The sequence below is a fragment of the Macaca fascicularis genome, chromosome 4 (assembly GCF_037993035.2).
Source record: "Macaca fascicularis isolate 582-1 chromosome 4, T2T-MFA8v1.1".
Taxonomy (NCBI): Eukaryota; Metazoa; Chordata; class Mammalia; order Primates; family Cercopithecidae; genus Macaca; species Macaca fascicularis.
Window position 1 is genome coordinate 25,315,636 of NC_088378.1, and position 72,089 is coordinate 25,387,724.

Below are 72,089 nucleotides of genomic sequence, written 5' to 3' on the forward strand. Positions count from 1 at the left end.
AAGTCTTTACTCTCTGTGCAGCAAACAGATAGAGGCTTCTCTGAGAACCTGACTGGTCCAAAAAGAAAAATTAAGCATCCCAAATAGATCACCCTACAATTACATTCACAGTCCATATGCTATATTGTTCTACTGCTGACTTGGGTAGGTTAGGAGTTAACATTTTTCTTTCTCTTTTTGGTTCTGAATGAGAACTAGTCATTAGAAAAAAAAAAAAAAACTTACATGAAATTTGGGAGTGGAGATTAAGTAATGGTCATTACTCTCTTAAGAATTCCACAGTTAAATGTAATGCTGGAAAAGTGCAGAGTTGCCTCACAGATTCCAGCTTATCTTTCCATATCATCAACTCTATATCATGTTCTTCTTCCCATTTATAAGCCTTAGTAACAAACAGCATTCCCAGGCTCATCACCAGATACCTGGTGGCAAACCTACAGTGCTAGTACAGAGGTAACAGTTTCCCACAGTCTTCTCCTTGACTTTTGTTTGTAGTCCCGCTGTGGTGGGGGTGCTAGGCTTCTTAGATTTCCCTAGAGACCCTGATTTTTCCACCCACTTCAGTGCCTGAAGAGGACTTGCTAGTGACATTTTATCTGATCTGCTAGTCCTTCCCTAGTTCCCTCCACAAATATTTAGGGCTAATTCCTATGACAAATCCCTTAATATTTATAGAGGTTCTGCTTCCCTATTGGATACTGACTAATAGTATCCACAAGCCATATTCAGGTGCTTAGTTTTCAGTCACCTTTTAAAATGCCCCCATGCTTTTTAATTGCCTTGACAAAGCTACTACCATAAATCTCCTTTGAGAGAAAAGAGATAATATCACAGACACACACAAAAATACTGGATTTTATTATAAACAAATATTCAGCCAAGAGATAAAGCTCTTAGGAATTAAAAATCTAATAGTAAAAATGAAATACTCATCAGAAGAACTGGAATATAATATTGAATCTATCTCCAGAAAATAGAAAAACAAATAAATAAAGAGATGAAGAAGACGAAAAATATTTTACAAAATAGAAGACTAGTCCAGAGAACTCAATATCTGAAAACACAGTTTGACAAAGAGAAGAGGAAAGAGAAAGGAAGATATCAACAATGAAATAACTCAATCCAAGTCCTCAGAACTGAAGAGTTTCTAGATTAAGATGACTCATATACTGTCAAAAAAAAATGATGAAAACAGACCCACATCAAGATACACCATTTGAAATTTGACAACACAGGAGAAAGACGATCCTAGCAGCTTCTGGAGAATAAACACTGGTTACATGCAAGGAATTAGAAGTAAAAATGGGTTTAGGCTTCTACATTTCAATACCAGAGCAATGTCTTTAAATTTTGAAGGAAAAATCTTTCCTGTATACAAATTCTATACCTTTTTACAAAGGAAAATAGACTTTCACACCTGGTCAAGTAAGAATTTTACTCCCATTCATCTTTTTAGGGAGCTACTAGAGAAAATGGTCAACCTAAGAAAGAAATTAAACCAAGAGGGAGAATTCATGGCACAGAACAAAAAGGAGAGGTGATAAGAATCTAGGTGATGCTAAAGGGAGAACATGTACTAGGCAAGGAGAGTACCCAGCAGATTGAAAAGTATAAAAACGGCCGGGCGCGGTGGCTCAAGCCTGTAATCCCAGCACTTTGGGAGGCCGAGACGGGCGGATCACGAGGTCAGGAAATCGAGACCATCCTGGCGAACCCGGTGAAACCCCATCTCTACTAAAAAATACAAAAAACTAGCCGGGCGAGGTGGCGGGCGCCTGTAGTCCCAGTTACTCGGGAGGCTGAGGCAGGAGAATGGCATGATCCCGGGAGGCGGAGCTTGCAGTGAGCTGAGATCCGGCCACTGCACTGCAGCCTGGGTGACAGAGCGAGACCCCGGCTCAAAAAAAAAAAAAAAAGAAAAGTATAAAAACAACACACACACACACGTACATATATAATACACACACACACACATTCATATATATAGACACATATACATACATATACACACACATATATGTATGTACACATACATATATATGTACATATAACACATACATATGTGTGTGTCTATATATACATATGTATATGTGTGTGTGTCTATATATATGAAGGACATAGATACTCTTCTTTCCACAATGCACAGATATTTTGAAAATAATAAAACCATTGCTTTTGTTGAAGAGATCCACAATATTGATGATGCATAGCAGAGATTGAATGATGTGTCAATGAACACATCATTGACATGAGTTGTTATATCTAGCCTAGTGCCTCTCTTTTAACCAGTATCTTAGCCAAAGTCTTCTGATTCCTGCAGAGTATAATGAATAAAATACACACACACACACACACACCCCACACACAACAATTTGTGCAAATGACAGGATTTAGGTTGATATGATAATTGATACACAGGTATGGATACACATAGAATATCTTCAAAAGTTAGATATTACAAAAAGCTGGTAATAGTTCTTGCAATCCTGAGAATAGGAAACGAGCTAACCGGGGGGAAGGAATGTGAGGAAGACTGACTTTTCTCTTCTCAGTTACCATTTTTTTGCTTCTAAATTTTGTGCTGTGTGTATATTACCTATATATAATTAATAAAACATTCTCCTCCCACCACAAAAAAAGAATTATTTATTTATTTATTTTTGAGGCAGAATTTCGCTCTTGTTGCCCAGGCTGGAGTGCAATGACAAGGTCTCGGCTCACTGTAATCTCCGCCTCCCGGGTTCAAGTGATTCTCCTGCCTCAGCCTCCCAAGTAGCTGGGATTACAGGTACCTGCTACCACATCCAGCTAACTTTTTGTATTTTTAGTAGAGACAGGGTTTTGCCATGTTGGTCACGCTGGTCTCGAACTCCTGACCTCAGGTGATCCGCCCGCCTCGGCCTCCCAAAGTGCCAGGATTACATGCATGAGCCACTGCGCCCAGCAGAATAACTTTAGACTTCTCAGTGGCCAGTGGAAGATAGAAGGCCATGGAATAATGACTTTAAAATTCTAAAGACAAATTATTACAATCTAGAATTCCATATATAGTTATACAATTAGGCATTAGATAGAATAAAGATAATTAGATATTTTTAGGCAAAATAGCCTCAAAATATACTTCCTTGTACAATTTCTCAGAAAACTACTAGAAAGTATGTTTTAACAATTGAGCAAATAAACCTAGAAAAACAAAGATATAGTATATGGGAAATGGAAATATAATCCACGAGAAAGACAAAGGGAATCCTCGGGTGAGGGGTGATCCCCAGATAAACACTGTAAGTCAAGTCTAGCAGATATTCAACCTAGATTACAATAGGTCAGAAATCTCAGAGAGATTGCTTCCAAAAGTTGAAGTTAGTAGGGCACCTGATGGACCTGAAATCCAGAGACATCTTACGATGTGTAATTCCTGGTCCTGTTTGCTCTCAGATCCATTTCCTGCCAATCCTCTGCTCCGCTCTGTGTTTCAGGGAGGGATGGTCCCTGCAGGTTGGCTTTCTTAGGCTTCTACATTAGTGCATTTCTGATTGAGACCATTGGTAACAGTTTGGAGAAGAGGAAAGGAAGGGGTCATTTTCTACATCTCTTTCTTGGGCAACTCCCTTAGTATTATAAGTTTCTTGTTTTTTTGTTTTGTTTGTCTGTTTGTTTGTTTTTCTTGAGGCAAACTCTCACTCTGCTGCCCAGGCTGAAGTGCAGTGGCTTGATCATGGCTCACTGCAGCTTCAACCTCCCAGGCTCAGGTAATCCTTCCACCTCAGCCTCCCAAGTAGCTGGGACTACAGGTGTGCACCACCACACCAGGCTAACTTTTTAATTATTTATAGAAATGAGGTTTCCCTATGTTGCCCAGGCTAGTCTCAAACTTCTGGGCTCAAGCAATCCTCCTCTCTCATCCAGAGTGCTGGGATTATAGGCATGAACCACCAGACCCAGCCTAGGTTACCATTTTGATTCCATCTATCCCTGGATATCAATGCTAAGGCTTCAGACACCATTTTTCTCCTTTTTCTCTAAAACCTAGGAAGAAAAGCTACTGATAGCATTCTGCTGATACCAAAGTGTTCAGTTACTTCACTGACCCCTTTAACTTCTCGCCTCCTCCCTGCGTTCCAGTTCCTTAAATTCAGTACCTTTGTTGTAAATTCTTTGTTTTTTTTTCCAGTTTGAGAAATTAATGTGTATCAGTGATATCAGTTTCAAACACATTTCCAACATTTCATGTGACTTTTTCTTAGATGTCCTTGATTTACAATGTGCAGGGATGTATTTATTTCTGCAGTTGCATTTATCAATCTCTTTTATGGATTCTGACTTGCCCCACTGAGTTTATTAAAACAAATCCCCCTGCTTTTCCTTCTGGGTCCCTTCTCTGGACTTATCCTCCATGCTGAATACCCCCTCTCCTTCCAGCCCTGCAGGTCTATTCTCCCTTTTCCCTGGATGTGCACAGGCCTTGGTCATCTTTGCACTCTCCCTTACTCCTTCCTGGAAAACCCTCCTTGTCATCTAGCCTCCCAGGACCATCCTTCACATCTCACTTCAGATGTGAAGTAGCTGTGCCTCCAGGAAGCCCTCCTGGACCACAACATGTACTGCCTCATTTACGTTTACTGATTTACATCACCATCCTCAGGGCTTGTGCATCCTGAGTCACCTCCATCATGTGTCATGTGGCCTTGTGAACACCTGTTCCTAAGTCCCCACTCCTCATCAGACTCTGAATTTCCTGGAGTGAGTCTCTGTCAGATGCATGGTGATAAGTCAGTAAACTAGTGTCAGGTGAGGATATGGATAGAGAACAAGAACATTCAGGGTCAACCTGGATGCTAAAGTGTCAGTAACAGCATTGAAGAGGGTGTGGGATATGGGTCTAATCTGACATCTTATCTGGGTGTCCTGTGAAGCCCGAGACCTCTGTGCTTTCTGGGGCCTCGAGCAAGCTGAACAGGGCCCATCAGTGCAGAGACCTTCACAGAGAAACTGGGGCCTGAGCCAGGCTCTGGGCTGCTGCTCACTCCTCTCTTCAGATCCATTTCATAGTCTCTGTTTCTCTCAGTCTATGTCTGTGTGTCTGTGTGTCTGAATCTGTCCCTCTATTTGCTCTTCTTCGGAGTTCTCCTTCCTTCTCAATGTCTGTCACTCAGACCCTCTGTCTCTTTCTCTCCAGAATCCATAACCCTGAAAAATGGTTTATCACTTCACTTCAGGTCCTGGAAGGACAGTGTCTGCACCTGGTCTGTGTTTTCAACAGCAAACCTCCAGCCAGGCTGAGCTGGGCCTAGGAGAGCCTGACCCTGAGCCCCTCCCAGTCCAACACTGGAGTGCTAGAGCTGCAAGTGCACCTCAGAGATGAAGGAGAATTTACCTGCCAAGCTCAGAACCCTCTGGGAACAGCAGAGCTCCTTGACGCTCTCCCTGCAGAGTGAGTGTCAAGGGGCTGCACACCAGACCGCAGCCTCTCACAACCTGCAGCTCCCAGGTAGCTAAGCAAGTGGCCCCCTGGGGTCACCCAAGGGAATAGGAGTGCGCTCAGCCCAGATGCAAAGTCAGCTTTGAGGCCTGGACTGACACTGAGGCCAGAGCCCTCTGTTTACTGCTGGTCAGTCTTGGGAGGGGTTGAGGTGAGGCCTGGACTGACACGTTCTTCCATCCAGGAATTCAGGAAGGATCTGAAGAACAAATGTCCAAGTCTGACAGGAACAGGAAAAACAAGGAATTGTGGTTTAGCAGGTGAATCTTCCTTGTCCCATTTTTCCCAGTAAAACCAGGGCTCATGGTGGAGGTGTTTATTTTGGCCGTCAGGGAGGCAGCTGTGAAGATCTTGTTTCTCTGTCTCTGCCTCATCTTCCTCAGGTGAGTGCTGCCCCAGGACCAAAGCAGGAGGTGTGGGGCAGGCAGGGACATGATGCTGAATTCGATTCCTAGTGCTGGAGGGACCTGAACCAGTTACAAGGGCCTGAGGCCAGCAGTTGAGTTGTGATGAGAATTCTGCATGGGCCAGTTGTTGTCCGTCCCCAACTCTGGGCGAGAGTCCAGCTCTCATCATGGAGGTCTTGGAGGTTAGGCCTGCTCTCTCCACCTCAGTCCCCTCCAGCCCCTTAGCAGGGCACAGGAAGGTGAGTTTGCTGCTCTCTATACCCTGATCTGGCCACAGTGACAGGCCGTGGGCCCTTCGCTTATTATGAGGTCCTGCAGTAGGAATGCAGCAAGGGCAGCAGCAGGTGTGGAAGCTGTAAACACTGTCATGGGCCATCTTCCAGATGAGTGTCATGGAAGTCTCACCCTCCAACATCCCACTAGACACCTCTCCCTAGATGGCTCCTAGGATTGCTCCACTCAACATGGCCAAAGTTGAACCAACCATCTACCCACCCCCAAACAACTTTCTCTCTGGGATCCCCATCCCACTGATGACACAGTGACCCCGTCTTTAAAGTCATAACAAGGGTGTGGTTCTCCATCGTGAGCTTCCTCCTCCCTTCTCCAGATCCCATAGGTCACTAATTCTTGTCCCTCCTTCTCCTAAGCAGAGCTCACCTTGGAGCCCTTTTCTCCATCCTAACCCTGTTCATTCCTGGAGCCTCACCTTTTCTCTGGTCACTGAACCCTCCTGACCTCCTGCCTCTCTCTCTCCCCACCACAGGCCCCCACACAGTGCTTCTAGATGCCTCTATGTCCAGTTCCTCCACAGTCTGAATGGCCATGTTTCCCTTCCATTGCTGTAGAATGAGGTGCAAACACCACAGCATGGTCTGTCACCTGCTAGACTTTGCTCCCAGATGGTACACAAATGGCCAAAGAGAGGTGGCGGGCGCCTGTAGTCCCAGCTACTCGGAAAGCTGAGGCAGGAGAATGGCGTAAACCCGGGAGGCAGAGCTTGCAGTGAGCTGAGATCTGGCCACTGCACTCCAGCCCGGGCGACAAAGCGAGACTCTGTCTCAAAAAAAAAACACAAAAAACAAAAAACAAATGGCCGAAGAGCACATGAGAAGATGCTCAACATCATTAGTCATTTGACAAATGCAGATCAAAACTGTAAAGGAGATGCTACTTCACACTAATTCCCAGGGCTGTACTATTTTTCCCATTGCTTCTGTAACATATTACCCCAACATTAGTTAGTGGCTTGAAACACCACCACATGCTTCCTTACAGTTCCGCAGGTCAGAAGGATGAAACAGGACTCACCGGACTATAAAATGAAGGATGGTTCCTTCTGGATGCTTTTTGGAGCAAGGGTTTTATTGTTGGGTCTGCCGGCTGTACAAGAAGCGTAGTGGCTTCTGCTTTTGCTTGGCTTCTGGGGAGGCCTCAGTAAACTTAAAATCATGGCAGAAGGTGAAGGGGGAGCCAGCACTTCACACAGCTAGAGGAGGAGGAAGAGCTTTGTTGTAAATTCTTAAAATGGTTTCATTTTTCCTGGTGAGATATTTGGTTGAATTACAAAGAAATACCTAGAAATCTAAGAAAAACAATAAAGCAAAATGATTAATAGCAAGGAACAAAATTTGTGTAAGAAAAAGAAGGTTCTCAGCCAGGCACGGTGGCTCACGCCTGTAATCCCAGGACTTTGGGAGGCTGAGGTGGGTGGATCACAAGGTCAGGAGTTCGCAACCAGCCTGGCCAACATGGTGAAACCCTGTCTCTAATAAAAATAAAATAAGAAAGAGAAGGTTCTCGGTTGGGCGTGGTGGTGCATGCCTGTAATCCCAGCTACTTGGGAGGCTGAGGCAGGAGAATCACTTGAACCCAGGAGGTGGAGGTTGCAGTGAGCTGAGATCGAGCCATTGCACTCCAGCCTGAGTGACAGAGCAAGACTCCATCTTGAAAAAAATAAAAAGAAAAGAAAGAGTCGCCCCTCGGAGCTGGAAATGGCCGCCCCTTGGAGCTGGAAATGCAACTGTTGGGATATTCGGATGCTGGGGAGCTGGAGGCGGAGGCGGCTGGGGAGGTCCAAGCGATGTGACCAGGCCGCCATGGCTCGTCTCTTCCTCTCCTGCCGCCTCTTGTCTTGAAAATAACTTTTTTAGTCTAAAGAAAAAAAAAAAAGTAGCCGTCCGCCCCTCACGCCCTCTCTTCCTCTCAGCCTTCTGCCCGGAGAGGAAGCCCGGGGTGTCCGCTCCGCCTTCGGGGCCGCGCTGCCGAGCCCCGGCCGCCCCCGGCCGCCCCCGCACGCCGTCCCCATGCATCCCTTCTACCCCGGGCCGCCGCCATGATAGGCGAGATCGCCGCCGCTGTGTCCTTCATCTCCAAGTTCCTCCGCACCAAGGGGCTCACGAGCGAGCGACAGCTGCAGACCTTCAGCCAGAGCCTGCAGGAGCTGCTGGCAGAACATTATAAACATCACTGGTTCCCAGAAAAGCCATACAAGGAATCAGGTTACCCTTGTATTCGCATCAACCATAAAATGGATCCTCTGATTGGACAGGCAGCACAGCGGATTGGACCGAGCAGTCAGGAGCTGTTCAGGCTTCTCCCAAGTGAGCTCGCACTCCGGGTTGACCCCTGCGAAGTGTCCTACAGAATTGGAGAGGATGGCTCCATCTGTGTGCTGTATGAAGCCTCACCAGCAGGAGGTAGCACTCAAAACAGCACCAACGTGCAAATGGTAGACAGCCGAATCAGCTGTGAGGAGGAACTTCTCTTGGGCAGAACGAGGGCTTCCAAAAACTACAATATGATGACTGTATCAGGTTAAGATATAGTCTGTGGATGGATCATCTTACAATAATGGATAAATTTGATTTTTGCTTTGGGTGGGCTCCTCTTGGGGATGGATTATGGAATTTAAACCATGTCACAGCTATGAAGATCTGGCACAAGATAGAGTGGTAAAAAAAAATTTTTTTAAGCGACAGTGCCATAGTTTGGACAGTACCTTTCAACGATTAATTTTAATAGCCTGTGAGTCCAAGTAAATGATCACTTTATTTGCTAGGGAGAGAAGTCCTAGGTTGGTTTCAGTTTCTCCCAGACATACCTGATTTTTTACATCAGTCCCTTTAAAGAAAATCTGTATTTCAAAGAACCTTTCTCTGCAGTAAATCTCGCAGAGGAATTTGCACTATTACACTTAAATTGCTACTGTTAACCTTTTTGGCAGCTCAATAGGAAAGCTGAACGTTTTAAACATGGTAGTACCGGAAATTTTACGACAAGACTTTTACCTAGCACTTAAATATGTATAAATGTACATAAAAACAAACTAGTAAGCATGACCTGGGGAAATGGTCAGACCTTGTATTGTGTTTTTGTCCTTGAAAGTAGCAAGTGACCAGAATCTGCCATGGCAACAGGCTTTTAAAAGACCCTTAAAAAGACACTGTCTCAACTGTGGTGTTAGCACCAGCCAGCTCTCTGTACATTTGCTAGCTTGTAGTTTTCTAAGACTGAGTAAACCTCTTTATTTTTAGAAAGTGGAGGTCTGGTTTGTAACTTTCCTTGTACTTAATTGGGTAAAAGTCTTTTCCACAAACCACCATCTTTTTTATGAACTTTGTTAGTCATCTTTTATTTGGTAAATTATGAACTGGTATAAATTTATACAGTTCATGTATATTGATTGTGGCAAAGTTGTACAGATTTCTATATTTCGGATGAGAAATTTTTCTTCTCTCTATAATAAATTGTTATCTTGGCATTTTAAAAAAAAAGAGAGAAGGTTCTCATATTTTACTATATGGTTTAGCCCTTATTTTAATTTAAATGATCAAAGTAAAATAAATAATTATTTGCTCTAACAAAGATTAGACTCACTTTTCATAACCCAAACCATACAACATGATAGATCAGATCATAGAATTTCTCCTATAGAGCAAAAAGATACTCCTATTTGTAAGAGGTAGAAAAGTCTTATAGCTCTATGGAGAAAAGAAGAATACGATGTATAGGAAATAAAAGCTCTTCCTTTTGAGTGAGAGGGGTAGAGGAAGGAAGGTAGAGAGAAGAAAGAAAAGGGAGAAAGGAAGTATGGGAAGTGTGACACATGGATCCGATAGACCTTCTCCAGTCTTCTTTCCAAAGAACACAGGTATATTGGGTAAACTCCAAATGAGGAGATCTGGCCCCTTCTCTATCTTTGGGACTTTGGAAAGAGACTACCTGTCAGAACTGGAGAGAGAAGCATGTCAAGTAAATTTAATAGCAACTCTGAGTTCTACCTGAGAGCTTGTCAGAAGTAGCTGCTGTAATTAGGATGAGAGTTCTTAGAACTGGGGTTTGAAGGGCAGAACACTCTAATTGGAGTTAAGGAGTTCAGACACTCCTAAGGGGTAACAAGGTGGAGCCAAATCAATGGAAAGAGAGTACAAAGACCTCAGTGAGCTGAGGACAAAGAGAACACAAGCTCATTGCCATAATTGTCAGTAATAAATACCATCAACGGAAACAGTTCATGAATGAAATAAACCAGCCAGTGCACCCCCCAACCACAAGGACCAGGCTAGGGCCAAGGAGACACATTTCCCTTAATTCTCTCAATAACCCCAACTAATAACTTTAGCACACTGCAAAAGATGCTTCTAGCGGTCCAGGAACTCCACTATTCTTCCAGAAGATGCTACTTGGGGAGGAACCCGGAAGGGAAGCAGAATCCCAAAAGAACCTGAGAAATACAAGATAAACGAAGTTACCTAAAGAGAAAAATTAAATGTTTGGATCCTACTGCTTCATGCTGACTTGGGCTATAACTGGTTTATATATTTTTTTCTGACTACCTAGAGACATAAAGAAGCACATTTGAGTTGTTGTAGTCCATTGGCAACCTCACAATGCAGAAGTTTAGCTACAGAAGCGACAATTTTATTCATGAGAAGACTGAAGCACAGAGGGCTTAAATGTCTTTGCCAAGGTTAAAGCTGAAAATAGAATGATGATTTCAACTACAGTTGACCTTAGTAAAAAGCAGGTCCTCTTTGCCAAATACGAGTATCTTGATCCCTCAGCAAAGGCTCTTTTTCCTGCACCTTCACTCTCCAGCCACTGCCTTTCTTTTCCTACTCCAACTTCTACATAATGATACAGCTCTTCATTCTGCTTAAGACCATGTGTCTGATGATACAATTAGCTTAAAGTTTGTTTAAAGTTACAGATAAAAAAACTTACAAGTTACTTTATATCAGGCCATCTATAAAAACAAATCAAAGAGGAACTCACAGTCACTTGTAGATTCTGAACAGATGTCTTTGGCAAGAATAGAACGTAGAAAGAAGAAAATTCCAAACCATGATGCCACTTGGACAGTTCTGAGAACACTGATACAGCTTCCCCATTTTTAAATTTATAATTACAGTAAAACTCTGGTGAAAATACAAGTTGAGAATGTATCAGCTGATAATAGAATATTTTCTTTTCTTTTTTTTTCTTTTTTTTTTTTTTTTTTTTGAGACGGAGTCTCGCTCTGTCGCCGGGGCTGCAGTGCAGTGGCCAGATCTCAGCTCACTGCAAGCACTGCCTCCTGGGTTTACGCCATTCTCCTGCCTCAGCCTCCGAAGTAGCTGGGACTACAGGCGCCCGCCACCTCGCCTGGCTAGCTTTTTGTATTTTTTAGTAGAGACGGGGTTTCACCGTGTTAGCCAGGATGGTCTCGATCTCCTGACCTCGTGATCCGCCCGTCTCTGCCTCCCAAAGTGCTAGGATTACAGGCTTGAGCCACCGCGCCCGGCCGAGAATATTTTCAACAAGAATGACCACTCAGACTTTTGACGTTAGAATCTATGATGGTTAAAAGAGAAGGGTAACTATTAGAGATGTGCAAGGATGCTGAACAGGAGGCATTCTACTCCACCCATCACTTGACCTTTCACAATTTGTGGTGCTCCTGGGTATCAAAGACCTAATTATTTTAAGCACTATTCTTTCTGTGGGTTTTTAAATAATTAATTTGTTTCCTATTCAGTCTAAGCTCTCAAGAAAACTGTGGAGTCTTGTCATAATACTTTGTAATTTATAACTTTCCTTTAGTTATATTCCTTCCTGGTATTCTCACAGTACTTCATGTGATAGATGATACAGATGAGAAACCGTGGTTCCAAGAATTCAAGCAATTTCTGCAAGGCCCCATTACTGGAATATGAGGAGCTGGGATTCCAAACCCAGTCTTCCAACGGCAAATCCCTTTCCACTCTAATTCCTTCCTGAATTTATCTGATTTACAGCAGGGTAATGACTCCCAAACTTTAACTCTGCCCTAGGAAATTACTCATACTTTCTCTTTATCATCAAAAAGGAGCCTGTCAAGAATCAGTGTCAAAAATTCTTAATCCGGTGAACTGTATTGCTCTTCTAAATTTAACTCTACACCAAATTATGCATAGAAAGAGATTCGTTGGCCTGCAGACCTGAGATTCTGAAATTTTCTGTAGTGCCTAACAGACCTTTTTGATCCATCACATTTAGTCACATCAATCATATTAACGCAAAGAACACATTGTAGAGAAAATAATGTAACTTGATTGATGTGAACAGATGTGACATGGGACAATTAAGTTTCAGTTTAAGGACCCAAGGAGAAAAAACACCTGATGCTCTATAAGGTTCACTAAACAAAGACCCCATTGCTAACAGTATAAATAGGATTTATAGGCTTTGTTTTCCCAAGTGGAAGAAAGAAGAAATACAATATATCTTAATAGTATAATATGTGTTTATCTACCGTGCATGGGCAGAAAATTCCCCGATTGTCTGAAATCTAATATTTCCTTTTGCATTCTAGAGCCAAGTCTAACCTAGCAGTACTAATCCACAGGGAAAATAACACTGTGTTTTACGAAATAAATTATAATTATTATACATATGGAGGAAAACATTTCAAAATAATTCCATATATTTAAGAAAAATAAGTAATTTTAATAGACTTGAAATGTGAATCATACTTTATTGGGAATATTTTTAAAGCATTTTACATGGTGAATATTTAAAGGCATTTACACTGGTACAAAAGATTATAACCATTCCTTTCAAAGTCTTCTTTTTCTTGAGTTCCACTTCATAATTTAAACCTAAGTAAAACAAAGATCAAAATATACTGGGAGTTGAGTCCATTCTCTATCTCCCACTGCAAGACTGAGTTGTAGTGGGCCCATACCTAGCACCATGGCCTCGTTGAATAAAGTCTGCCTTACCAGCTTAAGAAAATACTCACGTACACACATTTTTTAATGGAAGAAACAGGGAAACATTTGGTAGTTTTGAGTGTGTGTTTGTGTGTATATATATGTATGTATATACATATATACACACACACCCCTATATTAGGTATATATACCTATATATGAAAATAACAAAAAGAAGACATATAGTATATATATGCACATGTGTGTATATATACATTTGTGTGTATATGTCTACTTGAATGTGTGTATACGTATATACATGCATATATATATACTTAAAACTACCAAAGTTTTCCTGTTTTTTTCCCATTAGATATTGAGAAAATTAACACTTGTATCTTATATATCTTATTAGTGGAAATAATAATTTATAATCAATCTAATTTTTTTTTGTTTTTTTGTTTTTAGTTTTTTGGTTTTTTTTTTTTTTTTTTAAGATGGAGTCTTGCTGTGTCACCCAGGCTGGAGTGCAGTGGCATGATCTTGCTCACTGCAAGCCTCGCGTCCTGGGTTCACAGCATTCTACTGTCTCAGCCTCCAAGTAGCTGGGACTACAGGCACGCACAACCACGCCTAGCTAATTTTTTTTTTTTTTTTTTTTAATAGAGACTGGCTTTCACCTTGTTAGCCAGGATGGTCTCGATCTCCTGACCTTGTGATCTGCCTGCCTCGGCCTCCCAAAGTGCTGGAATTACAGGCGTGAGCCACCGTGCCCGGCCAATCTAATGTTTTTAAAGCATATCTTTATTTTTTCTTTTTAACATTTCTCTCTTTCCTATCTCTAATACCCTTTCCCTTTTTTTCAGTCATCTCTCTCAGGTTAAATAATCCTCTTTCTATTTTGCTTTCCTCCCTCTTTTATTTCCTCAATGATTTACAAAAGGAACACCCAGGATTTCAGTACCCAATTCTTAGATGCTGTGTTTCTGGCCCCTGGCGTGCACAGTTAGTGCTTCCTAGAAAGCTGCCGCACAGAGGCAAAGTCCGGAGAGAGAGAGTGTGCCACCTCACAGCAGCTGTGTGGCCTTGGCCATGGACTGGATTCCTGTGCTTAAGGTTTCTTATCTTCATACTTGAGATAATCACAGTTACACACCCCATGGAGTAATTAGTGAGAATTAAACAAATTGATTCTAAAGTGTGTTATATATTTAGTAGTAGTAGAAGATGCTCAGTATGTTAGTTTATTTTCTCCTTTGTTGAGGGACTGAGTTTCATCTTTTTATAGAAGTTACAGTTTTTCTACCAATTTTGTTTCTTCTTCTCTCCATTAATGCCCAAGAAAGAAGATGAAGATGAAAATTGCAGGTTTCTTCTCCTCTTTCCCCTGTCTAATTTTGTTCATATTACAAAGCATTTCAGCATGGTAGGGTACAGCATCATGCTGAATGCTTTATAACATGAACTGAAATTAGTTTATGAGAATGAAAGATGAATAAAGCAATTTATACGGAAGTGAAAATCAGGGGGAGGGACAGAGAGGCATTATAATTACAAGACAAAAAATTGTGTATGGGCCAGGAATGATGGTTCACACATGTAATCCTAGCACTTTGGGAAGCTGAGGAAGGAGTTCGCTTGAGCCCAGGAGTTCAAGACTAGCCTGGGCAACATAGTGAGGTCTCACTCTATATAAAAATCCAAAAAAATTGACAGGCTTGGTGGCACATGTCTGTAGTCCCAGCTACTCGGGAGGCTGAGATTAGAGGATTTCTTGAGCCTGGGAGGTCGAGGCTGCAATGAGCTGTGATCATGCCACTGTACTCCAGCCTGGGCAACAGAGTGAGACCGCATCTCCAAAAAAACAAAACAAAACAAAAACAAAGTTGTGTATGGCATCCCAGGCCCTTCACAGTAATCCTATCCAAATGCTCATGCTTCTGGCCTCTATTCCTGAGAAGCAACTACTTTAGCCACATGAGAAGGCTTTCTGTGCCCCAAACTTTCCTTTCCCCGTTTTCTACCTGTCGGAATTCTAGTCGCCCTTTAAGAACCATCTGAAATGTTACCATCCCTGAGAATCTTCCCCCATTCCGGCAGATGAGATTAATAACTGCTTCTCTCCGGCTCCACAGCTCGGTTACCACACTAGCACAGCCCCATTGTTTACTTGCCCGAATCCCTTCCTAACCTCTTTGAAGAAGGGGTCTTTTTTCTTTTTCTTTTTTTTTTTTTTTTTGAGGCAGAGTCTCACTGTGTCACCCAGCCTAGAGTGCAGTGGCAGGATCATGGCTCAGTGCAACCTCTGCCTTCCAGGTTCAAGTGATTCTCCTGCCTCAGCCTCGCTAGTAGCTGGGATTACAGGCATGTGACACCATGCCCAGGTAATTTTTGTATTTTCAGTAAAGATAAGGTTTCACCATGTTGACCAGGCTGGTCTTGAACTTCTGACCTGAGATGATCTACTCGCCTCGGCCTCCCAAAGTGCTGGGATTATAAGCGTGAGTCACCGTGCCCAGACAAGAAGGGAGCTTGTCTTACTAACTCACTTAACCCCAGCGAGAAAACTCAGTACATTTTTTTCAACTTTTATTTTAGACTTAGAGGATACACGTGCAGATTTGTGTACCCTCTAAGATTATACCTGGGTATATTGTGTGATGCTGAGGTTTGGAGTATGAATGATCCTGTCACCAAGGTACTGAGCATAGTACTCAGTAGTTAGTTTAGTACATTTATATAGAGTTGAATGGCCAGGCGCGGTGGCTCAAGCCTGTAATCCCAGCACTTTGGGAGGCCGAGACGGGGGTGGATCACGAGGTCAGGAGATCGAGACCATCCTGGCTAACACGGTGAAACCCCGTCTCTACTAAAAAATACAAAAAACTAGCCGGGCGAGGTGGCGGGTGCCTGTAGTCCCAGCTACTCGGGAGGCTGAGGCAGGAGAATGGCGTAAACCCGGGAGGCGGAGCTTGCAGTGAGCTGAGATCCAACCACTGCACTCCAGCCTGGACCACAAAGCTAGACTCCGTCTCAAAAAAAAAAAAAAAAAAAAAAAAAAACCTATATAGAGTTGATTTTGTAAAATACAGAGATCTCAGTAATAATTATCTTTAACAATCACATTGTTCTTAAAATGTATGTAAAATGATATTTCATGGATGTTGAGAGCTTAAGGCATTTTTTTTAACTTGCCTGCATAGCACTCAACTTAGAAGATTCCCTCATGTATCCACAGCCTTGTTCAAATGTTTCATTGGAGGGTCTTTTCAGAAGAAGAGGAGTGAAGGAAGAGGAATAAAGCAGGAGAAAATAAAGCTTAGAAAGAGTGTGGTGTCAGCTGAACAGAAGCTTTAGTTTGTTTCACTGGAGAAGATCTGGGACGTGAATTACAACACAGATTTGAGTTGCCTTGAGGCAAGGAGGAGGGCTTTTGGATTCCCACACCAGTCAGCCATTGGCCAAGGTTAAGGCAGTGTAGCTTTCAAGGTAGAGGAAGTAGCTCCTGGCTGCTATGTGACCTAGGGAAATTCTCCGTAAAGAGAGAGGGAAAACTTTGAGTTGTTACTAGCTAACACTCAAGAGTCTTTGCAGAATGGGTGCTTCAGTTGATAAAAAGAATCTCAGCAGAAGACCATGCCATCCTCTAATTAAAATGTCCTTGGATTCTAGAGCTAATGCTCAGAAAAAGTAGAAGTGTTTCCACGTTTGAGGACAAATGTTAATATTAGACTATTCTAAGCTCTGAGTGTAGCCATGCATTTACTCATTTAATTATCCATGCACTCAGTTAATTAACATTTATTGAGTCCTGCTTATTATGGCCCACTCCAGTAAACAATGCAACAATGTTTAAGCCAGATGCCCTTGAATGTGATAATCTAATGGTTTTTAGTGATTTAGTATTAGAAGCCATACTTTAACAAAAGAGCTGATCACTGGGTGGTATATCAGGATTCTCTAGAGGGGAGGAACTAATAGAATAGATGTATATATAAAGGGGAGTTTATTAAGGAGTATTGACTCACACAATAACAAGGTGAGGTCCCACAATAGGCTATCTGCAAGCCAAGGAGCAAGGAAGGCAGTCCAAGTCCCAAAGCTGAAGAACTTGGAGTCTAATATTGGAGGGTAGGAAGCATCCAACATGGGAGAAAGATGTAAGCCGGAAGACTAAACCAATCTAATCTTTCCACGTTCTTCTGCCTGCTTTTATTCTGGCTGTGCTGGCAGCTGATTAGATTGTACCCACCCAAATTGAAGGTGGGTCTGCCTTTCTCAGCCTACAGAGAAACACCCTCACAGACACGCCTAGGAACAATACTTTGCATCCTTTAATCCAAACAAGTTGAAATTCACTATTAACCATCACAGGTGAGATGGATCCATATACTATCCTTTCTGCAAACGGCCTCTGAAGATGTGAATGGATAACTTAGACTGAGTCCCAGCTGCATTAAAGGGTGGATCTGAGCCTATCAGGAGCACTAACCAGTGACCTACCTGTTGGTGTTAAGACCCTGGACCCATGACTATTGCCTTTACCAAATACAGAGTTCCTGGCAGTATCAGAGACTCTGCATAGCATTACAAAATATATGGGTCTGTGAATCCATGTGCTTTACAAGTTGTATATTATTAGTTTGTTTGTTTGTTTGTTTTCCTCTTATCTAGGATTAGTTTGAGTCTTCTCTCTTGATTAAACATATTTTAGGTTGTGGTAGCTAGCATGCTTGCAAGGAAGGAAGTTGTTGCCAGTCTGCTGGAACATGCAACGAAAAATGTTCCTTACAACCCTCAAAGTAACCTAGGTTCCATTATGGGCATGGAAGTTCCTATTAGACAAGAAAATTCATATTTAAATCCCTTCCTTTAGGCTGGGCGTGGTGGCTCATGCCTGTAATCCTAGCACTTTGGGAGGGCAAGGCGAGCGGATGACCTGAGGTTGGGAGTTTGAGACCAGCCCGGCCAACATGGTGAAACCCAGTCTCTACTAAAAATACAAAAATGACCGGGCACGGGGGCTCCCACCTGTAATCCCAGCACTTTGTGGGGCCAAGGCAGGCAGATCACCTGAGGTCGGGAGTCCGAGTCCAGCCTGACCAACATGGAGAAACCCTGTCTTTACTAAAAATACAAAATTGGCCAGGCATGGTGGCACATGCCTATAATCCCAGCTACTAGGGAGGCTGAGGCAGGAGAATCGCTTGAACCTGGGAGGCGGAGATTGCGGTGAGCCCAGATCATGCCATTGCACTCCAGCCTAGGCAACAAGAGTGAAACTGTGTCTTAAAAAAAAATAAAAAAATAAAATAAAAATAAAAATAAATAAAAACACAAAAATTAGTCAGGCATGGTGGCGCATGCCTGTAATCTCAGCTACTCGGGAGGCTGAGGCAGGAGAATCGCTTGAACCTGAGAGCTGGAGGTTGCGGTGAGCTGAGATCATGCCATTGCACTCCAGAGCTTAGGCCACAGGAGCGAAATTCCGTCTTAAAAAAATAAAAAATAAAAATAAATTAAAAATCCCTTCCTTTCTGAAGAGAGTCACTACAAAAAAAATGACTCCAAGGTTTCTAAAATGAGTGGCTAAGGAGCAACAAAACTAGTAAGTGAGACAGCAAATACTGGAAGATGAAAGTTGAGAGAGAAGTGTTTGAATCGGCTAAAGTAATTTCACAGCTTCTTCCCATCCATACAGATATAAGAGTTCTTCCCTTGTGGGGGGCTTTGCTTCTTGAGCCTGATCACCCCATCTTGTCAGAGATCATCTCTGCTTCCTCCCTTTTGATCCAGTTTCCATTCTTCTCTCCCCACTCGTAAAGTTTCAAGCTGCTGCTGCTTTTATCACTCTGCCTGGTGTTAAGATACTGGTTGCCCTTTGTTCATACTTTTATGACCTTTGTTCATACGTTTATGGACTGTGCCTAACTCCATTCATTGCATGCATACCTTTGAATGGTAGAATCCCAGAACAATAAGAGCCCTAGATTCCCCAGTCACCAGGAAGAGAATATCTTTGCTTATCTTCTAGGTCTTCAGGAGATCTCAGATCTCTAGGATAGTGGTTTTCAATCAGTGGCAATTTTGCTCCCATGAGGACATTTAGCAATGCCCGGAAATGTTTTTGATGGTCACAGCTGGGGCAGGAAGGAGGGTGCTACTAATGTTTAGTTGGGAAAGGCCAGGGATGTTGCTAAACACATTAAAATGCACAAGACGGCCCCTAAGAACAAGGGATTATTTGGTCTAAAAAGCCAATAGTGCTGAAGTTGAGAACCTGGCTCAGCCAGGCACTGCAGTTCATACCTACAATCTCACAACTTTGGGAGGCCAAGGTGGAAGTATTGCTTAAGCCTAGGAGTTCAAGACCAGCATGGACAACATAGGGAAACCCTGTCTATGAAACATTTTTAAAGTAGCTGGGTGAGGTGGCACAGGCCTGTGGTCCTAGCTACTTAGGAGGCTAAGGTAGGAGGATCATTTGATCCCAGGATGTTGAGGCTGCAGTAAGCTGTCATCATGCCACTACATTTCAGCTTGGGCAACAGAGTGAGACCCTGTCTCAAAAAACAAAAACAGAAAAAGAGAAACTTGGCTATAGAACACTAAGCAAGTTAGGTTTTTTCACTTCAAGTCCCTACAAACTGACACTTCCCCTCACTGGGGTTGCAAACTCCTCTCTTCCAGATAACAAGAAGATGTCTGCTTTCATTAACAAAGAGTTCACGGGGTTCATGCTCAATCTACTTCCAGTTGCCAAAGATCATGAAGTAACCAAAGAGTTCCTTAGCCTGGTTTTTACTGCTCTTCTCCACGGTCTGATCCCTCCCTCTATTGGTAAGCATTGCAAATGCAGCTTAAAGGACAGAATTCCCCAATCCCTACTATAAATATGTGGAGGGTGGCGTGGGGATTGGAGTACTGTATTCGATAGGCTATCTTCTATCTACTCAGCTTCCAAGAACAAAAATCTGTTGGAGACACAATAGAACTTTTTTTTTTTTTTTTTGAGACGAAATCTCAGTATTGTTGCCCAGGCTGGAGTACAGTGGCACGATCTCAGCTCACTGCAACCTCTGCCTCCCAGGTTCAAGCAATTCTCCTGCCTCAGCCTTACGAGTAGCTGGGATTACAGATGTGTGCCACCACGCCCAGCTAATTTTTGTATTTTTAGTGGAAACAGGGTTTTGCTTTGTTGGCCAGGCTTGTCTTGAACTCCTGCCCTCAGGCGGTCCCCCCCTCGTTGGCCTCCCAAAGTCCTAGAATTACAGGTGTGAGCCACTGCGCCCCGCCTACACAATAAAACTTTTAAGAAAATACATGAGGTCAGCTTTTAAAGAAATTTTTTCAGGTACAGTATAAAATCATGCATTTTTTGTAAAGACAGAAATGAAAACCTGCTACTACCAAGTATAACTTGTCTGCGTACCTTCAGAATTGTAGAAGCCACATTGGAGTTCAAAGCATAAATTCAAGTACATTTATTAGCTGTGGAATCCTGGGCAAGTAATTATGAAGGCATTAGTTCCTTCATTTGTTAAAAATATATATATATTTTCATCTGTATAACAGTAACTACCCTGTATGGTTTAGTGAGGTGCTAAGTAAACTATTGTGCATGAATCATTAAGAACAGTATTTGGAATTCAATGAATGGCAGATATAATGAGTATTAAGTTATCTGGACACAATAAGCTCTGGTCCTAGAGACAGGTAGCATCTATCACCTTCTTGCTTTGCATTATGTAGGGAAAAGAAGAAGCCAGCGTTGCCTCTCCTCTGACCTGCTCAAAAACTACCCTAAGCCACTGCAGCACAAAACTGGCTGTATCTCTGTACCGGAAAAAAAAAAAAAAAAAAAAAAAAGTCTTCAGTGGTTACTATTGACAACCCCATCAGAGGTCACATTGGTGGCCTACATGACTTTATAGCTCTGACTGCTAACCAGGAGATTGAATGGATAGACTAGCTCCTGGTTTCAAGTTTGGGAAGAACCCATTACATACATCAATGACCTAGTAGGAGTCGTTGATGGTAGGAGTCATTCCTGGTAGGAATCCCCCACCAACTCTGGATGGGCTTGACTTTATGACTGCATTCAACATTATCTACCTGTCATGGGATGAAGCACAGGTACTTTTCTAATTCAGAGCCCACTGTGACATAGAAAGGGAAAGGTAGGGAACAGAGACAAATCTTTGTTTTTAGATGCAAATATACTTGATAAAACTATAGAAAAAAAGCAAAGAAATAATTATAAAAACAGACTGTAGTTATTATAAAGGGAAAAGATAGGGCATTACGGGGCCAGGAGTGGTGGCTCATGCCTGTAGTCCCAGCACTTTGGGAGGCCAAAGCGGGTGGATCACTTGAGGTCAGGAGTTCGAGACCAGCCTGGACAACATAGTGAAATCCCGTGTCTACGAAAAATTAAAAAATGAGCCAGGCATGGTGGTGCATGCCTGTAATCCCGGCTACTCAGGAGGCTGAGGCAGGAGAATTGCTTGAACCTGGGAGGCAGAGGTTGCAGTGAGCCAAGATCGTGCCACTGTACTCCAGCCTGGGTGACAGAGTGAGACTTCATCTCGAAGGAAGGAAGGAAAGGAAAGAAGGAAAGAAGGGAAGGAAGGAAGGAAGGAAGGAAGGAAGGAAGGAAGGAAGGAAGGAAGGAAGGAAGGAAGGAAGGAAGGAAGGAAGGAAGGAAGGAAGGAAGGAAGGAAGGAAGGAAATCATGGGCTCTGAGGCGCTCATAATATTCTCTTGATATACGGGTTTATATTTAACTATTTGTTCAACTGTACTGATATGTTACATACTCTTTTTTTATGTATATATTTCACAATTGAGCTGAAAATATACCACATCACTAATACTCTTCATTATACAAAGGATTATATTATTATAAGGAAAAGCTGGGGTATCAATAACTCAGAGTCTCTCAAAAGAATTAGACTTCAAATGTGAGAAAGTTTTAAGTAATATTTTAACCTATGTATTCTGCTTATGTTTTTCTTTTTGTACATGCCCAGGACTGATAAATAATAAAAATTAGTATTTAAATCCATACAAATTATTTCATTTATTTACTTATTTTTTTCTTTTTAGTGACAGAGACTTGCTCCATTGACCAGGTTGGAGTGCACTGGCATGATCATAAGTCACTGCAGCCTCAAATTCTTGGGCTCAAGTGATCCTCCAGCCTCAGCATCCTGAGTAGCTGAGATTACAGGAGTGTGCCACCGTGTCTAGCTAATTTTTGTTTTTTTGTTTTTTGATCCTGCTATTTTGCCTAGGCTGGTCTTGAACTCCTGGCCTCAAGTGATCCTCCCACCTCGGCCTCCCAAGTGGTGGGGTTACAGAGGGGCATGAGCTACTATGTTTGGCCAAATTTCAGCAAATGTATAATAAAAATTCTAGGTCATAATAAAAAGGAAAGAAAATGTCTTATGTATGTTGGTGTTGGCTCCCTTGACCATCACCCTAATACTGATCCAGTTAGCCTTATATAGCCAAGATCACTGCCTCCAGCTTGCCTTGAGGGTCATTCTACATTCTCTCCTAATAGACTCTTGACCAGAAAATCTCTGCTATCCCTCTTTTTTTGTGGGAGTTGGCCACAGTTGTCTCTGAGGCTTGGAGGCACTACTTCCTCTCATGAAGCTGAAGTTTCAGGGAGCAGCAGTCACAAATACCCTTTGACCAGAAATTCCACCTCAACCAGCAGATGGAATACAAATTATTCATAAGTGAATGTGTAGAAAATTAATTAACTCCGAATATATTTAGTATGTATTATATTTGACATTCATATTTAAAAATTAATTGTAGGATACATTTCTAAAATCTTGCAGAAAAAACACTCCTAAATGATTTTTATGATTGCAATAGAATGCTATCACAAGCATAACCTCTTCACACACAGTGACATTGACAGAATTGCTGACATTCATTTAGCTCTTCATTTACTTAAAACAAAGAATAATTAACATATTCTAATCACTGCAAAAACCTGTTCACTGACCCAAGATAATTTAAAAGCTTTCTTACCTTCCTAATTTTAGCAAATTCCTTTAGGGGTTTTTAATCCCTCCAACAATTCCTAGGTAGTTGGATGAATGAACAAATGAATCACTGTGTCAATCAACAGCTTTTATTTATGGCTCGTATAAAAGAACAATACCCTCATGGAGCAAATCGAACTGACCACTGACTATGGGAGACATTAAATGAGACAGCGTACCCGAAAGCACCTTAAAATGATGTTTGGAATATCATAATAATTTAAGTGAAGTTATTAGAATTTCTATTTAAATGCAGCGCACCTCTCGGTTTCTTATTGTAACATATGTAAAAATATGGAAATTATAAAGAAATAATATTCAGAATAAAAATTCTTGCCAAATAACACTCCAAAAAAACCCTGTTTTATGAATAAGTCCAACAGTTCTTAGAACTAATTATTATTTTAATAGATTTTCCTAGGTTTGTTTTCTGCACTTTTTTTTACATAGGTGAGCTCTTACTGTATATATGACATTCTGCCTTTATGACTTTATATCATAAAGTATACTTTTCTCATAAGCACTAAAGGGTATTTGAAATATAATTTTATGGCTCCCTAATACATTGTGTACTTCTTAATTTACAATTTGCCTATTGTCAAACAACAGTATTAGTCAAGGTTTTGGGGTTCTGTGTGTGTGTGTTTTTAAAGTATTATAACCAAAGCTATATTAAACATTTGGATGTTAATCTTCGCATTTATTATTTCTTAATATTGATTTACAGGAGTGTTATTTAAGGATGAAACTGTGCAGTGAGCATCTGTTGATTTTTCCTGACTCGCTTCCATTTCCCCTTCTTTTGGTGGTAACATCTTACTTCGGAGAATCACACTGTATCCCAAGGAGCTTGGATAAAGCTGACTCCCTGCCTTCAAGGCTGGTGCAGGACCCCAGCGTGGGCAGTCAGGGCATTCTACCCTCCTGGCTGCAGTGACTGATTTGGGACTGAATATGAGACCTAACTCAGGTAACCAGGCTCACTCTTGGGCTTTTCTAGGAACTACTGTGGAAAAGCCATTCCCTTTCATTAGGGTTGGCTATCTGATATCAGCCTGTGAAAGGAAAATAAATCTTGGGACCCTGAAATCACTAAGCTAAGGGAAAAGTCAAGCTGGGAACCACAATCAGGCAAATCTGCTTCCCATTTTAATTCCTAAATAAGATAACTACAAAGATAAAAGAGCTACATACCTCCCTCACAATTTGTCCGCAAGGAAATTTCTCATGACCTCAAAATATTTACCCTGAATCAGTTGTGTTGAATTTCACTCCATCCCAACCCCTGCATCCCCCACCACATATCTTCACAGGTGCAGGACAGAAAATCCTCCCTCTGCTCACCTGAGACAAATGCATATCTGATTGCCTCCTCTGCCCTATTGTTTATGTAAAAATACAGACTCACTGAGCCAGAATAAATTGTGTATTCAGTAAAAGGCTCATCAAAGACTCAAAAGAATGCAATCTTTTGTCTCTTATCTACCTATGACCTGGCAGTCTCCCCCACCACCACCTTGGGAACATGACCCTCAGGACCTCCTTAACCTCGGCAAAATAAACTTTCTACATTGGTTGAGAGCTGTCTCCGATATTTTGGGTTCACCAGTTCAACTTTCTAGCAATCACTGAGAGAGCTTGCCTTGGTATGAAGCTAACACAGAGGAGAGGTGAAAACTAGAGATGAAAAGGGGCAGATTCGATGGGGCGCGTTGGCTCACGCCTGTAATCCCAGCACTTTAGGAGGCCGAGGTGGGCGGATCACGAGGTCAGGAGATCAAAACCATCCTGGCTAACAAGGTGAAACTCCGTCTCTACTAAAAATACACAAAATTAGCCAGGCGCGGTGGCGGGTGCCTGTAGTCCCATCTACTCGGGAGGCTGAGGCAGGAGAATGGCGTGAACCCAGAACGCGCAGCTTGCGGTGAGCCAAGATTGCGCCATAGCACTCCAGTGTGGGCTACAGAGAAAGACTCTGTCTCAAAAAAAAAAAAAAAAAAAAGAAAGAAAGAAAAGAAAAGAAAAGGGGTAGATTCCTAACAATATAATTTCAGTAACAAAATCTACCCTGATATAATGCACAAGAAATAATTCCCTGTTTTGCCTAAGCTGGTTTGGAGTGGAGGTTTCTATCATGTGCATCCCTCAGAGACTAGATTGATAAAGAGTGTATGTGGGTTTAAGACTGATGCTTGGGCCGGGCGCGGTGGCTCAAGCCTGTAATCCCAGCACTTTGGGAGGCCGAGACGGGCGGATCACAAGGTCAGGAGATCGAGACCATCCTGGCTAACACGGTGAAACCTCGTCTCTACTAAAAACACAAAAAATTAGCCGGGCGAGGTGGCGGCGCCTGTGGTCCCAGCTACTCGGGAGGCTGAGGCAGGAGAATGGCGGGAACCCGGGAGGCGGAGCTTGCAGTGAGCTGAGATCCGGCCACTGCACTCCAGCCTGGGCGACAGAGCGAGACTCCGTCTCAAAAAAAAAAAAAAAAAAAAAAAAAAGACTGATGCTTGGCTGGGCACAGTGGCTCACGCCTGTAATCCCAGCACTTTGGGAGACCGAAGCAGGAAGATCATTGGACCCCAGGAGTTCAAGAGCAGCCTGGGCAACACAGCAAGATCCTGTCTCAAAAACATAAATAAATAAATAAATAAATAAATAAATAAATAAATAAATAGATAAGTAAATAAGACTGATGCTTTATTGCTAAAACTTTCAAAAAATTATCATTTATAAACACGGCTGCATTGAATAAGGGTATCATCACACCCTTATCAATGTTACATATTGCTATTTTTAAATCTCTACTTACCTCTGTGAACCTATGGATTATAAAAAAAATTATACTAATTTTATAGAAAAATTGATTTCACTTTAACCTGTATTTCTTAAATAACTAGTGGTAATGTTTTTAATGTGCTAGCCATTTTGATTTTGTTAATATATTTTGTTCATTATCTGTTATTGTTATTAATGTTGTTTCATGAAATCTGAATTAGTTTTCAACTAGGTATTTTTTAGATTTTATTTTTCATATGTTTTACAAATATTTTTTAAACTTATTATTTGACTTCTATGTAGGTAAGATCTATTTTTTTCCTCCCCTAGGGAAATTTCTTCAATTCACACTTGAGGAGGAGAGAGCTGATAAGAAAAGGAAGTATGTTCAATCTATATTCTTATTCAACTTAGTAGAAAACGTTAAGTTTTAGTTTATAGAACAATAAGCATGACATCTTTGAATATTCTTAGTGCTATTTTTAACAAAAGAAACATTCATATTATACATGTTCATGATAATCTAACCATTTCCCATTCCTCATATGCTTTCTAGAAGGAATTTATCAAAAGCAATAACGGAATTCTCAAAGGAAGACTGTTTAAATGATGAAAAGGCTATTAACACTATTTTTATTAAGTCTTTAAAATTACAGCAACAAGGATTATAAACCTTTATAAAAGTCAAAGATAGTGAGTGCCATTGGAATGAGAACTTAATTGAACCCTCTTAGCTCATTTTATCTAAGCTACTCATACAGCAATGAGTTATCCAAAAATACAATATTGTCTAATATATATATGCCACACTACTCAAGAAGAGAGATGAACTATTTAATAGAAGCTATTATCATCTTTGTGGAAGTGGGTGAAATGGCTTTTCAGCAAACACTTGTGGCTTTCTTTAGAAAAAGTAGCAGCTTCAATATTTAGCTATATATGTCTTTTGACAAGGAGGATATAATCTTTTTTCTTTCTTTCTTTTTTTTTGCGACAGAGTCTTACTCTGTCACCCAGGCTGGAGTGCGGTAGTGCGATTTCGGCTCACTGCAACCTCCGCCTCCCTGGTTCAAGCAATGCTCTGGCCTCAGCCTCCCAAGTAGCTGGAATTACAGGCACCCGCCACCATGCCCAGCTAATTTTTGTATTTTTGGTAGAGACTGGGTTTCACCATGTTAGCCAGGCTGGTCTCAAACTCCCAACCTCAGGTATCTGCCCGCCTCAGCCTCCCAATGTGCTGGGATTACAGGCTTGAGCCACCGCACCAGCCGCTGGGATATCAGTCTTGTAAAGTCAGAGACCCCATAGTATCCAATCCTGTGTCCTGAGTTTAGTGCAGTACCTGGACCCTAGCGGGTAGCAACAATTACTTATCTAAATGAATGAATGAGGCCAGTTGTTTCTTGGTTGTGTGGGGGAAAATAGTATGTCTATTACACTGAATTATAGTTCTGTATCATTGTGGCATCAATATTAATAATGATAATAATAATAATACAATCTAACAAGTTAACTTTTGAGTTGTTATTATGTGACAAGCAATTTCCTTACAGCAAACCCAAGGTAAATAATGTTATGTCCTCCTTTTTACAGTTGAGAAAACTAAAGAAATTGAACAACTATGAAAAAAAAAAACCAAAAAACAACAAACAAAAAAACCAGGGACCTTCCATAGGAGACCCCTTCCTCCTTTTTGGCTGCTTATCCAAGCGACTTGTTCAAGGCCACATTGCAATTTAACAAGACAGCCAGGATTAGAACCCAGTTTTACAGATTGTCATGTGAAAAGTTTCACTTTATAAACTCCCCGGAGCCCGAGCAGTGTGAAGAAGAAGAGACGAGAACGACCCGCTGACCCACCGAAGCCCGCGAGCCCCTGCATCCCGCACCCGACGCCTACTACGTCCCGCCGCCCTCGCCGCCGCCGCCGCCTCCATGTGGAAGAGAAAGTCTGAAGGGGATGCTAAAGGAGATAAAGCCAAGGTGAAGGACGAACCACAGAGAAGATCCGCAAGGTTGTCTGCTAAACCTGCTCCTCCAAAACCAAAGTCCAAGCTTGAAAAGGCCCCTGCAAAGAAGGGAGAGAAGGTACCGAGAGGGAAAAAGGGAAAAGCTGATTCTGGCAAGAAGGGGAATAACCTTGCAGAAACTGGAGATGCCAAAACAGACCAGGCACAGAAAGCTGAAGGTGCTGGAGAGGCCAAGTGAAGTGCGTGCATTTTTGATAACTGTGTACTTCTGGTGACTGTACGGTTTGAAATACTATTTTTTATCAAGCTTTATAAAAAAGCAGAATTTTGTTTTCCTTTTTTTTTTTTTTTTTTTTTTTTGAGACGGAGTCTCGCTCTGTCGCCCAGGCTGGAGTGCAGTGGCCGGATCTCAGCTCACTGCAAGCTCCGCCTCCCGGGTTCACGCCATTCTCCTGCCTCAGCCTCCGGAGTAGCTGGGACTACAGGCGCCCGCCGCCTCGCCCGGCTAGTTTTTTGTATTTTTTTTTTAGTAGAGACGGGGTTTCACTGGGTTAGCCAGGATGGTCTCGATCTCCTGACCTCGTGATCCGCGGGTCTCGGCCTCCCAAAGTGCTGGGATTACAGGCTTGAGCCACCGCGCCCGGTCTTTTTTTTTTTTTTTTTTTTTAAGCTATGTCGTTAGCACACAGAACACTTCATCGTTGTTCTTGGGGGAAGGGACCTATGTCACTAATAGAATGTCTCCGGAGCTGGACTGATGTGGGGAAAACACCTTTCCCTTCCAGTTTTGAGAGACTTCCTCTTCGCTCCCAGGAGGAGGGATTCCCTGACTTTGACACACTTGGCCATCTTGGCACAAAAGCCTTGTGATATGGCAAAACAAACTCATTTTTAGGTCCTCTTCTCCTTTTCCATCTCTCAGCATCGACTTAACTCCCTTAAGCCCAGATATCCGTTGGGACCCGACCCCTAGTCATTGGTTACCAGCGTGTCAGGCAATCTAGACTTTCCAGTAATGCCACTGAGATGGCACCTGTCAAAAGAACAGTGGTTCTGTTTCTAGGTCGTGGATCTTGAGAAAAATTCTATTGTCATTTCACTTCCTGAAAGTCAGAGTCGGCTTGTGAAAAGTTGTTAAAGAACTAAATGTGAAATGTCAACCCTCACCCTGTTCAGAGCATCAGATGAAGACTTCATTGGGTTTTATAGTGGCTTTCTGATTTTTGGTAGTCCATTGAAGAAGGGAATTTGAAAGTTGTTGTATACCGTTAACGATTGTCTGTCCATGTCCTGCCTGAAATACCACGATTGCTTATGGAAAGTATCTTTAATAAAGCTGGATACGGTTTGGCTTGGAAAAAAATAAAATAAAAGAAATAAATAAAAGTAAAATTTTCCTCAATACCAAAGAAACTTTGGTGTGCTTCAAAATCACCTGCAGAGCTTTTAAAAAATACAGATCCCTGACTGCTCCCATCCCACAATTCACATTCAGTGTATCTCTAGTGGATTCCAGTCATCTGCATTTAAAATAAATTCACCAATTAAATATCATATTCTGCCAATTTTTGGACCACTATTCCAGAGTAAATGGCCTATTAAAAAGTGAGAGGGTATAACTCCCAATGCAATCCCTTCCCCCCTCCCCCCTCCCCATGATAGGCCCCAGTGTGTGATGTTCCCCTTCCTGAGTCCGAGTGATCTCATTGTTCAGTTCCCACCTATGAGTGAGAACATGCGGTGTTTGGTTTTCTGTTCTTGTGATAGTTTGCTAAGAATGATGGATTCCAGCTGCATCCAAGTCCCTACAAAGGACTCAAACTCATCCTTTTTTATGGCTGCATAGTATTCCATGGTGTATATGTGCCACATTTTCTTAATCCAATCTGTCACTGATGGACATTTGGGTTGATTCCAAGTCTTTGCTATTGTGAATAGTGCTGCAATAAACATACGTGTGCATGTGTCTTTATAGCAGCATAATTTATAATCCTTTGGGTGCAGCACAGCAACATGGCACAAGTATACATATGTAACAAACCTGCACGTTATGCACATGTACCCTACAACTTAAAGTATAATAAAAATAAATAAATTAAAATAAAAAAAACAACAACAACAACAACAACAACAACAACAAAAAAAAAAAAAAAGTGAGAGGGGCCGGGCGCGGTGGCTCACACCTGTAATCTTAGCACTTTGGGAGGCCACAGCGGGCAGATCACGAGGTCAGGAGATCCAGACCATCCTGGCTAACAGTGAAACCCCATCTCTACTAAAAATACACAAAATTAGCCGGGCGTGGTGGCGGGCGCCAGTAGGCCCAGCAACTCGGGAGGCTGAGGCAGGAGAATGGCGTAAACCCAGGAGGCGGAGCTTGCAGTGAGCTGAGATCCGGCCACTGCACTCCAGCCTGGGCCACAGAGCAAGACTCCGTCTCAAAAAAAAAAAAAAAAAAAAAATTGAGAGGGATTCCAATGACCCAATGCAAGTAAAAGGCTTTGTAAAAAAATGTTTAGACCAAGATTTTAATGGTAACAATGTTTTTCATTGTGCAGCAAGGGGCTGCTGTCCCATCATCACGGTCTGTGCCAACCCATGGAAGGCTTGGCATTTATACACAAGTAAAACTGTAGGCCTGAAGTCTTTAGTTTTTATCCCATTTGGTTTTTAGAGGAAATCAAGGTTGAGAATAAGACCTCACACCTTGGAAACATAAAGAGTAAATTTATGGCCGGGCACAGTGGCTCACACCTGTAATCCCAACACTTCGGGAGGCTGAGGTGGGACGGATCACAAGGTCAGGAGTTCGAGATCAGCCTGGCCAATATGGTGAAACCCATCTCTACCAAAAATACGAAAATTAGCCAGGCGTGGTGGTGGGCACCTGTAGTCCCAGCTACTCAGGAGGCTGAGGCAGAAGTGAGGCAGAAGAATCACTTGAACCCAGGAGGCAGAAGTTGCAGTGAGCCAAGACTGTGCTACTGTACTCCAGCCTGGGCAACAGAGCAAGACTTCATCTCAAAAAAAAAAAAAAAAAAAAAGAGTAAATTTATGTACATGTTACATTAGAATCACACTTAACAGTGGACATATTTTTCTTCTTAAATATATGACTGCTAACTTTCTGAAATGTTTATTATCAATCTTAAAGCTTTGGAAATTAGCTCAGTAAAGTCAGCAACCACCTTTAAAAAGGTCAATTACACTTGAAAATTTCAGTAGATAGAAGGTTAGGTAACTTGAGAAAAGCAGGCATAGAGTGAAAAAACTATTTTCTCTCTATTGGCATGGGTTTTCAAAATGATAGCCTATCATATTGTGTGTTATCTGGGTAAAAATGTAGCCTTTTAAAACAGGTTGCATTGTGATATGATTTTGTGTTTGTGAACCTGAAAGAAAACCTTTTCTAGATCATGAACCTAATTTACCATGTGGGAAATCATTTTAACATAGGAAAAGAAATCCACTAAGAGGCCCTCTCTTTCTGTCAACATGCGCCTTCGAAAAAAAAAAAAAAAAAAGACAACAATGACTTAATTCAAAGTACTAAGGTGAGAAATAAGAGACCTGGGTTCTAGTCCTGGATATATAATTAATTTACGTGATTAAGCCTCTCTGAATCTAAAGTATCCTATTAATATAACAGGAAAATGGAAGGTGGGCAAGAGAAAAAATTTAGAGAACCTTCAGTTTCCTATAAGGGTAGGGGTCAGCAAACCTTCTCCGAACGGGTCAGAGAATGAATGCTGTAGGCTTGGAGACCATACAGTATTGGCTGCAACAACTCAACTCTGCCGCTGTCACACAAAAGTAGCCATAGAAAATACATAAAAAATGGCCATGACTGCATTCCAATCATAGAATAGAATAGAATAGAATAGAATAGAATAGAATAGAATAGAATAGAATAGAATAGAACAGAACAGAACAGAATTTACAGCAATAAGTATCGGGCAGAATTTGGCCTGCAAATTGTATTTTGCCAACTGTTGCTTTTCAGGCCTAAAACTATAACTATGACACTGTGAAATACACTATTAGGGCTACCAGAGTACTAACTATAGGACATAATTATTTTACATATTACAAAGAAAATTAAATAACTTTGGTATAAAATAAATGTTTATATTTGTCATACAAAACATATTCATTTATTGATACATTTAATACCAATGTACACAAAGAACTTTCACAGAGTTAACATCAGGCAGTACCTTTTTCTTTAATAATGCTTTTTTTCCTGTGTTGGGAGTATCACTTACTAAAAATATCCTAAAAGCATACTTACACACACATACACAGACCCATATCCACATATATACTTACAAATGTCAACTAACTCATAGTAATTGATCATGTAGTACATGTAATTAAGAGCCCGGCTGATGAATCAAACAGGCCAGGTGTTATCTTTTAGTATATGTCTTCCCTCCCTATAATGTCTATTTGCTCATCTACTAAATGGATAGGTAATACGTATCTCATTGGATTATTATGAGAATTAAAGAAGACAGTACATTAACATTGTGAAAAAGAAACAAAGATTAAATATTCATATAGCATGTATAGCAATCTTTCTTTCTAGTTGTTATTGGCAACTGCTTGTCATCATCTAATGTCAGGACCATAGTGTGTCAAGTACTTCATTATACCACTTAGGTACAATGAGCAGACAACTGATCAATGCTTTTTTTGGTAAAAATAATTTTTCTGAACAATTCTTGTCTTGAAAAAAATATATGATCATTTTTCAGATGAAACAGCGTTCTCCTTTAAATGCTGTGTTTCTAAGACACTCTGTTAGCTCATGGTTGGCAATAGATTTTCTCTGCTGAAAACTAAACTAAAATTTAGCTTTTTTCCATTTAAAACAACTTTCGTGGAAAAGGGCAATATTTTAAAAATCTCATCAGAAGTCCACTTCCATTAGTGATGAAGTAAGATCAAACCAGACTGAATTCTCCATAGAAAATAACCATAAACTCTGAACCTAAAACAAACAACAGCTAGCCAAATCACTGGAGAGTAAGCAGAAAAGAGACTCTGTGGGAGCGTACTTGTTTGGAAGAGGGGAGTTCTACAAAGTGAGTTCTCATTTTTTGAAACTTTCAGCCTGACACCGAGTACAGATGATGCCAGAAGCAGCGGGGCTCAGAAAAGTGTGGTAGAAAATGGCCTGGGGAACCAGAAAACTGAAGTTCAGGAGATGGTTACCAATGAAGAGTGTAGATAAATGTTGGAAGGAAAGAGTCAGAAAGGGAGTGTCTAAATTCTGCCTGCCTGTATCTTTCACTGGCCCCTCAATCACACATGTGTGGAGCAGATACAAAGCATCTCTGTTAGTAGTAATAGATCTGAAAGTGAGGCTGGGCATGGTGGCTCACACCTGTAATCCCAGCACTTTGGGAGGCCAAGGTGGGTGGATCACTTAGCCCAGGAGTTCAAGACAAGCCTGGAAACTTAGTGAAACCCCATCTTTACCAAAAGCACAAAAATTAGTTGGGCAAGATGACTTGTGCCTGTGGTCCCCCCCACTTGGGAGGTGGGAGGATTGCTTGAACCCCGGAGACTGAGGCTGCAGTGAGCTGAGATCATGCCAGTGCACCTTAGCCTGGGTGACAGAGCGAGACCTTGTCTAAAAAAAAAAAAAAAAAAATTGATTTGAAAGGGGACTGAAGCTGCCACACAACAACCCGATTTCACAGTTCAATTTTGCAAGGATTACAACTGATGAGATCACTGAAAGAACTTAAAAATCTCCAAAGAGCACATTCATGTAAAAGTTTTATTAAAGGTAAAGAATTTGGTATAGCAGGAGAAAGTACCAGCAATCATTGAGAGTCTGGGAGGCTTCCAGGCACAGCTTCTTGGGTCTGACATACTCTCAATGAATATGTGCTTTATCTCAGGATTGAGTTACAGAAGCTGTATAATAAATCTTGGTTTCAGGAAAGCTGCCTAAAAGTTTCCAGCCAGCTTTTCCTAGTGCCCTCTTGAATTAAAAGCCAAGACAGAAAGTTTAACTGGTCACGTCAGGTGTCATTCATTCATAAACAAACCAGTTTTAGGTGCCTTCAGGGGAGTTTTGAACTAAAAACAGTACATTTGTAAATCATTAGTTAGTCCACTGTTCTTTTTTCCGCCGAGATATAGTGCCAGACTTTCAGACGTCTTAGAGGTAAACATTAAATTGTCTCAGTCCAGCTGCAAAATAATTTTGTCCTACACAAACTCTAATAAAACAATTGTCTGCTAATAAAATAACAGGGAAAGATAACAAAACCTACAATCTTAACAACTTAACTTAACCTAGAACACTATTAAAAAGTGCCTGACATGAAAAGTCAGATAAATGGAGCATACAACCACTAGAAAAGAAAATCAACTAAGAGAAATGTTGAGATGAGCCGAATGTTAAAACAAGGGTTTTGAAGTGCTTATTTTAACTAATCTTAATAAATTAAAACAAAATATATCCACAACTGAAGTAGAGAAATAAGAAATCTCAGCAGAGAAATAAAAATAACTTAAAAAAGGAAACAAATAGAAGTTCTGGAGCTGAAAAATAAAATATGTGAAAAAAACAATAGATGGATTTAATAGCAGAATGAAGATAACAGAAGAATAAAGGAAATGAATTTGAAGATAGATTAAAATAAAATATCCAATATGACAAAAAGGAAAAAAAAAAAAACAGAACCTTAGTGTTCTGCTAGATCAAAGTGATTCTATATACAAAATGGTTCCAGATAGACATGAAAAAGAGAATGTAGCAGAAAACAAAATTTTTTTTAATTGAAGATACAATGGTGAAAATGTTGCAAACTTTATGAAAGATAGAAATTTACGGTTCAATAGTTACACTGTTGCAAACCAAAGATAAAGGGCAAGTCTTGAGAGCAGCAAGAGAAAAATAACACAGAAAAATGACATAGAAGGTAATAATAATTTGATTAACAGCTCACCACTCAGAAATTTTGAGGCCAGAAAAGAGTGAAATATTATGTGTGAAATTAAGAAAAATCTGTCAACCCAAAATTACATATCCAGTGAAAGCATTCTTCAAGAATGAAGGCAAAATAAAGATATTTCTCAGATAAAAGAAAACGAGAGATTGCATCCTGATATATAGTTCGTTTATTGGTCCCTGCCCAAATCTCTTGTTAAATTGTAATCCCCAGTGTTGAAGGTGGGGCCTGGCGGGAGGTGTTGGATCCTGGGGGTGGATCCTTCACGAACGGCTTGAGCCATCCCTTGGTGATAAGTGAGCTCTCACGAGATCTGGTGGTTTAAAAGTATGTGGTACCACCTCCTCTCTTGTTCCTGCTCCCGCAGGTGACCTGCAAGCTCCCCACTTCACCTTCTGCCATAATTGTGAGCTCCCTGAGGCCTCCCAGAAGCTGAGCAGATGCCAGCACTATGCTTCCTGAAAGTCAGCACAACCATGTGCCAAGACAATGTCTTTTCTTGATACATTACCCAGTCTCAAGTTTTGTTTGTTTTTGTTTCTTGATACAGGGTCTTGCTCTGTTGCCCAGGGTTGTATACAGTAGCATGATTATAGCTTACTGCAGAGATCACATCTTACTGCAGCTTCAACCTCCCAGGCTCAAGCAATCCTCCCACCTCAACCTCCCAAGTAGCTGGGACTACAGGCATGCGTCAGCACACTCAGCTAATTTTTGTATTTTTTGTATAGATGGGGTTTCACCATGTTGCCCAGGCTGGTCTCAAACTCTTGGGCCCAAGTGATCCTGTCAACTTAGTCTCCCAGAGTGCTGGGATTACAGGTGTGAGCCACCGTGCCCAGTCTACAGGTATTTCCTTAAAGCAATGCAAGAATGGCCTAATATACATCCCCAGTAAAACTACACTACAAGCAATGCTGAAGGAAGATCTTCAGGCCCAAGAAAAATGTCGTCAGATGAAAACTGAGATCCTCAGAATTAGGAACATTAAAAATAGTAAATATCTGTGTAAATGCAGAAAAGTATTTCATTGATTTCTTTCACTTTTTCCCTTGTAATTATACTATAATTTAAATAATGGTTTTAAACCACAATTAAGATACTGTCTTATGACATATATAATGCATTTTGGGTCTTGCTTTTTTATAGCAAAAAAGACAGAGAGGAATACGAAACTATATGCTTGGAAAGATTTTTTATTCTACATGAAGTGGTATAATATTAAGCGTAAGTGGACCATGAAACATTTGAGACATAATTCCTACAGCAATCACTAAAAATGTATAATAAGGAAGTATATCTAAAATGTCAATGGGAAAATTAAAATGTAATTTTTAAAAATATTCAAATAAGAAAAAAGAAAAGGAAGAGCAGAGTATGAGAAAACAGAGAGACAAGTAACAATCAAAAAAACAAAGTGGTATACCTACACCTACTCAAATAAATGATTATAATAAATGCTAATGAACTAAAGATGACAATTAAGGCTGGGCTCAGCCGCTCATGCCAGTAATCTCAGCACTTTGGGAGGCTGAGGTGGGCGGATCACAAGGTCAGGAGTTTGAGACCAGTCTGGCCAACATGGTGAAACCCCATATGTACTAAAAATACAAAAATTAGCCAGGTGTGGTAGTGGGCGCCTGTAATCTCAGCTACTCAGGAGGCTGAGGCAGGAGACTCTCTTGAACCCAGGAGGCGGAGGTTGCAGTGAGCTGAGATCATGCCATTGCACTCCAGCCTGGAAAACAGAGTAAAACTCCATCTCAAAAAAAAAAAAACATGACAATTAAAATGTTTCTCAGAATAATGCATACAGCAGAACTTAATTGTAATCTGTCTATAAGAGAAATACTTTAAACACAAAGGTATAGACAGATGGGCTAAGAATGAGTAAATAGATGGAAAATGGCATACCATGTAAATAGTACACATAAGAAGATTGGAGGCCGGGCGCGGTGGCTCAAGCCTGTAATCCCAGCACTTTGGGAGGGCGAGACGGGCGGATCACGAGGTCAGGAGATCGAGACCATCCTGGCTAACACGGTGAAACCCCATCTCTACTAAAAAATACAAAAAACTAGCCGGGCGAGGTGGCGGGCGTCTGTAGTCCCAGCCACTCAGGAGGCTGAGGCAGGAGAATGGCGTGAACCCGGGAGGCGGAGCTTGCAGTGAGCTGAGATCCGGCCACTGCACTCCAGCCTGGGCGGCAGAGCAAGACTCCGTCTCAAAAAAAAAAAAGAAAAAAAAAAAGAAGATTGGAGCAGCTATATTAATATCAAATAAAATAGATCTCAAGACAAGAAATATTACAGATGTTAAGAAGGATATTTCATAATGATCAAAATGTCAATGTAAGCTAGGCACATTAGCACACATCTGTAGTCCCAACTACTAGGGAGGCTGAGGCAGAAGGATCACTTGAGCCCAGGAGTTTGTGTCCAGCCCGAGGCACTTAGAGAGACCTCATTTCTAGCTAATTAAAAGGGTTAATTTATTAGGAATACTTAGTAAACAAAAATGTGCTTACCTTTAATAATAGAGCCTCAAATATATGAAGAAAAATTGAAAAAATTAAAGAAATAGACAATTCCATAATTATACATGAGAGTTTAATGTTTATCTCAACAATTGATTCCATCAAACCACTACACAAAATTCATCAAAGACATAGGTGATTTGAAAAATACTATTAATCACCTGGATAATACTATTTATAGAATTCTATATCCAAGAGTAGTATAACATGCTTTTTAAGTTCACATGGTACACTTACTAAGTAAACTATATTCTGGGCCATGAAATAAACCTCAGTAAATTTAAAAAGATTGCAATAATACAGATTACACCTAACCAAAATAGAACTGAATTAGAAATCAATAGCAATAGATACCTAGGGAAACCCAAAATATTTGAATATTTAAAATTACACTTCTAAATAATCAGTGAGTTTAAAAATAACAAGGTAATTAAAAAATGTCCACTATATTATAATAAAAATATAGCATATTAAAAATTGTGGGCCGGGTGCGGTGGCTCACGCCTGTAATCCCGGCACTTTGGGAGGCTGAGGCGGGTGGATCACAAGCTCAGGAGATCGAGACCATCCTGGCTAACACGGTGAAACCTCATCTCTACTAAACAAAACACAAAAAATTAGCTGGGCATGGTGGCGGGCACCTGTAGTCCAAGCAACTCTGGAGGCTGAGGCAAGAGAATGGCGTGAACCCAGGTGGAGCTTGCAGTGAGCCGAGATCGCACTACTACACTCCAGCCTGGGTGACAGGGTGGTCAAAAAATAAAATAAAATAAAATAAAATAAAATAAAATAAAATAAAATAAAATAAATAAATAAATAAAAATTGTGGGCCAGGCATGGTGGCTCATGCCTGTAATTCCAGCACTTTGGGAGACAGAGGCGGGTAGGTTGCCTGAGGTCAGGAGTTCAAGACCAGCCTGGCCAACATTGTGAAACTCCATCTCTACTAAAAATACAAACATTAGCTGGGTGTGGTGGCACATGCCTGTAATTCCAGCTACTCGGGAGGCGGAGAGAGGAGAGTTGCTTGAACCCAGGAGGCGGAGGTTGCAGTGAGCCAAGACCGCACCTTCACACTCCAGCCTCAGTGGCAGAGCGAGACTCCATCTCAAAAAAAAAAAAAAAAAAATTATGTGATGCAACTAAAACAGTGCCTAGAAATAATATAGCATTGAATGCTTATATTAGAAATGAAGAGGCCAGGAGTGGTGGCTCATGCTTATAATACCAATACTTCAGGAGGCTGAGGCAGGAGGATCGCTTGAGGCCAGGAGTTTCAACTCCAGGAGTTCCAGATTCCTGGGTAACAAAGGCAGACTCCATTTCTACAAAAAAAAATTAAATTAAATTTAAAAAGAAAAAAAGAAGGAAATGAAGAAAGGAATGAAATCAACTATCAGAGTTTCTACTTGAAGAAATTAGAAAAAGAGTTAGACTGGGTATGGTGGCTCATGCCTGTAATCCCAACACTTTGGGAGGCCTAGGCAGGTCGATTGCTTCAAGAATTCAAGACCAGCCTAGGCAACATGGCAAAACCCCATCTCTAGTAAAAATACAAAAAATTAGCCAGGTGTGGTGGCACACACCTTTGGTCTCAGCTACTCAGGAGACTGAGGTGGGAGGATTGCTTGAACCCAGTAGGGAGAGGTTGCAGAGTCAAGATCACACCACTGTACTCCAGCCCAGGTGACAGGGCAAGACTCTGTTTCCAAAAAAAAAAAAAGGCCGGGCGCGGTGGCTCACACCTGTAATCCCAGCACTTTGGGAGGCTGAGGCGGGTGGATCACAAGGTCAGGAGTTCAAGACCAACCTGGCCAATATGGTGAAACCCCCATCTCTACTAAAAAGTACAAAAATTAGCCGGGCGTGGGGCCAGGTGCCTGTAATCCCAGCTACTAAGGAGGCTGAGGCAGGAGAATCGCTTGAACCCGGGAGGCAGAGGTTGCAGTGAGCTGAGAATGCGCCACTGCACTCCAGCCTGGGTGACAGAGCGAGACTCCATCTCAAAAAAAAAAACAAAAAAAACAAAAAAAAAAACCAAACAAAACATAAACTCACACTAGGAAAAAAAGAATGGAAATAATATAAAGATAAGAAATAAGTGAAACAGGAAATAAACAAATGGGAAAATATCAATGAAACCAAAAGTTGTTTCTTTGAAAGGATCAATTAAATTGATGAAAATGATCCTCAGATTTATCAAGGAAAAAAAGAGACAATACAAATGCACATGATTAATATCAGTAATGATAGAGAAAACATCAGAACAAATCATGCAGATATTAAATGACAAAGAAAGATCATAAACAATTTTTTGACAAAAATCTAAAAAGCTAGATAGTTGGACAAATTATTTAAAAGATGCAAATTAACATAATGGGTCAAGAAAAAGAAGAAAACTTGCATAGCCATATATCCATTACAGAAATTGAATTCATAATTAAAATCCTTCCTACAAAAAAATCTTCAGGCCCTAATGGCTTCACTGGTGAATTCTATTACAAATTTAAGGGACCAAGCACGGTGGCTCATGCCTGTAAGCCTAGCACTTTGGGAGGCCAAGATGGGTGGTTCATGAGGTCAGGAGTTCGAGACCAGCCTGGCCAACATGGTGAAACCCCATCTCTACTAAAAATACAAAAATTAGCCAGGCGTGGTGGCACACACCTGTAGTCTCAGCTATTCAGGAGGCTGAGGCAGGAGAATCACTCGTACCCAGGAGGTGGAGGTTGCAGTGAGCCGAGATCACACCACTGTACTCCAGCCTGGGTGACAGGGTGAGACTCCATCTCAAAAGAAAAAAAAAAAAAAAGAATTTAAGGAACAATATGGACACAGTGGCTTTGAGAGGTCAAGGTGGAGGAATAGCTTGAGGTCAGGAGTTTGAGACCAGCCTGGGCAACATAGTGAGACCCCCATCTCTACCAAAAAGAAAAATAATTCACCAGGTATGGTGTTGCCTGCCTTTGGTCCTAGCTACCCTGGAGGCTGAGGTGGGAGGATCACTTGAGCCAAGGAGTTTTAGGCTATAGTAGGCTATGATTGTCACACTGCATTCCAGCCTCAGCAACAGAGACCCTGTCTCAAGAAAAAAAAAAAAAAAAAAAAAAAGCCCAATAATTCTACTGAAACTGATTCAGAAGTCAGAGGAATAAATATTTCCCAAGTCATTTAATATGGACAATATTTTCTGGTACTAATAAAAGGCAAAGATAACACAAGCAAAGACAACTATAGGCCAATATTCCTTCTGAACATAGCTGCCAAAATTCTGAACAAAATTTTAGTAAATCAAACTTAATTATAGAGAAGAAAAAGATTAATGCATCACAACTAAATAGGATTCATTCTGGAAATGCAAGGCTGATTCAACCCATTGAAAGTATTCAATTTCAGCATATCAACAAACTGATGAAAAAACTACAAGTCATTTAAATAGATGTAGACCAGGTCTGGTAACTCACGCTTGTAATCCCAGCACTTCAGGAGGCCGAGGCGGGCAGATCGCTTAAGCCTAGGAGTTCGAGACTAGCCTGGGCAACATGGCAAAACCCTCTACAAAAAATACAAAAATTAGCTGGGCATGGTGGTGGGTGCCTATCGTCCCAGCTACTTGGAAGACTGAGAGGTGGGAGGATTGCTTGAGCCTAGGAGTTCAAGGCTGCAGTGAGCCATGATGGTGCAACTGTACTCCAGCCTGGATGACAGAGTGAGACTCTGTTTCAAAATAAATAAATACATAAATAAATAAATAATAGATACAAAAGAAATCATTTTACAAAATGCATAATCTATTCTGATAAAAGCCAGCAAATTAGAAGTAAAAAAAAATTTCTTCGATCTGATAAAGAACATCAACAAAAGATCTATAGCTAACATCATACTCAAAGATGAAAGAATGTCTTTTACCTAAAATCAGGAAGAAGAGAAGAATGTCTGTTTTCATCACTTACATTAAACATTGTTTTGGGCATTTTTTTTTTTTTTTTTTTTGAAACGGAGTCTCACTCTGTCTCCCAGGCTAGAGTACAGTGGTATGATCTCGACTCACTGCAAGCTCCGCCTCCCAGGTTCAAGTGATTCTCCTGCCTCAGCCTCCTGAGCAGCTGGGACTACAGGTGTCCCCCAACACGCCTGGCTAATTTTTGTATTTTTAGTACAGACGGGTTTCACCATATTGGCCAGACTGGTCTCGAACTCCTGACCTTGTGATCCGCCCACCTCGGCCTCCCAAAGTGCTGGGATTACAGGCGTGAGCCATCATGCCTGCCCTGTATTGGGCATTCTAATCAGTACAACAAGGCAAGTAAAAGAAATAAAAGGCATAGAATTGGAAAAAAAAAATAAGTAAAACTATTTTTTTTCTTTAACATTTTTCACTTTCAATACTTGTAAATCTTGAAAACCTATTTACCAAAAACATGATCACGTATCTAGAAAAATCCTAAAGAACCCACATAATAGTTACTAATAATGAATTTTATGAGATCATAGAAGACCAAGATAAAATAATCAACTCTATATTTAAATACTATTAATGAATAACATAAAACTTTAAAAACTATTTTTTACAAGATATCAAAAGAAAAGCAATAATATTTAGATTTAACAAAAGATCTGTAGATAGAAAACTACAAAATATTAAACAAAACCCAAACAAATGAACAAATACATCATATTCATGAATTGAAAGACCAGTAAAGATGTAGATTCTCCCCAATCTATGTCATCCTAACCAAAATCCCAACAGATATTTAACAATCGTGTGTGTGTGTGTGTGTGTGTGAGAGAGAGAGAGTGAAAACTGAGAAATTGATTTTTGAAACATATGAAATATGTGGTAACACAATCCAGAAGAACAGCAACAACAAAACTGGAAGACTTATGCTACCATATTTCAAGACTTCTTATGTGGTCAAAAGGGATATGAGGGAAAAAATACTTATTATGAAGGTATAGTAATTAGAAAAGCACGTTACTGGCAATGGTGGATGAACTGACCAATGGAACAGAGTAGATGGTTCAGAAATAGAGCCACATACACTGTCACCTAATTTTTGACAAAGGTGACACTGCAGTACAATGGGAACAGAAAGGTCTTTTTAATAAATTATGCTGGATGAACTGAATTTTCATATTCAGAAGCAGGTAACTTGACCTCTACTTTATACCATACACAAAATCAATTTTATTTATTTATTTATTTATTTATTTATTTATTTATTGAGACAGAGTCTTGCTCTGTCGCCCAGGCTGGAGTGCAGTGGCCGGATCTCAGCTCACTGCAAGCTCCGCTTCCTGGGTCTACGCCATTCTCCTGCCTCAGCCTCCCGAGCAGCTGGGACTACAGGCGCCCGCCACCTCTCTCGGCTAGTTTTTTGTATGTTTTTGGTAGAGACGGGGTTTCACCACGTTAGCCAGGCTGGTCTCGATCTCCTGACCTCGTGATCCGCCCGTCTCGGCCTCCCAAAGTGCTGGGATTACAGGCTTGAGCCACCGCGCCCGGCCCCACAAAATCAATTTTATAAGTAAAATTGCAGATCTAAATCTAAAAGAGAAAACAAAAACTTTTAGAAGAAAACATAGGAAAAAATTTCTTCATTTTTGATTAGGCAAAGATTTATTTAAAAGATCATAAAAAAAGAACTATAAAGAAAAAAAGTTGATAATCTAGATTATATTAAATGTACATACTTCCATTTATCACAAGAAATAAGAGAGTAGAAAAGCAAGCCAGAGGAAGAAAAGTTATTTCCTACACACATAACTGACAAAGGACTCATAGCCAGAATTAAAAAGAACTCTTGGCTGGGCACGGTGACTCACAGCTGTAATCCCAGCACTTTTGGAGGCTAAAGTGGGTGGATCGCCTAAGGTCAGGAGTTCAAGACCAGCCTGGCTAACATGATGAAACCCCATCTCTACTAAAAATACAAAAATTGGTTGGGTGTGATAGCAGGTGCCTGTAATACCAGCTACTCGGGAGGCTGAGGCAGGAGAATCGCTTGAACCCGGGAGGCGGAGGTTGCAGTGAGCTGAGATCACGCCATTACACTCCAGACTGGGCAACAGAACGAGAGTCCGTGTCAAAAAACAAACAAACAAACAAAAAAAAAAAACCTCCTACAAATTATTACTATTTTTGTAAAAAACAGACAACTCAAAAGACCTGTTCTAGAATGTTCAGAGGATTATTTATCATAATACCCCCAAACTAGAAATTACCCAAAAGCCTATTATCAGTAGAAAAGGTAAATAAATCATAGTCTATTCACATAATAAATCATCTAGGACTGTCTGCAACAATACGGATTAAAATAAAAGAAGTTGGGCTGGGCGAGTTGGCTCACACCTGTAATCCCAGCACTTTGGGAGACCAAGGCCATTAAATCACAAGGTCAGGAGTTCAAGACCACCCTGGCCAACATGTGAAACCCCATCTCTACTACAAAAAATTAGCCAGGTGTGGTGGTGGGCGCTTGTAATCCCAGCTACTTGGGAAGCTGAGGCAGGAGAATCGCTTGAACCTGGGAGACAGAGGTTGCAGTGAGCCGAGATCGCACCACTGCACTCCAGCCCAGGTGACAGTGCGAGACTTTGTGTGAAAATAAAAAAAGGAAAAAAAAAAAAAGAAGTCAGACACACACAAAAAAGTATATTTTTTAAAGATGTAATTTAATTAATGGGGGAAAACTAAGATAGTAATATAGTTATCCTTGTGGGGGAAGTAATGGAAAGAAGAAGGCTCATAGAGGACTACAGGGATGTTCATGTCATGTTCTATGTCTTGATAGGTGAGCTGGTTAAACAGGTGTATTCAATTTGCAAAATCCCTTCAGACTTCACGCTTAGAAGATGTTCCCTCGGCCAGGCGCGGTGGCTCAAGCCTGTAATCCCAGCACTTTGGGAGGCCGAGACGGGCGGATCACGAGGTCAGGAGATCGAGACCATCCTGGCTAACACAATGAAACCCCGTCTCCACTAAAAATACAAAAAAATTAGCCGGGCGTGGTGGCGGCGCCTGTAGTCCCAGCTACTCGGGAGGCTGAGGCAGGAGAATGGCGGGAACCCGGGAGGCGGAGCTTGCAGTGAGCCGAGATCGCCCCACTGCACTCCAGCCTGGGCTACAGAGCGAGACTCCGCCTCAAAAAAAAAAAAAAAAGAAGATGTTCCCTCTCCTGTAGTTACGTTACACTTCAGAAAATTAGAATAAAAGAGGGAGAGGGAATTTTTCAAAGCAAAAGTGAGTAGCAAGTCAGTGGCCAACGAAGAACTCCAGCTTTTTGCTTGGAATCTGGCTTTTTCCCTCCCAGAGACCAGGGGACAGAGTGAGGAAGGAGGGAAAGGCCATTATCAGAAAGGCCATTTGGACTGGGCCACCTGTTCAGGAAATGTATCAAATATTCAGTTTTGATATCATTTCTAAATAAAATTATACATATAGTTAAGAGGTAAACTGACAATTTGAAAAGAAGAATATGTTCAGCAAAAAACTTTAAAATAAGGCACCTGACAGTGAACTATTAGGTAATTTTTAAAACAAATCCTATTTTCATATAAGTAGTAAAATAATATAGCTGCATGGGTGTATTAGTCTGTTTTCATACTGCTATAATGAACTGCCCAAGACTGGGTAATTTATAAAGGAAACAGGTTTAACTGATTCACAGTTCAACAATTCACAGCTGGGGAAGCCTCAGGAAACTTACAATCATGGCGGAAGGCAAAGGGGAAGCAAGGCACCTTCATCATAAGGCAGCACGAAGGAGAAGCGCCAAGCGAAGGAGGAAAAGCCCCGTACAAAACCATCAGATTGTGTGAGAACTCACTCACTATTACGAGAATAGCATGGGGGAAACCACCCACATCATTCAATTACCTCTACCTGGTCTCTCCTTGATACCTGGGGATTACGGGGATTATGGGGATCACGATTCAAGATGAGATTTGGGTGGGGACACAAAGCCTAACCATATCAGTGGGTTTTTAAAATTCAAATTGTTTACTAGTTAATACAAGTACTAAAATACTCTATAAATTTTTAAATCTGGTTTTGGCATATCTTCATTTTTAAGTATACTGGAATACCTCATGCCCACAGGTCCCACTCCCCTGGCTCAATAGAACTGACTCTGACTTAACCTCTGAGTGGCCAAGTTTATCAGGATTGCCTGTGTACACAATCACAGAAATACTGAAATAAATAATAGGCTTTCCATAACCATTTCTTACATCTGAATCCAAAATTGCAGTTTTCATTGCCTAATTAAGGTCTAAAATGAAGATCGATTTTATGTCCTATCTGGTTTAGTGGTCAATTCATTAAAACATCTGTTAAAACTGGCTACATTTTAGAATTAGTCTAAACACACAATATGCTGCCTTTCTATGGATGGGTGCAATCAAAAGCTCTGCTTCACAACTCTACAGTCTTTTCCCCACTGGGTAAACTGTTCATCAAAGGCTAAGTTACTGAAAGCCAAGAATCACATCTCAGAGCTGCTCTCATGACCTCTATTAGAAATTTCTAAAATATTCTATCATCGATGGTAATCATAACTTGCTTTCTTTCACTTTCTTTAATATTTTAAATTTCAATATTTAAAATCCACCAATGGCCGGGCGTGGTGGCTCAAGCCCGTAATCCCAGCAGTTTGGGAGGCCGAGACGGGCGCATCACGAGGTCAGGAGAACGAGACCATCCTGGCTAACATGGTGAAACCCCGTCTCTACTAAAAAAAATACAAAAAACTAGCCAGGTGAGGTGGTGGGTGCCGGTAGTCCCAGCTACTCGGGAGGCTGAGGCAGGAGAATGGCGTAAATCTAGGAAGCGGAGCTTGCAGTGAGCTGAGATCAGGCCACTGCACTCCAGCCTGGGCGACAGCGAGACTCTGTCTCAAAAAAATAAATAAATAAAATAAATAAAATAAAATAAAATCCACCAGTACTTCAAGAATGAACATAGAAGAACTACTAAAATTACTGCAGGGAAATCAATTACTGGAATGAATCCCACTCGATATCACACAAATCTGTAAGAGATTAAAAAGTCACCTGAACTTTCCAAACATATCAAGCCTACTGCTTTGGGAATTTTATAAAATGGGAAATATTGAATATCAATTTTCTCTGCTGTTTGCAAAGTGGGTTAGAAATTTAGTGAGAACAGACCGGGCATGGTGGCCTACTCCTGTAATCCCAGCACTTTGGGGGGTCAAGCTGGGTGGATCACGAGGTCAGGAGTTCGAGACCATCCTGGCTAACACAGTGAAACCCTGTCTCTACTAAAAATACAAAAAAGTAGCTGGGCATGATGGCATGGGCCTATAGTCCCAGCTACTCAGGAGGCTGAGGCAGGAGGATCACTTGAACCTGGGAGGCGGAGGTTGTAGTGAGCTGAGGTTGCACCACTGCACCCCAGCTTGGGTGACAGAGTGAGACTCTGTCTCATTAAAAATTAAAAATTAAAAAGTTTAGTGAGAACAACTTGCCTACAAGTATCTCACCATTCAGGGCCAGGAAAATGGCAGGGTTTGGGGAGGGGAGGGGTGTCAAGTATGAAACATAAAGGAAAACATTTTGAATATGAATAAATCTGAACACTATACTATGTTGGAGTCAAGTTATTTCTGAAGTATTAAGATTGAATACATATTAACTTTAAAAGCATTTAAACATCCTTTTTGTTTGTTTGTCTGTTTTTAATATTTAATAGTAGAAGTGGGGCCTTACTATGTTGCCCCAGGCTGGTCTCTAACTCCTGGCCTCAAATGATCCTCCCACCACAGCCTCCCAAAATGCTGGGATTACAGGCATGAGTCACCACACCCAGTTCAATAAAGAGTCATTATTTTTTAGGCATACATATATAACTTCTTGAGATGAGGGTCATCCAAGTGTAAAATTGTTAAGTTATTCCTACATGTTATTCAATGTTTCCAATTCTGGTATCTCATTTCAGCTCACAGTTTTTACTTTAACCATTTATCATCAAGAACCAAAGAGCTAATAACCCACTTTCTAGTGTACTGAATTGCACTTGTATAAACAGTGTCCAGTTTCTCTGTGTTTATCTCTGTAATTTACTTTAAAATACTTCTGCAAAGATACAGTACTATAAATGTGTGTGTTGGTTACTTTAAGCTACATGTAGGGTAGCTGAATACTTTAATCAATAATTCATGGCCTAGGGGTGAATAGCAAGTATTTATCAGAAAGGTCTCCTCAGAGAAGGTTACAAGTACTTCTGTATCCGTGTTTCTGAAACACCTCAGACATCTTATTACCTGAATGTCAAATATAGATTTTCACCAGTGAACTCAGTGTTTTGTTAATAACCATAATGAAGTTTTTAAAAAGAAAACTCTCCTTGGTAAAATAGTGGTATTCAACATCTGTAAAATGGCTATAGTGACTTTCGCATGAACAGTATTTAAGAAACCAGCAACTTAGACTCTAAACTGGTCCTATACTCAGCCATTGGTTCAGAGGATATCTGGTAGCTGAGGCTGTCTGTTACGAGTGTTGTTACTGAAATAATGTTACTCATGCCTCCGAAGAATTTTTCATGCTACTGCTCAAAGTGATTTACCAGTTCAACATAATCCCTATCAAAAAGCCCATTGCACTCTTCACAAAAATAGAAAAAGCAATCCTAAAATTTCTATGGTGCTGCAAAAGACCTCAAATAGCTAAGAAAATCCTGAGCAAAAAGAACAGAGCTGGAGACATCACACTACCTGATTTCAAATTTACTATAATGCTATAGTAATAAAAACACTATGGTTCTAGCATAAAAACAGGCACATAGACCAACGGAACAGAATAGAGATTGCAGAAATAAATCCACATACAGCCATTTCATTTTCAACAAAGTTGCCAAGAACAATACATTAGGGAAGGACAGACTCCTTAATAAATGGTGCTGGGAAAAAGGTATCTCTATGAAGAAGATAGAAACTACATCTCTTTCACCATATACAAAAATCAACTCAAAACTGATTGAATAGTTAAGTAAAACCTGAGACTATGAAACTACGCGAATAAAAAGTTGGGGAGTGGTACAGGACATTGGTCTGGGCAAAGATTTTTGTATGTGTAAAACCTAAAAAACACAGGCAACAAATGCAAAATAGACAAATTGGATTGCATCAAGCTAAAAAGCTTCTGCACAGGAAAGGAAACAACAAATACAGTAAAGAGACAACCTGCATAAGGGGAGAAAATATTTGCAAACTATCCTTCTAACAAGCTATTCATAACCAAAATATATAAGGAACTCAACTCAGCAAATCAAATAATTCAATTCAACAATGGGCCAAGTCTGGACACAGTAACTCACACCTGTAATCACAGCACTTTGGGAGGCCAGAAGGGCAGATCATTTGAGGTCAGGAGTTCGAGATCAGCCTGACCAACATGGTGAAACCGCGTCTCTACTAAAAATACAAAAAAACAAAAACAAAAAAAATTGCTCGGCGTGGTGGCGCATGCCTGTAATCCCAGCTACCAGGGAGGCTGAGGCAGGAGAGTCACTTGAACCCAGGAGACGGAGGTTGTAATGAGCCGAGATCACACCACTGCACATCAGCCTGAGCAACAGAGTGACTCCGTCTCAAAAACAAAAACAAATAAGCAAACAAAAGACAAAAAGCCCCAATAGACATTTCTCAAAATAAGATATACAAATGGCCAACAGGTATATGAAAAAATGTTCAGCATCACTAATCATCAAGGAAATGTAAATCAAAACCACAATGAGATAACATCACTCAAGTTCGAATGACTGTTATCCAAAAAGACCCAAAAAAAAAAAAAAAAAAAAAAGAAGAAGAAGAAAGAAAATGCTGGCAAAGATGTGGAGATAGGTGAATGCTTATATACTGTTAGTAGGAATGTAGACTAGTACAGCCACTAGGGAAAACAGTATGGAGATTCCTCAAAAAACTAAAAGGAAAAATACCATATGACCCAGCAATCTCACTGCTGGGTATATATCCAAAAGAAAGGAAGGCCAGGCAAGGTGGCTCACGCCTGTATTCCCAGTACTTTGGGACACCGAGGCAGCAGGATTGCTTAAGGCCAGGAGTTTGAGACCAGCCTGAGCAACATGAGGAGACCCCATCTCTACCAAAAAAAAAAAATAAAATAAAATAAAGAAGGAAACTAGTATATTAAAGAAATCTCTGCACTTCCACGATATTGGAATCAACCCAAGTGTTCATCAACAGATGAATGGATAAAGAAAATGTGGTGTATATATACACAATGGAATAGATTCACCCATTAAAAAATAATGAAATCCTGTTAAGTGTGGCAACAGGATGGAACTTGAGGTCATTAAGTTAAATGAAATAAGCCAGGCACAGGAAGACAAATATTACATATTCTCAGTCACCTGTTGCAGTCAAAAAAATAAAAATGCAGGATATCTCATTCTCCCCTTATGCAGGTTGTCTCTTTACTGTTACCAGAAGCTTGGGAGGGAAAGAGGGAGGTGGGGAGATAAAGAGAAGTTGGTTAACGTGTATAAAATATAGCTAGATTAGGCTGGGCGCGGTGGCTCACGCCTGTAATCCCAGAACTTTGGGAGGCCGAGGTGGGCAGATCACAAGGTCAGGAGATCGAGACCATCCTGGCTAACACGGTGAAACCCTGTCTCTACTAAAAACTTCAAAAAATTAGCCGGGCGCGGTGGTGGGTGCCTGTAGTCCCAGCTACTCGGGAGGCTGAGGCAGGGGAATAGCGTGAACCTGGGAGGCGGAGTTTGCAGTGAGCCCAGATCACGCCACTGCACTCCAGCCTGGGTGACAGAGCGAGACTCTGTCTCAAAAAAAAAAAAGAAAAAGAAAAAAGAAAGATACAAAAAATCTAGCCAAGTGTGGTGGCAGGTGCCTGTAGTCCCAGCTACTCGGGAGGCTGAGGCAGGAGAATGGCGTGAACCCGGGAGCCGGAGCTTGCAGTGAGCCTGGATGGTGCCACTACACTCCAGCCCGGGTGACAGAGCAAGACTCCATCTCAATAATAATAATAATAATAATAATAATAATAATAATAATTAAATTAGACTTGGAAGTTCTGCACAGAAAAATAAATAAAAATACAATTAGAACGAATAAGTTATTTGGTAGTACAGTAGGGAAATCACAGTTAATAGAAATTTATGGTATGTTGACCTGGTGAAGTGACTCAGGCCTGTAATCCCAGCACTTTGGGAGGCCGAGGCGGGTGGATCCTGAGGTCAGGAATTCGAGACCAGCCTGACCAATATGAGGAAACCCCGTCTCTACTAAAAATACAAAAATTAGCCGGGTGTGGTGGTGCGTGCCTATAATCCCAGCTACTCGGGAGGCTGAGGCAGAATTGCTTGCAGCCAGGAGACGGAGGTTGCAGTGAGCTGAGATCACGCCATTGCACTCCAGCCTGGGCAACAGAGTGAGAGTGAGACTCTGTTTATTAAAAAAAAAAAAAAAAAAAATTATGGTATATTTCAAAACAGTGAGAAGAATTGTGATGTTCCCAACACAGAAAAAAAGATAAATATTTGAGGTGATGGATATCCCAGTTACCCTGATTTGATCATTACACCTTGTATACATGTAACAAAATATCAAATGTACTTCCAAAATATGTACAACTATGATATATGAATTTTTTTAAAAATAACTCTTTGGGGGAAAAAAAAGAACTTTTTAGGCAAGATGGTACCTTAGGTAAGATGGAGACTACCATCTTACCTCTCCTCATCTAAAATGAACAGAGTCAGGATTTCATAGAGAATTCAAAATAAGTTGTATAAAATGGTTAAGTGCCTGCTTGCTAATAATTGCTTATTAAATAAGCAACTGGGCCAGGCACAGTGTCTCACACCTATAATCCCAGCACTTTGGGAGGCCGAAGCAGGCGGATCACAAGGTCAGGAGTTCGAGACCAGCCTGACCAATATGGTGAAACTCCATCTCTACTAAAAATACAAAAATTAGCCGGGAGTAGTGGCGGGCGCTTGTAGTCCCAGCTACTTGGGAGGCTGAGGCAGGAGAATCGCTTGAACCCGGGAGATGGAGGTTGCAGTGAGTTGAGATGGAGCCACTGGACTCCAGCTTGGACACAGAGTAAGACTCCGTCTCCATAAATAAATAAATAAATAAATAGGCAACTGTGTTGATTTATTTCATGTGCCAACTTGACTGACCACAGGGTGCCCACATTAAACATTATTTCTGGGTGTACCTGAGAAGGTGTTTCTGGATGAGATTAGCATTTGAATCGGTGGATTCAGGTAGACTGCACTCCACAAAATGACTAAGTATCATCTGATCTATGGAAGGCCTAAATAAAGCAACAAGGAGAAGATAAAGAAATTCTTCCCTTTTCCTTCCTGTCTATTTGCTGATAGGGATACTTATCATCTTCTCCGGGTCGTGGGCTAGAGTTTACACCATTAGCTTCACTGGTTCTCAGGCCTTTGGACAGAATTACCACAAAGCTTTCCAGGCTCTTCAGCTTGCAGAGGGCAGTCATGAGACCTCTCAGCTTTCATAATTGCATGAACCAATTCCTCATTTTACACACACACAAACACACACACACACAAACACACACACACACTCCCTACTGGTTCTGTTTTTCTAGAGTACTTTGACTAATACAGAATCCAAATCAGAACCTGGTCTAAGACTTCTTATTTTGTAAGCTGACACTAATGCCATGAGGGAGTAATCTTCATACAAGTCAGTCTTTTGTGGTGGCCACTAATACATGACAAAAAGAGCATATAAGTTGTGAAAACCAAATTGACTTAGGTCATTTCATAGACTCTTCCATTTATTTCTGGTATTCTCATCAGAATTTATATCCCCAGTCTTTTAAAGCTTTGTTTGTAAGTCACAATGATAAATTTTGTTAATATTTTATGTTTTTACCCTTTCCAAAAATATACTTGCATTTCCTTTTGGACCTTCTTAAAGATTCCAGTCCAAAGGTGGAATTTATACATAGTGGAAAATCCAGCATCCACAACAGACCAGTAGGGAGGATGGTTTTGGTCTGAAAAAGTTTCTGAAGTCCTTAAATCACTTCATGATTATGACATTCTGCCTTCATACTGGGCAGCTGTAATTTGTTCTAAGTATCCATGTGAATATCTAAGAGAGTGAAAAGTCACTAGAGCCTTCCAAACACATCAAGCCCACTACATTTGTACTTCGCTTTTAAATCAGTAACCATCTGACACTAAAGTACTACTCATTTCCAGTTATTAATAACAAACAAACAAAAGGCTCTCTTAGAGATCTAATAGGGTTCTTAAATGTTGCCATTCTTAGTGCCATATAAGGGCTGAAATATTTCTAACACACATAGAACTTATAATTGCCAGGATGCATGATTTCTTAGAGATAATGGTGGTGTTTACACTATCCTAAAGGAAACCGGTATTAAATTTGTTAGTGTCTATAAAGGACACGTACCAAATAAAGCTGTCCATAGGTACCTCATCCTGTGCACCAAAGCAGACTTAGACATACAACAGAAAGGCATTTTAACGACTTCGGTAAGTGGTGCTATAACCAAGCATTGTAAATATTTCATTTGGGAATTTTTATCTCAGCTGACTTTTGAAGCAATGCTAAGTTTTTTTTTCTTTTTCTTTGGCATCAGTTCAACAAGTATGTAAATAATTTGTTCGTGCATTTGTAATTTTAACTACACATTTGTTCATATTCTGGATAAAGCCTGCATAAAAATTTGCACATAAGGTATCACCTCCACTTGCAAAATGTTCTCTCTATTTTTCAAGTTTCCACTTTGTGTAGCATAATGCTGAAAATAAAATGATGGCAAGCGGTCATCCTGAGGAGGTTAGTACTTGGCTAAGTGATTTTTTAGATAATAAATAATATTCATTTTATCTGCCCTAAAATAAACATATTGAAATACTTCCTTATTTGTTACATGATCTTCAAAAGATTAAAATTCTTAGCATAAGGCTGGGCGTGGTGGTTCACGCCTGTAATCCCAGCACTTTCGGAGGCTGAGGCGGGCGAATCACATGAGGTCAGAAGTTGGAGACTACCGTGGCCAACATAGTGAAACCCCGGTCTCCACTAAAAACACAAAAATTAGCTAGGTGTGGTGGGACGTGCCTGTAATCCTAGCTACTGGGGAGGCTGAGGCAGGAGAATCGCTTGAACCCAGGAGGTGGAGCTTGCAGTGACCCGAGATCATGCCATTGCACTCCAGCCTGGACAACAAGAGTGAAACTCCATCTCAAAAAAAGAAAAAAAAAAAAATTATTAGCATAAAGAGCCAAAATTTATTTTTAGACTTTCAAACAGTACAAGCGACCTGTTATTTCTCTTCCTATAAACAAGACTAATATACATGCAAAATCAAGAGTTGCAGATTCCAAACCTCTAGCCCTGATTCTGATCATTTTTTAAAGTGAATATACTATCGATAGAATTTTTTCTTTTTTTCTTTTTTTTTTTGAGAGGGAGTCTCACTCTGTCGCCCAGGTTGGAGTGCAGCAGCGCAATCTTGGCTCACTGCAACCTCCGCCTCCCAGGTTCAAGCGATTCTCCTGCCTCAGCCTCCTGAGCAGCTGGGATTACAGACACGCGCCACTACACCCAGCTAATTTTTGTATTTTTAGTAGAGACAGTTTCACCATGTTGGCCAGGATAGTCTCCATCTCTTGGCCGTGTGATGCACCCTCCTCGGCCTTCCAAAGTGCTGGAATTATAGGCGTGAGCCACCAGGCCCGGCCTGCATGTTTCTTTTTTAAAGAATCGAACTAGTATTCTCTGTTTGCCTATCATTGTTTACTTGCTTTTTCAAAATTCCCTTAAAGAAAACTCAAAGGCTAAAGTTGAATGAAGTTAAACTCTGATATTGGCTTTGTATTAACTGCATAACTAAAAAATGCTAATGTCTACCATAGTCCCTGAGACATAATAAATATTTACTGAAGGAATGAATTCACAAGTGATCATAAAAAATTAACCAAGCTTCATTGAAAAGGTAAAATTAAACAAATAAACATGAAATAGTAAATGATTTACCAGTTTCTTCTTGCAATGTTCATTTTCACTCTGCACAGAAGGTGGAGCCAAAGACATATTTATCCACTGGCTGGACTTCTTTCCCATTCAACAAAACAAAGCAAAACAAATTCTTCCCTTTACAAATACCTTTTTGTGTAGTTTGGTTTACAGTAAGATCCGCTTGGAGGTAAACGTGGGCCACAAAAGTGAGTTGAAATTTTACACAGGTCAAATCAATCTTTGATCCTTAAACATTTTTCAAGGATGATAGAATGCTAAGTAAATGGGAAAGACGTTTTCAGTTAAGTTGAATACTTCTTATGAAGCGAATTGACAGACCCCAGAAACGTATCTTTTGAAAAAGGGATACCAGTACAAGTGATAATATGATGAGAAATCTTCACTGCTCTGAAAGAAATGTAATTGACCAACAGTCACATAAAGAACACATTTTTTGGCTAGTTTTACCAATTTGGGTAGAGCATTTCTAAACTTGCAAATTTACGACCTCCAAATTAACTTTTACTTCTTTCTTGCTGTCCGGTAAACATTAGTTAAAATGGAAATTTGGTGCAGAGAAAGGATTATTCTGATGCTAAGGAAAGGAGATCTGTAAGATAATGCCATCTTACTTCATTACAAAATCAACCTAGACCCACCTAGTCTCAGGTAGTCTTTCTATTCTTCTACAAATGCCTTGAATTGCCCCAGAGGGATTGCAAATTTTCTAGTTCTTCTTCACTCACTTTCATCTCAGCCAGCTGATAACTTCACCTACTTTGAGAAAATACCTTCAAACCCTAGTTTCATGCAGCCCATACTGTCTGAAAACATTTTCTTTATGTTGCATTCATTCTCTTTTTAATTTCAAAGTTAACTACTCCTCCAGAGAACAAGTAATATTTTCCCACAAATAAGCCCACTTGTAGCTATTTTAAATACCCTTCCCTTTCCCAGGTGTTACCTTGCCTCTTTTTTCATTCTTTTTGTCTGCATTAAATGAGGAAATCCACCAAGGCTGTGTATGCGCTGTGTTTTTGGTACACTGCCTATATCCCATCTCTTAGTAATTTCATCCGTACCTGTGGCTTCTAATTACAAATCTTGTTGGTTTTTTTTTTTTTTTTTTTTTTTTCCAGATCCTCCCACCTCAGCCTTCTGAGTAGTTGGGACTACAGAGGCGTGCCACAACGCCTAAATTACCTTTTTATTTGTTGTAGATATAGGGTCTCCCTATGTTGCTCAGGCTGGTCTTGAACTCTTGGGTTCAAATTGTCACCCCCCACCTCAGCCTCCCAAGTGCTGGGATTACAGAGTTGAACCACTGTGCCTGGCCAATCACAAATCTTATAACAATTTTTTTTTTTTTGAAACTGAGTCTCACTCTGTTGCCAAGTTGTAGTACATTGGTGTGATCTCAGCTCACTGCAACCTCTACCTTTCAGGTTCACGCAATGCTCGTGCCTCAGCCTCCCGGGAGGCTGGGACTACAGGTGTGTGCCACCACATCCGGCTAATTTTTGTATTTTTAGTAGAGATGGGATTTCACCATGTTGCCTAGGCTGGTTTCGAACGCCTGACCTCAGGTGATCTGCCCGCCTTGGCCACCCAAAGTGCTGGGATTACAGGCATGCGCCACTGTGCCCAGCCACAACAATTTTAAAGTGAACTCCACAGCTCCTGTTTTAAATTGTCAGTCATCTGTCTTTACCTATATACTTCAGTTATTCATACCAAAATATTTCAAACAAATCTTTGTATCTCTTTCAGCAGGTCAGTCCCTCCCCCAGCCTCCTTTTTTTGTGTTAGTAATATTTTCCCAATCAAAACTCCAAAAATCGGTTTCCACAGCCTCCACTCCCTTGTCTTCCCATTCATCCATCATCAAGTTCTGATAATTCTACCTTCCTTTCCTTTCTTTCTGCTAGTATTGCATTTTAAGTTCCTATAGCTCACTGCTCTCCCATTACAATACTCTTCTTACACGTCTAATCCGGAGTCACCAATTATTTTTGAATGTTCATGCTACTCAGTGAGGTGAAAGTAATCCATCAGAGTTTGTGTGGGATAGGCGTTTAAAGGCCTTAAAAATCACTCCATTCATTTCTTAAAATTTCAGAAATTCCTATTTTGAAACAAAGGTAAAAATCCAAAACAAGGAGTTGGTTCTCATATTAAGAAATATTTCTCACAATTCTGAAAAATAGCTTACCCTTACCACATTATTGTGCCAATAATGTGCATTTTTCATTTTTCAAAATATATAGCTACACGGATAAAACAGAATCAAAGTCCTGGCAGGTGATGGGGCCTAAAGAAGCCCTGCAGAAGACAGAAACTGTAAATAGCTGTTTCTAGTTCTCCAAAGAGCCGTGTTGTCTGACCAGCAAATCACGTTGCATCCATTTCTTCTACATAGACAAGGTCTGGCAATCAGAGAAGACACTGTTCTAGTACGTCAGTGTTTATATTAGATAAATGGCATTGACATTTCTGAGAATACGAGAAAAACACATTTCTGAGAATACGAGAAAAACACATTTTAAAAAAAACTATTCCACAATTTTTGCAAAACATTCCAATGGAGACAAGCTTCTAAGGTCAGATAAGTGAGATACTTTTGAACAACTGTATTATTGATAAAAATATAACTCACCAACACTGCTAGAATATGAGTTATAATATGAGTTGCTACCTGTCATTTAGAGACTCCGCTAGTTGTCCATGAGAGAAAACTGTGGGCCTTTTGCAAAACCTAGTTTCCCTTGCGCATGATTACTCATAGCATTGCATTTCAGTGCCATTATCCCAAAAGAAGAGAAGGTTCCTCAGAATGTCTTATCAATGATATTTTGATGAAATCATGTTGAAATCTTGTATCAATGATCATGGAAAAATGATTTTAGAAAGAAAAGACGTAGTACGTTCGCGTATTAAGAGAAGTAATTAATTACTGGCTCATGGTACTAGTAATCCTTTTGGCTCAGAAAATGGTTCAGGTGATATACATGAATAATTTGTTATAAGGAAGTTCTTTAGTTCTATTTCCAATTGGTCACATAGGTAATAGCTTAAAAAGAAAAGAATACTTTAAAAGAATACTTAAACATCAATATCCATCTATAGACCTAACAAAACATAACAGAAATAAACACAACTTTTTTTGCTTTAAAAACCCTACTATAAAACAGTCAATGACAACTTTTCTTTCATGCAACTTATTCTGAATTAGCATCATGGTAATTTTTTTATAATTGTACTTGATAAATAATTTTACAAAAATAAATTGTTATGTAAATTAAATGAAGCATAGACTCTTTTATAAAGAAGAAATATGTTTTCTTATGATAAAAAGAATAAATCATTTTCGTGAATGTGTTCTAAGTCCAATGAAATAATTTTTAGTTAAGACAAAGCAATAGATTTATTTAAAGAACAATATAAATACAAGACCAGAACAATATTTATAGGTTACTGAATCTGAAGACTCGAAAGTCAGATTACAATTTCTACTTCCAGAAGATTGTTTTTCCCCTTTCGTAATTTAAAGAAAAATGTACTCTTGGAAATAGGATAGCCAACAAGTAAAAACAAAATTGTTCCTTAAAATTGCAACATTTGGGCCAGGTGCGGTGGCTCACGCCTATAATCCCAGCACTTTGGGAGGCTGAGGCCTGTGATCCCAGCTACCCGGGAGGCTGAGGCATGATGAGAATCGCTTGAAGCCGGAAGGCGGAGGTTGCCATGAGCAGAGATCGCGCCATTGCACTCTAGCTTGGGCAACAAGAGCAAAACTCCGTCTCAGAAAACAAAACTAAACTAAACTAAATAAAACAAACAAAAACCCTGCAACATTTCAAAAGATGTTGTATTAGTCATGTCAGTGAAAGTTTAATTAGGGAACGGTGTCTACCAGGATATTTGGCATCCTTCTTTTTTCTGGTATTTGCATGAGTGAGAAAAGTGTTAGGAACAGGAAGGCCAGATGAGTTTGCTTTGCCTCCAGAGAATACTAGCCAAGAGATTTCCTGTCCAATCTCAGGAGCATCACTGAAGCCTGTTTATGAGTAATTGTCCCACCACAACACTCTGCTATGGCATTTGGGAAGCCCTCAAAGGAGCTGCCTGCTCTAAGAATGAGGCCACATGACTCAGGCCATTATAAACCCTAATGCAGAGCCTTGAAGAGGGAGAGCATTGGAAGGAATAGGGAAGCACATAAAGATGATATGCTCAGCTCTACTGTCATTGGGCAGAAAACTCTCTAGTGGGCTTGAGAGGAGGAACTGATTTTAAGGAGGGCTGAATAGTTTGGGAACCTACTTAATGCAACCATAGTCTGTATTTTTAAAATCCTGACACTTCACTACAGATTTGGGTTTTAGTGTCTTGGCATTAACAGGGCTGAAATATAAATTCTTAGTTTTCTGGAGATATGGTAGGGGTCAGATATCAAGATTTCATAGGCAAACAAAACATGCTATATATGTAAAAACTATACACACACACACACACACACACACACACACAGCCTTTTGCTAAACTGAAAGAAAGTAAAAATTCAAAGCAGTCAAGGGGTGGAAAGGTGGATTGGGTATGAACTTTTCTTCCTATATGTCAATTTTTGAAATGTCTCTCTCCCATCCCCACCATTCCCTGTGTTAATTGTCCTTACTTACATTTAAAGCAAGGGAATTAGATCATCAAACAGGTCACTCACACCTACCTCTAACTTCACACACCTTGGTCAATGTGAAACAAGCTTGAACTGGTTATATGCTTCCCCACCATTTTTATTTATTGTAAGCTACCTTAAAAATTTTAGACAATGTTATAATAAAAATATATGCTTTTCCCCCATTATCCCTGGTCTTCCCCCCATTTTCCCCCCATTATCCCTGACAAAGTGCTTCTTTTGTGACAAAGCACTATAATCAATGATTCTTATGTATGAGGAGCAACTCCAAGTAGAGGCATTCATGTCCCTAATGCTATTTTATTTTTCCTCATCAGCGAATTTAAACTACAACTTTATCCTGATCTCGCTCCTGTTCTTTGCCTCTTCTGCCCCCGCCCTTCCACATTCACCAGCCTCCTCTCCACCTCCTCCCAGCCTTTCCCTTTGCCCTCCCCTTTCTTCTAGCCCCTCCTCCCAGTTGAGTCAGTGGCTTGAAACTTTTAAAAGCTCTGTGCTCCAAGTTACAAAAAAGCTTTTACGAGGTATCAGCACTTTTCTTTCATTAGGGGGAAGGCGTGAGGAAAGTACCAAACTGCAGCGGAGTTTTAAACTTTAAATAGACAGGTCTGAGTGCCTGAACTTGCTTTTCATTTTACTTCATCCTCCAAGGAGTTCAATCACTTGGCGTGACTTCACTTCTTTTAAGAAAAAGAGTAAGTTTTTAAAAAATGAGAACACTTTACCTATTAGTTTCTTTTTCTACAAGTAAAACTTTCCTAAAGTTTTAAAATGTGTTAAATGTAGCTTGGAATTATGATACTGTAAATGGATTGATGGATTTGAAAGTGTTTCTATAGTTTTAAAGTTAAAATTTATTGTACCGAATTTATATTTTGACTGTTAAAAAAGTTTCTATTAACACTGCAACAGGTAAAAAGGTTCAAACCTTTCCGGTTAGAATAAAAGACTAGTTTACTGGATGTTTGGTTTTTCATTTTAGAGTATAATTTTATTATTATTTTTTGTAATCAGTAATAGTCTAGGTGCTATCATTTGTTGGGGGGGCGGTTAGGCGCCTGGGTTGGGGGATTTGACTGACTACATCGCAAAAATCAAAGTGTAAATTTGCTTAGCGTGCTTCCTATAGTATTGTACACTTCATAGAATAAAGTGCTTTTTTCACATGGAAATCTTGATTGATGTTCTATAGCTTCGCAAAGCCAACTTCTTTTGTGACAAAGTGCTTTGTTAAAACATCGTGGTTACTTGACTTCCACGTGGTTCCTTCCTAGAATTTTCCCCATTAAACAAAAAGGTATAAAATTAAAGAGTATTAACGTTATGTTTTAAAAATCAACAGTAAATTGTTACTTTATATTAGCAACCGCTATGGAAAGATTTGAGACCGTCAGGAGAGACAGCTTTTACTCGACCACGTTGGCAGTTTAGGAGATGAAATCTCCTAAAGTTTAGGTGGTGGTTAGTTACAGAGCATTAGAGATAAGACGTTTAAAAAAGTGTACGCCAGCGTGCTTTTCCAAAACCGTCTCCTAAAACGGGAGCTCCTAGAAAGAGCAGGGAAAAAACTTTCTTAAACAGCGCTTTGGGAGCTCCCCTCCGCCAACACCCGCCGCCCCGCACCTTCCCTCTGCTCGAACCTGTAACCGAATTCAGAACTCTGGGGCAGTTCTTTGGAGTTGGAGCTGCTAGGGCAAAGATAACGCTAATGCGTTGCTTAAAAGGGTTCAATTTTTAAAATACTTCTATTGGTAACACCCATTATGTTCATCAGAAATGCAACCATGCATTTTTGTGCCCGGCAAGGATTTTCTGGTCTGTGTAAATCTACAGACTAAAATAATTAGTTTAGATTCTTGACGTGACCCTGCAGTGGAAGTATTTGCACCAGTGAATGCTGAAAAGCAAATAAAACTGAAAGCTTTACGGAGGCCGTGGGCCGGACGGGTACGGGGCGCCTCCTGCCATCTTAGTGTCTGCCGGGCTCCTTCCCGCGCCTTCGCTTCCTGAAACAGCGCGGTTTGGGGACGTTTCCCCCAAATCCTCACAAGTCAAACCGAGCGCAGGTCCGAGTTCGTCACTGCAAAGGAACCCAGGGTGCGGGGTGGGAGGGATAGGAGGAGAGATGGGCTGAGTGCCAAATGGTAGAAGAACAAATGGTTGATTTAATTAAAGTTGTCAATCTAATTTCCCATCCCTCTCACATCAGCACCCACCCCCCCTTTTTTTTCCTCTTTTAAACTTACTGAATTCCACTATCTCCGCGTTGGTAAGAAAACCTGAATACCTTGGGAATTGTGCTTAAATTGCACTTGCAACGCCCCTGGAAGTTCCTGAAACTTCCCGAGAATGAGGCGGGGCGGCGCAAGGGGAAAGGGCAGGGAGGAGAGACCCTCGGGGAGCTGATGACGCGTCTGGGGCAAGTCAGCCTGTTTCGGAGAAGCGCGCCTAGCGGTCGGAGCAGCGCTGCGCCCACCCTGCCCCTTTAGTGATCCAGCCTGCCTTTGCTGGGGGTTTCTGATAACGCTCTCCTTGTTCCCCAAAGGCGTGCTTCTTTTTCTCTCCAGGTACAAAGTAGGGGTGAGAAGGGGAGAGCTACACAATGTTGGAAAAAGAAGCGTGGCTTTATTTGGAAGTCGATTGAATTTCTTTTGCTTCCCCGACCCGGTTAGTAACGGCAAGGAAGATACTGAATCTCGCCCTCCGAAAATCGGGCGCATTTGACCTCGGTGAATAGTGTCCCTGTGAGGAAGCCTAATATTTACGTTTGTGCAAGGATAGCTGGAAATTAAAGCGTCTAGTAATGCAGAGATTTCATTAAGCTAGCGCGCCTCCCCGTCCACCCCACCCCCCACCGCCAGGAATGAAATAGGCCAGTTAGACAGAAAACACCTTTGGGAGAAGAGTAATTACTTCTAGGTAGGCCGAATTGCCTGGAAATTATACCAAGCAGAGGCAGTACATTCCGTTCCTTCCTGGCGATGTTGATTCTATATTATTGTTCCCCCAGTGTGGGGGTGCTTTGTACTTCCCAAAGTCAGGGTAGACTGGTTACCTGTCCTCTGCTGAGAAAATGCAGTGGTAATGCTTTGCTCTACTTTCTTCACTGTTTAAACATGTTCCACATTTTTCTAATGCCTTCTGAGCGTTCTCACCCCAGCCACCGAGTTCCTCACCCTTGGCAATTGTGATACCTGCTGTGCTCTCACTCTCCTTGGGAAACATGGTTCCAAAGATGCTCGGCAGGAGGCAGATTAAAGGCTGTGCTTTCAGAGACTGAAGGTTGCTTTGTTACTTAGATGTTTCCATTTCCTGCATAGAGAAGGGGGGAAAACACGGGGTGCATTCTCTCTTTTCTTTTCTCTACATCCAGGGGTGTAGCTTGGTTTGAGCCTTTATATACGATACCCGCAGGGAAGGGAATGATAGGACAGTCACCAGTGATTAATACCTTCCACTCCGCCTTTCCTGTTGTTCTGACTTATCTTCAGGATTCTCAGTTATTTGAAGAGATGTGTGGGAGCTTATGCGCACACACCAGTTCAGCTCTGGAGAGAAAAAGTAATTATCTAGTGTTTATTATTAATGTAATATTCCATATGGATAATTCAAGTTTAAAAAATCTCCAGAGCATCTCTTCCATGGGAGATTAACATTTTTATAATTCTTAGCATAATTGCCTACATTCTCCATCTTAAAGTTACCCTTTAACTATGTATGTACAGTTTCTTTTACCAAATTTCAAACTGTGGTTAGCTCTTTTTTAAAAAAAATATATCAGTGGCTTATACAATTTCATAAATTTCACATTCCAATTTTCCTATGCTTTTAAAATAATATTTTAAGAAAAATGTATGCTTATCATCTGCTGGGCATGATGTCTCATGCCTGTAATCCTAGCCCTTTGAGAGGCTGAGGTGGGAGGATCGCTTGAGGCCAGGAGTTTAAAACCAGCCTGAGCAGCATAGCAAGACCCCATCTCTATAAAAATTTTTTTTAAAAAAGAAAATGTATGTTTGTCAATCATTTCTTAGTTGCTGTTTTTCTAAAGAAAAGATGAAAAATTTAAAAACAAATTCTATACATATACAGGTCTTTTAAAGAGTAAGAACCAAACTTTACTGAGCTGTTACTAAGAGCTTCACATGCATGAGTTATTTATTAAACTGTCATTGAAAAAAAATAGACTGTCTGAATCAATACACTTGTGAGCGCCCTAAGGATGTCTTTATATGATTATAAAATAACAAAGCTGTTCACTAAAAATAGTCACTTTGGAGGTGGAAGTAAGAGTAGGGGCAGAGGAAACGCCAAGGACTGATAGAAATATATTAAGTTACATCACAATTGAAGAACATGGCTTTTAGCCTGCAGCTTCTGACTTAGGGGTTTCTCTCTGGTAGCCCTAAATTGATCTTGAGAAGCTTGTTTTGGGGGAGAATTGAGTAGTAGCTGTTGAACTAGGGAGGGGATTGTCTTTTTTTTTTGGGGGGGGGATTGTCTTTTATGGGATGCACCATCTTCTCTTTAGATGGAATTCCTCACACCTCAATCTCCACCTCCTCTCATTAAGTGTATGCTAATATAAGTTGAGTGATGAGGAGGGGTAAGAGCTGGGGAAATAAAGACTTGGTGGTGTTTTTTTGTTGTCCTCCCCTCTGCCCCAAAATAAGCAGTTCACAACATCAAATACCTACACAAATACGCAATTCTTTATAAATAGATGTTTACATACAGTAAGTTTGATACACTACAGTTAGGCCATCTAGGTATAAATAAGGAAGTAAAGGTTGGGTATTATCTGATGACCTGGGAATCTTTTCCATGGAACTTCATTCTAATCACTTTACTGCCTGCATAGACTCAGACTGTAAAGATGTTATATTAACCAGGGTCAATATCAGCTGCTGCTCTTCCGCTTCAGAGCCCTAGCCTTCCCCGGTATTTATCATTCTTGAAATAAACACGATTTTAAACGGGCTGTTTCTTTTTGTAATAGTATCCTTGGCTACAATAAAATTGTGTGGTGCAATCAGAGTTAGAATATCGTAGAACTAGGGGACAACTACACAGTTGTGTTATTTCTTTATTTTGTTGTTTTGTTTTTTAAATCTTAACCTGCAACAACCTAACAGTGAACTGAATGTACAACCATGATACCTGATGCAGTTCTACAAGAATCCTAACCCTCATTAGGATCTCATTTAACAAATTCAGGAAGCTCTTTGTTAAAAAGCCTTGTCTCTCTTTTTTTTTTTTTTTTTAAAGCCAGTCAAATTTAGCAGTGGGGGTTGTAAAGAGCCTTTTTTCTTAATTTAGCTCTATTGCCTGCTCAGGAATCATTTGAAGCATGTTTCAACAAACAGCTCTCTGTTTCAGCAATTGTCACTTGAAAATTTAACAGTATGAGAATATGAGATGATGACAATACTTTTTTACTGTGAAGTCTCCTTTTTAATTAATTTGAAACTTTAGAAAGTTGAGATACATAACTACAATTAAGAGAATCCCAAAGAGACAGTAAAAAACAAACAAAAACTGTTTGGTTTTTTGCACAGTATCTTTTTATTTTTTGTGGAAGCCCCATTTAATTCTTTCTTTCTTTCTTTCTTTCTTTCTTTCTTTCTTTCTTTCTTTCTTTCTTTCTTTCTTTCTTTTTCTTTCGGAGATGGAGTTTCACTCTGTCACTGAGGCTGGAGTGCAGTGGTGCAATCTCGCTCACTGCAGCCTCCACCTCCCAGGTTCATGCCATTTTCCTGCCTCAGCCTCCCAAGTAGCTGGGATTACAGGCACCCGCCACCACGCCTGGCTACTTTTTTGTATTTTTAGTAGAGACGGGATTTCACTATGTCAGCCAGGCAGGATTACAGGTGTGAGCCACCACGCCTGGCCACATCTCTTACTCTTTTAAGCACTGGGGATACAGCAGTGAACAAAGCAAACTCCCTCGTATAGCTCACATTTGAGTTGAGGAAGGCAAATAATAAATCCTTCTCATGGAAGGAGGTACATAGTAATTAGGCAAATATTTACTAAATCAAGTAGAGATAAAGTTTATTAAAATAATAATTTTTTAAAAAACAGGGCAAAGGGAATAGGAAATGACAGGACTGGGGAAAGGATGTTGCTATTTCATACTTGGTGGTCAGGAAAGTTGGCTGATGAGGTGAGACCTGAAACAAGTGAGGATGTGAGCTGTGTGGATAGAGCAGAGCTCATGAAACCAAACTGATTGTTTATTTATTTTCTCAAGATTGACTGATTACTCGGAGTATAGGTTGGCGATCAGGGTGACCAGGCTAATGATATGAAATCTAGCAAACTGATGATGGCTGAGATCAAGCTAAGGGTGACTGTTTTAAGTGTGAAAGAATAGACAAGTGAGTTCACTCAATGACATTACTGGAGGGGCAGAGGTTATTATAAAAGTGAAATAAAACATTAGAAGGGTTTGCATTTGAGTTTTTGGGCATGAATAGTTTTGAGTGTTAGTACATTAGGCACACATGATTTCCCTTTCCTCCCAAAAAATCCATTAAATAGTTTTATCAGGAACTTCCATAGACATTTCCTTATGTAGGTTTAGACTCTGATTTTATTCTTTCAGATATTAATGACCTTCACCTTCTCTTTTCTCTCAATCATAAAAAGATGCTGGATATCAAATTTCACTTTAGTTTTCAATAATCCTATTTACCTTTATTTAAGTCTCCACTGTCAACTCATTACATTTCTCTTCTTGAGAAAAACATTTAAAGTTGGAAGTAAAATACTTAATTCTAATAACTATTAGGATATTAATGGCATGGAAAGACTTCACTGCAACTTCGGCACAGTGATTTGTTTCTAAGGCTCTAGCAAAAGGCATAGTCAAATGTAATTTAAAATCAAAGCTTTATTTTATTTTATTATTTATTTATTTATTTTTTGAGGCGGAGTCTCTATCTCCCAGGCTGGAGTGCAGTGGCACGATCTCAGCTCACTGAAAGCTCCGCCTCCCGGGTTCATGCCATTCTCCTGCCTCAACCTCCTGAGTAGCTGGGACTACAGGTGCCTGTCACCATGCCTGGCTAATTTTTTGTATTTTTTTAGTAGAGACTGGTTTCACCGTGTTAGCCAGGATGGTCTCAATCTCCTGACCTCATGATCTGCCTGCCTCAGCCTCCCAAAGTGCTGGGATTACAGGCGTGAGCCACTGAACCAGGCCCCAAAGCTTTATTTTTAAGAGATTTCATTTGAATTAAAGAATCTTCCTAGGCCCCACCTAGGGCCCCACTTAGTGCCTGTAGCTTTGGACATCCATCCAGTCTAGGGGGCCATGATGAGCAAAGGAAATGTAATCTAACATGGCGCATAGATGGCAAAAAGTGTGGTCCAGCTGCTAAGACTCTGCTCTTTTTTTTTTTTTTTTTTTTTTTTTTGAGACGGAGTCTCGCTCTGTCACCCAGGCTGGAGTGCAGTGGCCGGATCTCAGCTCACTGCAAGCTCCGCCTCCCGGGTTTACGCCATTCTCCGGCCTCAGCCTCCCGAGTAGCTGGGACTACAGGCGCCCGCCACCTCGCCCGGCTAGTTTTTTGTATTTCTTAATAGAGACGGGGTTTCACCGTGTTAGCCAGGATGGTCTCGATCTCTTGACCTCGTGATCCGCCCGTCTCGGCCTCCCAAAGTGCTGGGATTACAGGCTTGAGCCACCGCGCCCGGCCAAGACTCTGCTCTTAACGAGAACTTTGCACAACTCCTTTTAGACCTTGGTCTACATGTGAAGCACCAACTCAGTATCTTAGAGGTGAAGGCATGAATATATGTGGTATGTCCAGCTGCATTGGTCTTCTCATCTATCAAATAAGAAATATAGCTGTCTCCTCCTGGTGAATAAAAGTGCAGTTTATAGTCTGCAGATCAATGCCAGGGATTCTGTAAACATAATTATGCCCTTTTATTATAAAAGGATGTTAACTTATCATACAAGGTTTGGAAAAGCGAAGATATTAAATCAGTTTGGGAAGGGTGCAGCAGGAAGGAAAAACCAGTTGCCAAAATTTGTTTCATGGCAAAGGGAGCAACTACTAAAAAAAAAGGAACAATTTTTGTTACCTCTTTTTGGGCAGCTGTCCCATTAAATATTATTTGATGGTGTCTATGATAGTGGTAACCGACAGATAGCTACATGTTACAGGATACTTGGTATCCAATTTGATAACTGCATGGGTGCTTAAAGAAAAGACAACTTTGCAATTAAGTTGCTAGTGTATTAAAAAAAGAACTACTACCTAAAGAGCTGCCTGATGACCTAGTTCATATACTATGGAACGGTGGAGTATTTTTGTAGAATCTCGAAATTATATGAAAGTTATGTGTCATACGATTTTTTTTAATAGAATGTAAATAAACTTAGTGATGAATTACTATAAGCATCTACACAATCACATTTTAGTTTGAGTAATGATGAAATCCTAGCTAAAATTACTTCTGTTTTGCCTAGTCATATTTCTAGATATGATAGGTTTGTCTTCAGCGCTATCATTGCATGAATGTGATGAGATGTATGCAAACAGTTTATCTTTTTACACTTGATTGTTTTTTTGCTATTTTCCCCCTAGCAATCGAAATATCTGAGCAAAAGCAGATGACACTGGCAAAATATTGTAATTTTTTACAAACAGAATTAGGGCCAGTTTTACCATCATCACATAGAAACTGTCTATTGATACAGCTCCAAAAATTCTGTTTGTTTGACCCTTATGGACTGTACTTCTTCATTTCCAGTCTAGTATTTTCTGCTAAATTATAGGGTTTTTTTTTTTTTTTCCTTTCACATTCTCTCACCATCAAACTATCCATCACGGCTAAATTACTCCCTCACTTCAAGCCTTTCCTTGGCTATTTAACTGTCTTTGTCAGCCTTTCAAGCCTTTGTTCTTTTTGACTGCTGTTTTCATACATCAATTTTACTTTCTAACTTGTCACTTCAGAATCTAAAATGACTCTTCCAAAGTAGAAGGGAAGCTCCCTTTTTTATGACCACTGGGGAGCGTTATTTCTGTGGCCTTCGCACCCACCCTCCACTCTTATTCAGCATTCCTTGGCACCAGTCCCTGGGCTGTCATCAAAGGTACCCATGGTATCTAATTTAGATAGCTGGTGCATAGTTTAGCTTTATGGCTCAGCCATCTTTTATTTGTTCGGCCCAGGAAATCCCAGGTGAGGTGCCCATTTCATTTTTTCTTGTTCTCTATGGCCAGGAGACACAGTCATTAGACAGAAATGTAATGTTGCTTGCTGGCGAAGAAGATTCCCCTGATAATTTCATTTACTTCCTACAAGGAGCTACAGCTCATAGTTCAACTCCAGATGAGAAACTCCTTTATATTCAGATAGTGAACATATTTCTAAGAAGCCTAAATAACCCTACCTTTGGTTACACTATTTAGAATTCATTACTAAGCTCCTACAAAGTCTTAGCTTTGCTTGTTTTTAACTATTAAATAATATTTGACTAATTCATCCTTTTCTAAACCCTCCAATTACTACTGTCTGCTGAAAATTAGCCTGTATTCCCTATGCCTGCCACATCATGTTACTCACTTCTTCCCAGCTTTCAGCCCTGGCTAAGGTTGTGTATACCAAAGCGTGGAAGCATTTCTAGCTTTAGTGCGGCCTTACTATACTTTTAAAACCAGTGTGAGGCATTGAAAAGACTTGGCCTGGGGATTGTGAATCTTCTTCTGGCTCTATCTATAGCTAAATATTTCCTATACCCTGAGAACCTCAATTTTTATCAGCTAAATGGATAACGGGAATTAGAGCATAAATTGAACTAGACAACTTTGGGGATTCTTACTGGTTTCTACCAACTTAGATCTTTTTCTTTTTATTGAGACGGAGTCTCTCTTTGTCGCCCAGGTTGGAGTGCAGTGGCGTAATTTCTGCAGCTGGGTTCAAGCAATTCTCCTGCCTCAGCCTCCTGAGTAGCTGGGACTACAGGAGCGTGGCACCATGGCTAGCTAATTTATTGTATTTTTTGTAGAGATGGGGTTTCACCGTGTTAGCCAGGGTGGTCTCAATCTCCTGACCTCCTGATCCGCCTGCCTCCCTAAGTGCTTATAGGCCTGAGTGGATTATAGATGTGAGCCACCATACCCGGCCAGATCTTTTCTTATCCTCAGTAATGGAGAAGCCATAGGCTTTGGATAGCTAGATATTGATAAGAAGTTAAATTGGATGTATAGCCTGAGGGTCCAAGGCCCAGTAAGGGAATTTTAAAGTGTATAACAATGAAAAGATGAAAACCAATCTTTTCTGGCTGGAGAAAACACTCTGAAGTAGGTTTTCTTTGTTTTTTAATAAGGTTGTAAGTAGTATTGAGACAAAATGAACTTTTTACTTGAAATGTGATGTGTATTTAGTCTTTGTTTTTGAAAGTAGGTTACTACATATAATGACACATTGTAGCAAAAGAGTATATTCCCATATAGCCTACTTTCTCTCTGGACAGAAGACTGACTTCTGAGCTACATAAGTCGCTGCTTAAGAAAAAAGCAGTCACCATTGCTTGGGAGGCTAAGGCAGGAGGATTGTTTGAGCCCAGGAGCCTGGGCAACATAGTGAAATCCTGTCTCTAAAAAAAAAAACAAACAGAAAAGTGTAAATGACCATAATATACAGTATACACAAATTACACTTGAAAAATCTTCCAGAGGCTCGGCGCAGTGACCCACACCTGTAAAACCAGCACTTTGAGAGGCTGAGGTAGGCAGATCACCTGAAGTCAGGAGTTGGAGACCAGCCTGACCAACATGGAGAAAACCCATCTCTACTAAAAATACAAAATTAGCCAGGCGTGATGGCGCATGCCTGTAATCCCAGCTACTCAGGAGGCTGAGGCAGGACAATCGCTGGAACCTAAGAGGAGGAGGTTGCGGTGAGCTGAGATCGTGCCATTGCACTCCAGCCTGGGCAACAAGAGTGGAAACTCCATCTCAAAAAAAACTTTCAGAGTGAAATTAGTAATAAAATGATATATAATAGCATTAAGGTTTTGGAAAGAAGGTTATGTATGTGTTCATAAGTGTTCTCACCTGTATTCTTAGATAGCTATGCTTTGAATAACACATCAGGATTTTGCTTGGCAAACACAGACCTACCAGGCAAAAATTGTCCTCATTTATCAGACAAATAAAATGAGCAGAGGCCTAGCACAGATGGCTTCTCAAGTCACACAGCAAGGCAGTGGTTGAGCAAGCAATACATCTTCCCAGGTTAAAGATTGCAACTCACCATCTGTTGCTTCTAAGTCTTACTTTATCTCAACAAAACAAAACACGTGTTAGATCTTTACTTCACTGGGGAAAATGGGGCAGGAAGAGTTTGCACTTGTTGTTTTGTGAAAGAATGTTAGAAATATATGAAACATGTAGTATTTTGACTATCAGCTGAAAGGTACTAAACGTGAAACTAGTAATTTGCAATCTGTGATCCTTGAATTGTCTTTTTGTTTCTTTCAGGTGGTGCCCAGGCAACATGGGTGACTGGAGCGCCTTAGGCAAACTCCTTGACAAGGTTCAAGCCTACTCAACTGCTGGAGGGAAGGTGTGGCTGTCAGTACTTTTCATTTTCCGAATCCTGCTACTGGGGACAGCAGTTGAGTCAGCCTGGGGAGATGAGCAGTCTGCCTTTCGTTGTAACACTCAACAACCTGGTTGTGAAAACGTCTGCTATGACAAGTCTTTCCCAATCTCTCATGTGCGTTTCTGGGTCCTGCAGATCATATTTGTGTCTGTGCCCACACTCTTGTACCTGGCTCATGTGTTCTATGTGATGCGAAAGGAAGAGAAACTCAACAAGAAAGAGGAGGAACTCAAGGTTGCCCAAACTGATGGTGTCAATGTGGAGATGCACTTGAAGCAGATTGAGATAAAGAAGTTCAAGTATGGTATTGAAGAGCATGGTAAAGTGAAAATGCGAGGGGGGTTGCTGCGAACCTACATCATCAGTATCCTCTTCAAGTCTATCTTTGAGGTGGCCTTCTTGCTGATCCAGTGGTACATCTATGGATTCAGCCTGAGTGCTGTTTACACTTGCAAAAGAGATCCCTGCCCACATCAGGTGGACTGTTTCCTCTCTCGCCCCACGGAGAAAACCATCTTCATCATCTTCATGCTGGTGGTGTCCTTGGTGTCCCTGGCCTTGAATATCATTGAACTCTTCTATGTTTTCTTCAAGGGCGTTAAGGATCGGGTTAAGGGAAAGAGCGACCCTTACCATGCGACCAGTGGCGCACTGAGCCCCACCAAAGACTGTGGGTCTCAAAAATATGCTTATTTCAATGGCTGCTCCTCACCAACCGCTCCCCTCTCGCCTATGTCTCCTCCTGGGTACAAGCTGGTTACTGGCGACAGAAACAATTCTTCTTGCCGCAATTACAACAAGCAAGCAAGTGAGCAAAACTGGGCTAATTACAGTGCAGAACAAAATCGAATGGGGCAGGCGGGAAGCACCATCTCTAACTCCCATGCACAGCCTTTTGATTTCCCTGATGATAACCAGAATTCTAAAAAGCTAGCTGCTGGACACGAACTACAGCCGCTAGCCATTGTGGACCAGCGACCTTCAAGCAGAGCCAGCAGTCGTGCCAGCAGCAGACCTCGGCCTGACGACCTGGAGATCTAGATAGAAGCTTGAAAGCATCGAGATTCCACTCAATTGTGGAGAAGAAAAAAGGTGCTGTAGAAAGTGCATCAGGTGTTAATTTTGATCCAGTGGAGGTGGTACTCAACAGCCTTATTCATGAGGCTTAGAAAACACAAAGACATTAGAATACCTAGGTTCATTGGGGGTGTCAGGGGTAGATGGGTGGAGAGGGAGGGGATAAGAGAGGTGCATGTTGGTATTTAAAGTAGTGGATTCAAAGAACTTAGACTTTATAAATAAAAGTTTCTTTAGGTGATACATAGATAAGGGCTTTTTCTCCC

General features: G+C 40.7%; 1 protein-coding gene, 1 long non-coding RNA gene and 2 pseudogenes across 2 annotated transcripts in view; 3 read left to right on the forward strand and 1 right to left on the reverse strand.

The window, feature by feature from the left end:
• Positions 1-8,058: 8,058 nt before the first annotated feature.
• On the forward strand, positions 8,059-9,019 carry LOC102137611 (protein BTG1 pseudogene; annotated as a pseudogene).
• Positions 9,020-27,838: 18,819 nt separating this feature from the next.
• Positions 27,839-28,111, forward strand: LOC123572846 (non-histone chromosomal protein HMG-17 pseudogene; annotated as a pseudogene).
• A 31,517-nt stretch (positions 28,112-59,628) lies between these two features.
• Positions 59,629-72,089, forward strand: part of GJA1 (gap junction protein alpha 1) — a 13,885-nt gene continuing 1,424 nt past the window's right edge. Inside the window, exons 1-2 of the mRNA XM_045391601.2 lie at positions 59,629-59,813; positions 70,623-72,089. The exon at positions 70,623-72,089 is cut by the window's right edge and continues 1,424 nt beyond it. Coding sequence (XP_045247536.1) covers positions 70,639-71,787 — 1,149 coding nt within the window. The 5' untranslated portion in view covers positions 59,629-59,813; positions 70,623-70,638 and the 3' untranslated portion in view covers positions 71,788-72,089. The remainder of the gene's footprint in view (positions 59,814-70,622) is intronic.
• Positions 60,108-61,428, reverse strand: LOC141410047 (uncharacterized). The gene is made up of 2 exons (XR_012433385.1): positions 61,365-61,428; positions 60,108-61,198 (listed from the first exon to the last, which is right to left on the reverse strand). It is a non-coding gene; the product is annotated as an uncharacterized lncRNA (long non-coding RNA).